At 43.8% G+C, this 72,089-nt stretch overlaps 5 protein-coding genes across 5 annotated transcripts in view; all 5 read left to right on the top strand.

Moving 5' to 3' along the window:
• The first annotated feature begins 4,902 nt into the window (after positions 1–4,902).
• LOC138794082 (olfactory receptor 5AC2-like) lies at positions 4,903–5,850 on the top strand. The gene has a single exon (XM_069972847.1). The coding sequence runs from the start codon at positions 4,903–4,905 to the stop codon at positions 5,848–5,850; it is 948 nt and encodes a 315-aa protein (XP_069828948.1).
• A 30,762-nt stretch (positions 5,851–36,612) lies between these two features.
• On the top strand, positions 36,613–37,637 carry LOC138794083 (olfactory receptor 4C6-like). The gene has a single exon (XM_069972848.1). The coding sequence runs from the start codon at positions 36,642–36,644 to the stop codon at positions 37,635–37,637; it is 996 nt and encodes a 331-aa protein (XP_069828949.1). The 5' UTR covers positions 36,613–36,641.
• Positions 37,638–49,431: 11,794 nt separating this feature from the next.
• LOC138794084 (olfactory receptor 4E2-like) lies at positions 49,432–50,373 on the top strand. Its single transcript, XM_069972850.1, has one exon. The coding sequence runs from the start codon at positions 49,432–49,434 to the stop codon at positions 50,371–50,373; it is 942 nt and encodes a 313-aa protein (XP_069828951.1).
• Positions 50,374–63,780: 13,407 nt separating this feature from the next.
• On the top strand, positions 63,781–64,782 carry LOC138794085 (olfactory receptor 4C6-like). Its single transcript, XM_069972851.1, has one exon. It carries the CDS (start codon positions 63,781–63,783, stop codon positions 64,780–64,782), a length of 1,002 nt encoding a protein of 333 aa, XP_069828952.1.
• Positions 64,783–71,124: 6,342 nt separating this feature from the next.
• The window catches only part of LOC138794086 (olfactory receptor 4C6-like), a 1,011-nt gene continuing 46 nt past the window's right edge, over positions 71,125–72,089 (top strand). The window contains exon 1 of the mRNA XM_069972852.1: positions 71,125–72,089. This exon is cut by the window's right edge and continues 46 nt beyond it. Coding sequence (XP_069828953.1) covers positions 71,134–72,089 — 956 coding nt within the window. The 5' untranslated portion in view covers positions 71,125–71,133.

Below are 72,089 nucleotides of genomic sequence, written 5' to 3' on the forward strand. Positions count from 1 at the left end.
CTTACCGACTCCACAGCCCTGCTTTCTTCTGAAGAAGATGTCAGCACCTGCAGGAGAAAAAGAAATGAGGAAAACACCCTACTGCAGGTTTTCCTTAATACACGCTGACATGGCCTCTGTCTACAGAACCAAAAGTGGATGCACCCTACCACGAGGGTGTAGAGCCCGGCAGAAGATCAATAGGGCAGCCATACAGCTGATGGGATGGAATGTCAGCCACCTTTTCCGAAAAAACGGCCGCCAGGTCTTGGTATTTGGGCAGAAGGCCAGGTAGCAGCTTGGGGGAGTCGCCCTGAGAAGAAGAGAGCCAGAGCTGAGGTGTCTTCAGACAGCGGACAGGGCATTCTGGTCCCCAGCGTAAGATCTCCCCGATCTTTCAATCTAGGCTGGGGGCATAAGGCTGCAACCAAAGAAGGCCCAAGAAGATAGCTGAGCTGGGTAAAACGTAAAAAAAACCCATCTTCTCAGAATGCAGTGCCTCAAACTGAAGGGTCACTAGTTTGGTCTGGAACCGGATGACATTTCTAAGGGACTCGCTAGTGACTGAAGAGATAGAGGTCTGACAAGTGGTACTAGAGGAAGTTGCCACTCCCTCATCAGGGATGCAGCAATGAAGCTGCTTGCTGAACCGGAATCCAGGAAAGTGGTAGACAGGAAATGCCATCCAGATAGAGTGAAAACCATCACTGGAAAGGACAATCAAGGAGAGGAAACAAACACACCTAGGGAGGCCTCCCCTAACAGACCTAGGTGCGGGAGTTTCCCGACAGCTGAGGACAATTCACGTGGAAATGGCCAGGGCTGGCACAGTAGAGACAGATATTCTGCTCCCGACAATGCAATCTCTCTTCGAAGTCAGGCGCACTCTCTCTACCAGCATGGGTACTTCAGGCAGCTTCTGGAACGCTGGCGCCAACCAGAACATGTGCCGAGGACAGTGCTGCTCACGTTTTTAACAGAACTTCTCCTCTCTCGTGGAGAACCAGACATCGATCTGAGGGGCCTCGGCTGCATAACACATCCTTCACACAGCTAGAAAGGCCCCTTTTGAAGATGGCAACCAGGGCAGCTTAGTTTCAATCTAATTTGGCTGCTAGCGTGCGGAACTGGGCAGTGTACTCGCCCACAGAAGAGTTCCTCTGTTGAAAGTTGAGGAGAAATCAACCAACAAAACACAGTAATCATTGAACTCAAGGAGAACAGTGAAAAAACTCCAATGAAGTACTCAATCAAGAGTCTCCACTGATGCCCCCAAAAATTGAAATATGCAAAACAAGAGTCCGTGGAGTCTCGGTTGCGAGTCTCAAAACACGGGATAGCCAGATATCTCTAGCCTGTTGCCACGGGGTGCCTCCATGATGGGGAGAGCACCACACCACCCTGATAAATAGTCCCACTCGGTTGCGAGTATTGGATCATAAATAGGGAAATACCACGGTGGCCCCTTTTTGTCAATGTCTAACTCAAAGTACGAGTATTGCGATCATGACAAGGGCTTGCCAGGGCAGGCTTCCATCCACAGACAGCCAATTCGGGGTGTTTGCCCCTCGTCAGTGTGGAGTAGGATTCTGGCTAGTTGGGGCAATAACAAATCAACCAAAAAGGGGCAGACAATTGTTGGATCTGCAAAGACTGTTGCTGGATCTGTTGGGACTGCTGGGTGACCAATCCATTGTTGGAGTCTACTGTAATGGTTGGAGTCGTGGATCCGCTGTACCACCGTTAATGATGGGGTAAGCCACTCCAGGGAGCGGAGTCTAAAGGGCCGCTGGTCTTCACCAATGCCTGCTGCGGCAGGCAAACCCCGAGGTCGCAACCCCTGGCTAGGTTTGCAAACGGCGGCAGGTGAGGTGTAGCTGGAGTTATGTAGGCAAGCAGCAGGAACGCAGCAGAACTCACAGCAGGAACCACAAGTGACAGGAACCACAGGCAGGAACCACAGACGGGAACTACAGGCACTAACAACAGACAGGAATCATGGATGGGAACAATGGGCAGGAAACACAGAGAGCAGGGACGACATGCTAAAGGAAGCATATAGAGGCTCCAACAGTGAATGTCAGGCCAGGGGCTTTATTTAGAGGGCAGGTAATTGATGAACTGAACCTATTAGGCGACCACAGGGGCCAAAGCAGCTGCAGCGCCAGGCCCTCTACACATGGGGTTCGGCATCCACAACTAGTGGGTACAGCAGCAGCCCGGAACACAGGACGCTGCCGCGGCCCTGACAATTAGAGTAGCAATTTTTTCTACAGCTGTTGCTATGACAGTGTCAAAATTGGAAAATATTCATTGAAAATGTCAATCATTCAATTTCCACCATGGACAATAGTGGATGTTGGTGGATCAGCGGCGTAATATAAATTTTCTCCCAGGATAGCAGTGGACATTGGTAAATGAGCAAACAGTGAGGTATTTAGATGGACACTGTGTTCACTGTGACTTCCTATACTGTACACCCAGCACCCTGTGACTTGGTATAATGAACAACAGTCACCCAGTTACTTGGTATACTGGACAGTGGCTTCACTGCTCCCACAAAAAAACACCCACAATCCACCCTTCTCTCCTCTCTGTCCCTATCTCTTTGTATTTCTCTCCCTGCTCTAACTGCCTGCTGCAATCTGCTCTCCACTATACACAGCCGACTGGCCGCTTCCAGGAAGCCAATCACATTATATGGGGGGTTGCTGGCATCACAGTGGGGTTTGCAGCTGATTATGGGTAATCACTTGCTCCTGCCAAAAGACAGTTCTGTAAGCTAACATGTGCAGCCGCCATGTTTAGTGAATTTGCAAAGCAAATCTGGTTAATTCGCGAATTACTAAAAAATTTATTTAATGCCAGATTCGCTGTGAATTGGAATTTGTCAGATTCGCTTCACTTATCTCTACTTGTAACCTTTTTGTCGGTCGAAAAACCTCCCTGTGATAGACATCTTCTCATTCCCACAAAGTCACCATAACAAATGACTCTGAGAATGGCCTGCCAAGGGGATGCGATATATAGGAAGGAATATTGTATACCTGGGAGGAAATAAATCAGAAATACGACCTTGAGCCTCACCATGTACTACAAAATGCACAGCTAACCTCCTTTTGTAAAAAACGTAGAAAAGAACTTTGCAAGAGCAGACAAGGAGGAAGACCATTGCCATATGCTGGGGTAGCTATGCTGTGTTGTGGCTGCTGAGTGGGTGTAGGGTCACTTGGGCACTTGTCATGGTAACCTGGAGTGGTGTTGGAACCCACCCCCGGACAAACCATCACTGTGCTTGAGGTTTGAGGATAACCCAAATATTGACAGGTATATAGGTGGGGCCCCATAGTAGTGATATTGCAAATACAGAAACACACCTTCGCTAGGAGACCGCGGATCTAACAATGCTCTGGCAAGAAGAAACAATTGGAGTGACTGGGCGCAGAGAGCACAACGATGGACACTAGCAGACCTGGGACCAGTAAGGAGTGTGGTGGAAGAGCAGGACGTACAGAGGAGATAAGCAGCGCAGACAGGAACAGGACCAGGACAGCGCCTCCTGTGGTAAAAATTGGAATGCAGCCGGGTACTACCTGGCAACATTACATGTACCTTAAAAACATCATTATCATCTCAGCTAAGAAATGTCTAGTCAGAATAGAGAATAGTTGCCAAGGAGTCTTCTACCAACACTTAAAGGAGAATCAGAATTTTTTTCCCATAAGGCAGGAGTAGGGAGGAACATAATCCACAAGCTTCTTACCTCTCCCTGTGCCTCTGAAGCGCTTCCTCACTGCTCCGGGACCCCCGCTGGGCTTCAGGACCCCCGGCTCCAGCAACTTCATAACTTAGCTGATGGGTTTTCCGCTCAGCCGATGAGTGACTGAGGTGCGACACCGCTGCAGTCACAGATTGGCTGATGGGCAAGCCATTAGCCAGGTTAGGGATTTTTCCCTAAGTTGTAACATTGCAACTCGAGGAAAAATGAGTTCCAAACAGGATCCTGGAGTCTGTGATGCGGCACATCAGGGGCATAGGGAGAGGTTAAGAAACACTTGTTTACTATGTTGAAATTTTAAAAATTGCCTTACGTCTTTGTAGGCTTTCTGACTGAGTTAGTGCTACATGGCTTACACAATCATCTGTATCTTACCTCCTGTAATAGGGAACTGAAACTCCTGCAACAGTAAGTAGCCAACAGTTAACCAACCTACTGTATGTAGGCCCTTCTTAGTAGGGAATTATTTACATTGACGTATGTTTTACCACTGGCAACAAACTGTGACCATTTTCCACACATCCATTCTAGAGGTCTGTAACTATGGATATTTTTGCAGCATACTGTACATAGACCAGTGATAGGTGTCTTTCTGTTTTTTTATAAAATTAAAGGGTTTTACCATTATACACATAAATAGAATATCCATAGACCATGGACCATAGACTTTGCCTAGATAGTGATCATGGTGGTCAACCAATATAACAGAAACCAGTCAGTAAATTCTCATCATGTTTTTTTATACATATTTATCCATAAATATGGCATATATATATATATATATATATATTGTGAATAGCAAATATCTATTCCGATAGCTATGATATAATTCCTAGTGTTACAGTTTACTATCATTGCTCCTAATTGGCATCACAGTCTCATTCTAATTAACAGAACAGTTCATTAGTGAAGACTTCAAAGTCATTACTGATCTCATTAGTTACAGTCAGCGTTCTGTGTGTGATCCACTGGGCAGAAGTCCCTGACGGCTGCTTCTCTGTCTTACGTTATTCCCTACCGCTAATATAGTTCTATAAAAAGGCCTGTTTATTGGTTGACGTTGACCAGGTCATGGTCCATTTCTAAGTCTGAAGTGTAAATCTCTGTGAACCTAAACAAACTTTTTTTAAATGGAAAATGTGACCATGCTCTCCCATGTCTACGACTTTGTTCTTTTAGGACTCAAGGAGATGGAGCAGCTGAGATATTTCTACGCTGTGGTTGCACTTGTAATATATCTCAGCACAATCTTCATATCAACATTGGTTGTGTTTGTTGTATGGACAGAACAATCTCTCCATGAACCTATGTACATCTTCATATGTGGACTGGTAGGGAATGCTATAGTTGGAAGTTCAGCATTCCTCCCCAAGTTGGCCATAGACTTGCTCTCCGGATGTGCCACCATCTCTCTGTCCGGATGTCTGACCCAAGGATTCTGTATTCAGAGCTTTAGTTTTGTAGAAATATTAACTTTCACCATCATGGCATATGATAGATACCTGGCTGTTGGTTTTCCATTGAGATACCACTCTCTGATGACCAGTAAGAAGGCCATACTATGCTTGACTACCATCTGGTTGGTGACCTTTATAGGCGCATTGATATGTATCATGTTGGTTGTTAGGTTAACACTATGTGGTAATAGTATCTATAATGTGTACTGTGAAACCATGTCCCTTACCCGATTGTCTTGTGGTAGCACATTCATCAATGACGTTTACGGGACCGTTTATACCTTGCTGGTCCTCGTAGGCTCCTTAATGATTGTGATCTACTGCTACATACGGACATTTCTTGTCTGCCTGAAGATCTCTATGGAAGCCTCCCAGAAAGCCATGCATACACTGGTGACCCACATAATCACTTACTCTTCTTTCATGGCAGCCATGTCATTTGTCACTTTCAGGTATAGGTTGAACATTGGCTCTCTATCTACTGTGACACACGTTATAATCTCACTGGGTGGTATGATTGTTGTCGTCACCATAAATCCTCTAATCTATGGGATAAGGACTAAAGCTTTAAGGGTAAAGATGATTCACACTTTAAAGCATATTGTTCATAAACAAACATTGGGTAAATCCAAGTAATTCTCAGCTTGTGTCGTCTGTCCGATAAGTGAACCCCCAATTTGCTAAATTTTATCTTAACTGTAAGTGTTCACTAGTTCAGGTATTAAAGGATTTGGTTAAAGTATTTGACTTCTTCAGCACTTTGAAATTGAGCTACTTTATAAGTTTTGACTAAAAGTCCCCTTTAGTTTTGGGTATACAGCTCATATGCACATTTATGCCACCATACAACCCTCATGTGGCAGACGCCAGTTGCTCCATCACAGTCCTTCCGACTTCCGCAATCAGCATAAATTTCTGATGGGTTAGGCCCTATTTATTTTATAAAGACCATGGTTCAAGGTTGGTGGAAGTCCCTGCAGTCCTCCACTCTTTATCGGTGCCATTTGGTAACTAACCGTCCAGTTCTAGCTGACAGTCGCCCTAGGGTTTTCTTACGTAGAGTGTTCCTTTAGGCAATTCATTCTTTCAAATCATCTGTTAAATTCATCTACACTTCCTAAGTTTATATAATAAAGCTATTTTATTCCAATGTCTTTTCAACGGTCTTTATAAGTCATGTATTATCAGCAGTGTCAGCGTAGTCAGTAGCTCCACCTTAGATGCGTTGTCGGGCGGGACCGTATTACACGGCCCAATCTATGATGTTAGTGATCTGCTAGATTGAAATGACAGGCCTCTGAAGTGACAGGCTGCTCAGACAATCACCAGGCAGATGTCAGGAAGGAGAATGATCAGGTAATGTATGGACTTTATTATTACTTTACACAGTCACCAGCCGTCGGACACCCACTGCCAATACATGAAGCTATGCGCACTCGGCAGCTGATGATTTAAGGTCCGGACCTCAAGACACGATCAGCCGAGGGTAAGTATTCGGGGCTGTACCAGGTGGTGGGCGGCTCTGCTCCGGGTGCTGGGGTGAAAGTTTTCCTTAAATTATTACCATCCGCACGCCTCACTGTCTAAACAGGTTGGAGAAAGCTGCTGATAGCTTCCTAGTGACCATGGGGCACTGAGGAAGAAGGTATGTCTCTTAACTTCAACCTCTGTGCTGTTCTTGTGCTGTTCTTTGTGAAATATTCTCATACAGAGCTTGGGGGGTGGTAGCCCTGTCCAGTGTCGGACTGGGGTACCTTGGCCCACCAGGGAAACTGATTCTTGGGGCCCACCCAATATATAAAGACATAATCAGCGGCAAACCTTTCACGTTAGTACTGCGACTTTGCATAGAGCTGTGTATGTGACCAGCAACGCTAGTGCACTGCCAGTCACTTAAGGCCCTATTCCACGGAACGATTATCGTTCGTATTCGGCCGATATCGGCCGCTACGGACGATAATCGTCCGGTGGAATAGAGTGCAACGATCAGCCGACATCGTTCATGTCGGCTGATCGTTGCAGTCGCTTGTTTTTCAACATGTTGAAAAACAAGCGACTGATATAGCAGCGATCTGCTGCCGTCACTCCGTTGAATAGGAGCATCGGCAGCAGACGCTGCTATATCCTATGGGCTGCCTGAACGATCAGCGATCACCCGGGCAGCCCCCCCCCCCGCAGCTCCCCGCTGCCCCCTCCCGCACTCACCCGCTCACTGTAGCCACAATGAATAGCGGCGGCAGCGAGCGGGGAACGAGGAGCAAACGAGCGCTGAGAGCGCTCGTTTTCTCCTCTAAACGACCTGTGGAATAGGGGCATTATACAGTTGTTACTGATTTATGCAGTTGTGGTAAAACTGCACCATTTATGTAGAAACTTTAATGAAATTCCAACAATATTGCTGTAAAAACACATAAAAAATGTCATGTGTGAACACAGCCTCAGAAGATGAAGGAAAAATGACCATCTAGTCTGCTCCTCTATTACAATCTCCAGCAAAGGAGACCCATGACTGTTTATTCTAGCCTCACCATAAGGTGTTGGGCTGGAATAAGACTTTAAAGGACCATCATCAAAGGCATATCAGTGGTCAGTGTGTGAACATGGCTTTAAAATGTAATCTGCCATTTTATACATCTACTAGTAGAAGAGAGAGAACACCATGCGGCGCACATAGCTTATTACTGCAGAACAAATGTGTGTAAGTGGCTAAACTTGCTGCTCACCTTGGGCGGTCATGCTACAAGCCCAATACCGCCAGTCACTTTAGCGGTGGTTTGTACACCTTGATGCCGCTTGCAGCCCTTTCAACGGAACCAGGAGACTTGGTACAATAATTCAGCAGCGAAGACAGCAGCAAAGTAGTCAAAAATCTTGTGACTTTATTCACTCCCTCTTGTGCAATGTTTTGCCTTACTCAGAGCTAAAACGAAACATCGCGCTAGAGGGTGTGAATAAAATCACAAGAATTTTTACTACTTTAGTGCTGCCTCTGCTGCTGCTCCGGAGGGGGTGCAGTCTGGTGAGGGGGGCATTATCCTACCTATCACTGATACTGCTGCTCCGGAGGGGGTGCAGTCTGGTGAGGGGGGCATTATCCTACCTATCACTGATACTGCTGCTCCGGAGGGGGTGCAGTCTGGTGAGGGGGGCATAATCCTACCTATCACTGATACTGCTGCTCCGGAGGGGGTGCAGTCTGGTGAGGGGGGCATTATCCTACCTATCACTGATATTACTGCTGCTGCTCCGGAGGGGGTGCAGTCTGGTGAGGGGGGGCATAATCCTATCACTGATACTACTGCTCCGGAGGGGGTGCAGTCTGGTGAGGGGAGCATTATCCTACCTATCACTGATACTACTGCTCCGGAGGAGGTGCAGTCTGGTGAGGGGGTATTATCCTACCTATCACTGATACTACTGCTCCGGAGGAGGTGCAGTCTGGTGAGGGGGCCATTATCCTACCTATCACTGATATTACTGCTGCTGCTCCGGAGGGGGTGCAGTCTGGTGAGGGGGTATTATCCTACCTGTCACTGATACTGATGCTGCTCCGGAGGGGGTGCAGTCTGGTTAGGGGGGGGGATAATCCTACCTATCACTGATACTGCTGCTCCAGAGGGGGTGCAGTCTGGTGAGGAGGTATTATACTACCTATCACTGATACTACTGCTCCGGAGGGGGTGCAGTCTGGTGAGGGGGTATTATCCTACCTATCACTGATACCACTGCTCTGGAGGAGGTGCAGTCTGGTGAGGGGGGGCATAATCCTACCTATCACTGATACTGCTGCTCCGGAGGGGGTGCAGTCTGGTGAGGGGGGCATAATCCTACCTATCACTGATACTACTGCTGCTGCTCCGGAGGGGGTGCAGTCTGGTGAGGGGGTATTATCCCACTTGTGTCTGCTGCTTATATCTTTATTTTTGAGTCGGTACAATAGTTGAGAAGAAGTTTGCACTCTGGAGGTCCCAGTTGTGCAGGAGATCCGTGAGGCTTGGGCGCTGATCGGCTGAGTCAGGATTCTCACATCACAGATGATAGGAGTTGTAGTAGACGTAGGAGTAAGACAAATCAATGGATAATGTGTTTCTAAGGGAATCCTCAATAGATCTGATGATCTCATCTGATGAAACCCGTCATCCATTGATTAAAGTCTTACTGTTATAGCTACTACAACACCTATCATCTTTGATGTGAGAATCCTCAGCTGATCAGAGCCCAAGCCTCACGGATCTCCTGCACAACTGGACCTCCAAAGTGTGAACTTCTCATCACATACATACAGTATACATATATACACAAATAGACATACTGCAGACATACATACAGTATACATATATACACAAATAGACATACTGCAGACATACATACTGTATACATATATACACAAATAGACATACTGCAGACATACACACTGTATACATGTATACACAAATAGACATACTGCAGACATACATACAGTATACATATATACACAAATAGACATACTGCAGACATACACACTGTATACATATATACACAAATAGACATACTGCAGACATACATACAGTATACATATATACACAAATAGACATACTGCAGCCATACACACAGTATACATATATACACAAATAGACATACTGCAGACATACACAAACATGCAGACACAACACACCTTACATATATACATCTAATCATACTAACACACACAGACTCACCAACATGGATACACAGATACAAAAGCATGCAGATTACACATAATATATACACTATATACATGATAAAAAAAACACACACGCACATATATCACTCACATGCATAAACACATGACACATGTACAGATACACACTGATGACAAAGATAGACAAGTATATACACACACACTCACATGTTCAGCAGGGCAGGAGGCTTCAGTCTTCTTGTCTCCATCTTCTCTTCTCCCGGGCAGCCTGCAGCCTCTCCCCATCTCCTGTGCACCGACTGCACACAGCAACAGGAGAGTCGCGTGATTGCAGAGGGGAGGGGGGACAGAGGGGCCTGCTGCTGCTGCTCTCGGCATCTTGTGACAGGCAGGAAGAGGGCAGCGCTGAGGATGGGAGCAGATGTAAGGGAGTCAGGTGAGCAGGGGGGAGGGGAGGGCCAATGATTGCAGAAAGAACGGGCCCTGATACGGCGCTTAGCTCACCCAGCAGTGTGGGAGCTCCCAATATAAGGCAGCTTCCAAACGGGAGGCCCCTCTCTGGCTTAGGGGAAGGGCCCTGCAAGAGGGAGGAGGGGGTGGGGCCCACCGGGGGATCCCCCGGCTCCCCGGTGGCCCAGTCCGACCCTGGCCCTGTCCCGCGGCCTAGGATTTCACAACGAATAGCATGGGAATGGTGCTGAGAAGAAAGGTAGAAGACATACCTCCATCCTCAGTCTCCCGTACCCACTAGGGAGCTATCAGCCCATTTGATTTCTCCAACCTGCTGATAGTTCCCCTTTAAATGACAGATGGATTAGCTGCTGTAAAGGCTCTGCCAACGGGCACTAATCTCTCTGATTGGCATTTTGTTTGTTTGCTGCCTTCCATTGGGCCATGTTAAAGGGTCCTTGAAGTCTCTGTTCTATGCCCCATCTATAGGATCTGTTTGTGGGAGACACTTGCTGGTGGTACCTCTCGTGACCTCGAAAACAGAGATCTGCACCCTGAATCAGAATATAGTGGTGGGATGCTCATGCTTAATGCTGCTTATTTATTCCTTCTTGTAACCACAGGGATAACCAAACACTGTACTCAGCTATCTCCCAAAGCTCCCACAGATAATAAGTGGAGCAGCCACATGTATGACCCACAGCTCCATTCTGGTGGTAAACTCGGGTCCCAGCAGTTGGACACCCCACAATCAGATAGCTATCCCCTATAAGAAGAACAGGGGATGACTTGGAATCTTGGGGTTACTTCTTTTAAAACACATTTTTACTTGTACCTTTTGGTTGGAATGACTCTGCTGATTTCTTCAAAAACAGCACCGGTAACCAAAAATCAGGCGGCACAGAGGGCGGGAGAGAAGACATGTAGCGCACAATTCTCCATACTGGTTCTGGTGATCAGAGTCTGAGTGTATTCAGTGACTGATCAAAACTTTTGAAATGTCTTTACAACATGTCAAAAGTTTTTTAAACTGACAGTGCCCATCTACAATTTACAGCTTTAGGCCAGGTTCAGACTATGTAACTGTGCGGCTGTAATTGTGCGGCGGTATTTTTGGTGGTTCATGCGTACGCTGGAAAGTATACGATATACAGCTGCACAGTGCACACTATGTATGAATCCACGGCCCTATCGTAAACGGACCCGTAAAAAATGAACAAGACCATTGTTTGCGGCTGGAAACGCGGCTGTGGATTGACAGGCGGTCCGTACGGAGTACTTCAAAAATAGCCGGCAATGATGCCGAATGCCGATGCCTCTAATAGTTAATATATTAAATTAATAAAACACATTTTCTTTGTAATAAAGTCCCTTTCATTGTTCAATAATTTAATTCTAACTAATCCATCATTTTGCAATTAAATATACTGTTAAAATAAATATATATATAAATAAATGTATATTTATATATATATTTATTTTTTGACAGTATATTTAATTGCACAATGATGGATTCGTTAGAATTAAATTATTGAACAACGAAACTGAATTTATTTAATCGAAAATGTGTTTTATTAATTAAATATTAATTAGTACAGGAAGCTCCATAAGCCGTTAATTCATATTGCCGGCAATAGAGCATTCTGTACTAATCATCACTTAACTTTAATGAAAACATCAAATGTTTCTTCTAATTATGTTATCACAATAGCATTATTAGAAGAAACATTTAGAATTATATGTGCGCTCAGCTGATTGGCTGATCGGCTCAGCGCACATATAATTAGCGGGTCCGCAGTACAGTGACTTCATTGTGCTGCGGACCAGCGAAGAGACAAGTATAGAGTACAGAGCTCTCCCCACCCCCTCCCCAGCACTGCACCCCTCCCAGCAAGGAAGGGGGGGTCACTTAACCCCTTCCTTGCTGGGATGGGTGCAGTCTGACATCAGTCTGGCCCCCAAGGGGTTAAGGGGGATACAATACATCCTCCCTTAACCCCTTGGGGGCCAGACTGTAAGCAGTGATCTGTAAAGATGCTGCATACTGTAAGGAGCACAACACCGCTCACAATGATGGGTCTTGTGCTCCTGTTTGTGTGTTTTTTGTGTGTTTCTCCCTTTTTGTTTTTCAGATATATCGGTATCCTGGGGATTCCATGGACTACGTCGATGACCAGCGGTTGTTTGTTGTTTTTTTTTAATAAAATGGTCAATGAGGGGTGTGGGGGTGTTTTTATTTGAATAAAAAAATTTTTTAACTTGTGTCTTCTCTTTATTTCTTTACTTTATAGACTTAGTAGTGGAAGCTGTCTAATAGACGGAATCCATTACTAAGTTGGGGCCTAGAATTATAAAATGGCTAACACTAACCCCCCATTATTACCCCAGTACCCAATGCCACCAGGGGTACTGGGAAGAGCCGGGTGCCAGTGGTCCCGGAGCGTCAAAATTGGCGCTCCTGGACCGGGCGGCAGCAGGCTGGTAAGATTTAGGCTGGGGAGGGCCTAAACCAATGGCTCTTCCCACTCTGGTGTTACCAGGCTGCTGTCGTTTGGTTTTTAACCCGGCTGGTTATAAAAATAGGGGGGACCCTATGCGTTTTTTATTTTTAAATAAATAAATAAAAAAAAACGCATAGGGTCCCCCCTATTTTTATAACCAGCTGGGTTAAAAACCAACGACAGCAGCCTGGTAACACCAGGGTGGGAAGAGCCATTGGTTTAGGCCCTGCCCAGCCTAAATCTTACCAGCCTGCTGCCGCCCGGTCCAGGAGCGCCAATATTGACGCTCCCGGACCACTGGCACCCGGCTCTTCCCAGTACCCCTGGTGGCATTGGGTACTGGGGTAATAATGGGGGGTTAGTGTTAGCCATTTTATACCGGCTAACACTAGGCCCCAACTTAGTAATGGATTCCGTCTATTAGACGGCTTCCACTACTAAGTCTATAAAGTAAAGAAATAAAGAGAAGACACAAGTTACAAAAATTTTTTATTCAAATAAAAACACCCCCACACCCCTCATTGACCATTTTATTAAAAAAAAACAACAAACAACCGCTGGTCATCGACGTAGTCCACGGAATCCGACGTAATCCACAGGATACCGATATCTGAAAAACAAAAAGGGAGAAACACACAAAAAACACACAAACAGGAGCACAAGACCCATCATTGTGAGCGGTGTTGTGCTCCTTACAGTATGCAGCATCTTTACAGATCACTGCTTACAGTCTGGCCCCCAAGGGGTTAAGGGAGGATGTATTGTATACCCCTTAACCCCTTGGGGGCCAGACTGATGTCAGACTGCACCCATCCCAGCAAGGAAGGGGTTAAGTGACCCCCCCCCTTCCTTGCTGGGAGGGGTGCAGTGCTGGGGAGGGGGTGGGGAGAGCTCTATACTCACCCCGATGTGTCCTCTTCACTGGTCCGCAGCACAATGAAGTCACTGTGCTGCGGACCCGCTAATTATATGTGCGCTGAGCCGATCAGCCAATCAGCTGAGCGCACATATAATTCTAAATGTTTCTTCTAATAATGCTATTGTGATAACATAATTATAAGAAACATTTGATGTTTTCATTAAAGTAAAGTGATGATTAGTACAGAAAGCTCTATTGCCGGCAATATGAATTAACAGCTTATGGAGCTTCCTGTACTAATTAATATTTAATTAATAAAACACATTTTCGTTGAAATAAATTCAGTTTCGTTGTTCAATAATTTATTTCTAACGAATCCATCATTGTGCAATTAAATATACTGTCAAAAAATAAATATATATATATATAAATATACATTTATTTATATATATATATTTATTTTAACAGTATATTTAATTACAAAATGATGGATTCGTTAGAATTAAATTATTGAACAACAAAAGGGACTTTATTACAACGAAAATGTGTTTTATTAATTTAATATATTAACCATGAGAGACATCGGCATTACTGCAGAGGATCGCAAACCCCGGTAATAGCAATTCATGTAAATTGTTTCCCTGCTTTCCCAGATGCATCCAGAGGTGTTTGCATCACTTTCTTAAGATTTTATTTGTTATTTTTAGTTGAACCAGATTTCCAAGTAAATGACCGTATGTTTTGAGCCGCATGTCTATTTTTTCCCACGGCCGAAGTTTCATCCGCACATTTACAGCCGCATAAAAAATACAGCCGCACAGTTACATAGTGTGAACCTAGCCTTATTGTATATCCATAATGCAAGACCATACTGCTACCAGGTACTCTGGTATTTTACAGCAATGGCATCTTGCATCATGGATCTGTTATTAGGCCATAGTCACGCTGCGTTTGACACCAGCATTTTGTGACCCGGCCGTGTCACAGAATGGCCGGTGTCATTGAAGATCATCCCAGCTGGTACTGCAGGACCGGACGGATGATTTTCATTTGTGCTGAATTGGGATGGGGGCGCATTCAGGTGTGCCAGCGTGCCAATTCACCATAGCCGACAATGGACAGTGCAGAAGAAACCACACAATCCATTGTGTGACCTTTCTGTGCTGTGCTGCCGCTATTCAATGAATAGTGGCCGCACAAAACTGATATGTCAGTTTTCTGTGCGAACCACTAGGGATCCTGGCCGGAGCATATATTATGTTTATACACTCCGGGCAGGATTCCCTCTAAATGCAGCGCACGCAAGTTTTGCATTAATCACGGCCCTTGTTTCAAATTGGCAACAACGACCACGATAAATACTTAAATTATGTTGTGTAAACATGGCCTTAAACTTTAAATTATTTACAGTCGAACATGCGTGTAATATACACTCTACATAATGTACATACACACACACATTAGGCCGGGTGTTAGGAATATGACTTTGCGCTCCTCGGTCCATGCTGGGCGGTCGAGGAAGCGCTGAGCTTGTCTGTGTTTTTCTTTTTACTCTGTCTGAATTATGTTGTATTTGACAGCCACACCCGCTTTTCCTGGCAGACTCCTGGCAGTGCAGGGGTTACTGCTCTGCTTGATCTTCTCAGCTGAACTTGCTGCTGGAATCAGGGCTGGTCCAATCATCTGCTGGACTTAGTCTCTGATCCCAGATAAAAAGCAGCAAGTTTCTCCCTTCCCTGCTGACTATTAGAGTTCACTCGCCTGCTCAGCTCCCTGTTTAGTTCCTCTGATCTCTGTATTCTGGACCTTCTGCATCTGACCTCGACTATTCTCCTGTTTGCTGTTTTTGTACTTCGCCGCTCGACTGTTGCTGACCTGGCTTGTCTGACACCTCTTATTGTGTTTTGTTTGTCTGTCCGTGCTCTGTGTGTCGCACCTATTCAGTGTAGGGACCGACTCCGTGGTTGTCCGGGCCGTTTAGGGCCGTCCGTGGCAATTAGGCAGGGTCAGTGGGTGGGGTCAGCTCAGGGCTCACTGTCCGTGTCTTGTCAGACTGCCTTTGCCATACTGACCATAACACCGGGTTCACAATGAATTTTTGCAATCTGTTTAACGTATACGTTTTATGGAAAAAACTAACGCAAAAACGGATGCAATTGTGTGTGCATACACACACACATTACACAGATACACACATGTAATATACACTACATAATGTACATACACACACATTACACAGATACACACATGTAATATACACTACATAATGTACATACACACATTACACAGATACACACATATAATATACACTACATAATGTACATATACACCTTACACAGATACACACATGTAATATACACTACATAATGTACATACACATAATACACAGATACACACATGTAATATACACTACATAATGTACATACACGCACATTACACAGATACACACATGTAATATACACTACATAATGTACATACACGCACATTACACAGATACACACATGTAATATACACTACATAATGTACATACACGCACATTACACAGATACACACATGTAATATACACTACATAATGTACATACACATAATACACAGATACACACATGTAATATACACTACATAATGTACATACACACACATTACACAGATACACACATGTAATATACACTACATAATGTACATACACACACATTACACAGATACACACATGTAATATACACTACATAATGTACATATACACAGATACACACATGTAATATACACTACATAATGTACATACCCACCTTACACAGATACACACATGTAATATACACTACATAATGTACATACACGCACATTACACATATACACACATGTAATATACACTACATAATGTACATATACACATTACACAGATACACACATGTAATATACACTACATAATGTACATATACACATTACACAGATACACACATGTAATATACACTACATAATGTACATACACACACCTTACACAGATACACACATGTAATATACACTACATAATGTACATATACACACACATTACACAGATACACACATGTAATATACACTACATAATGTACATATACACACACATTACACATTTTTGACTGGGGGAGACACACCTAGACCTCTATGATGATTTGAGCTAAGCAGCAGCGGGCCCCTCTCCCTCCTCGGGCCCTTCTGCAGCTGAAGTGGCTGTACATGTGGTATGTCCACCCCTGAGGTAATATCCAGAGGAGGGGGTGTAGCCATGCCTGTGCTTTACAAGTTTTTTTAGCTTTATAATGTTGTCTTCTAAAAAGGAGGAAGAAGAAAGAGAAAATGCCTTGGGGGTCCTACCTCAGCTCTTTAATGCTAGCAATAAACCTGAATGCAATCCCCTCTCTCTCCAAAGGGCTGGAAGCTTCTAGTCAGGTCTGGTCAGGGCTTTACCAGAGGAGTGAGAGCATCTTGGGGGAGATTTATCAAACATGGTGTAAAGTGAAACTGTCTCAGTTGCCCCTAGCAACCAATCAGATTCCTCCTTTCATTTTCCAAAGAGTCTGTGAGAAATGAAAGGTGGAATCTGATTGGTTGCTAGGGGCAACTGAGCCAGTCTCACTTTACACCATGTTTGATAAATCTCCCCCCTTCTCTTGTTTCCGCCTGTTGTTAAGGCTATGTGAAAAACAGTAAGGCCTAGTTAGTTTCAGTTCCCAGTAACATCTACAGCGACTGGAGGTGGGTGAAAGAGAGTGAGAGGGTTAATGGAGAGGATGATGGTGGTAGTAGTAGGTGGCTAGGCCTTTCCTGTATGTAGTGCTGAGCTCTGGAAAGAGGGGACACACTGGGAGCTGCAGAGTGAGAGTGTGCTGTGCTTGTGGTGTACTGCAGCCTGAAGTGTAGCTAGCCTTTCCTGCACCCGGGGCAAAGGTTCAGTTTGGCGCCCCCCAAAACATACAGACACCTAAGGCAGATATACACTGAAGTCCAGCGTCGGACTGGGCCACCGGAGGATCCTCCAGTAGGCCCTGGGCCCCACGCTGATGCGGCTCACTGACTGTCGGGCGGCAGGGCCCCCCGCCAGCCACACAGTGCTGCTGCAGGCCCCCCTTGCCGCACTCTTACGACCACAAGCAGTGTCTTGCTTGCGGTCACAAGAGGCAATCTGGCCGCCAGCTGATGCTGCGCTTCTTGGGGGGGTGTCCCGCACCCGCCCGGCGCACGCATCAGGAAGCTCTGTGTGCGCCGAAGGCCGGAACTTCCGGTACAAGCGAGCGCGTATTAGAGATGCTCGCTGTACCGGAGGTAGCAGCACTCACAGAGCTTCCTGATTCGTGCGCCGGGTGGGTGCGGGACAGGGAGCGGAGCATCAGCCGGGGACAAAGAGAAGAAGACAGCCAGCGGGGGAGCGAGTGGTTAGGTGAGTTTTTTTTTTTTTTTTTTTTTTTTTTTTTATCTCCACTGGGGGGCATCTATAAGGGGGCTATGGGGGGCATCTATAAGGAGGCTATCAGGGGGGGTATCTATAAGGGGGGCATCTATATGGGGGTTATCAGGGGCGGCATCTATAAAAGGGCTATCGGGGGGCATCTATAAGGGGGCTATCAGGTGGGCCATCTATATGAGGGGGCATCTATAAGGGGGCTATCGGGGGGCCATCTATAAGGGGGCTATCAGGGGGGTCATCTATAAGGGGGCTATCAGGGGAGCCATCTATAAGGGGGCCATCAGGGGGGCATCTATAAGGGGGCTATCAGGGGAGCCATCTATAAGGGGGATAAAAGGGGGCATCTATAAGGGGGCTAACAGGGGGGCCATCTATAAGGGGGCTAACAGGAAGCCATCTATAAGGGGGATAACAGGGGAGCCATGTATAAGCGTAATAATACAGGGGGACATTTATAAAGGGGATCACATACAGTCAGCCTACCCACTAAATAAGGGTGTAAAGGGGACAAGACAGATGTGCAGTGTGTAGAGAGATGAGGATGGTGACAGAGTGAGGAGCGAGTGAGGAGCCTAATATGTTTCTCTGACAGATTCGTGGCTCGAAGACGTTCTCATAACGGCCCAGGACAGATGGAGAAGATGAAAAGGGAAGAACTCCGATCAGAGAAGACGCCCCTTGTGAGTCACCACATGTAACTGCACTGTAATGTATATGGTGTATAGATCCTGTGTAGAGCTGCGTCCACCTCTACAGTATATGACTGGATGAGGTGATAGTGATCTGTGTACAGTGGATGTTATTCAGTAGCATTAGTCAGTATGTGGTGGTATTAGTCAGTAGCAGCTGTATAAATGTAGGGATTTGTCACAGATGCAGATGAAAGAGTGGAAAAGATGGGGTCAGCATGTCGTGTCTCACTGGTTCTATATTGGTGGGCCCCAAGGATCATTTCCTCTGGTGGGCCCCAGGTGCCCCAGTCCGACACTGCTGAAGGCCACTATATGACTTGCTGAGTACCATGTCGGTGGCCTCAGAAACTCTATTTCTTTCTCAGTGCGCCGCTGCATCTCTTCGCACCTGATGTCAGGTCGGGCAGGACACCTACACATCACTGCTTTGTTTTTGAAAAGAGAGGAGCGGGATGCTGACAGCTCCTGTTCCTTCATTTTCTGGAGACCACTCGCCCTTCAGTGCATCTGAAATACAGTGGGCAGGCTGAGCATTAAAGGAGTTCTCTAGCATTATAAAAACATGGCTACTTTCTTCCAGAGACAGGCGGACTCTTGTCTCCAGCTTGGGTTCAGGTTTTGTAATGCTGCGTTTACACGGAACGATTATCGTGCAATTTTTCACGATGACGATCGAATTCGAACGATAAACAAACGTGTAAACTCAACGAACGATCGAACGACGAGCGAGAAATCGTTCATTTTGATCTTTGAACATGTTCTTAAATCGTCGTTCGCAAAAAATTTGCAGATCGTTCCGTGTAAACCGTCGTGCACCGATTTTACCTATGTGCGAGATAGGCTTAAGCGATCGCAAAACGAATTTTGTGTACGATATATCGTTCCATCTAAACGCTGATCGTTATAAAAAAAAATCGTTACTTCGAAACCGTTAATCGTACGATCGGGCGAATTATCGCTCCCTGTAAACGTAGCATTACTCAGTTCCATTGAAGTGAATGGAGCTTAATTGCAAACCCCACCTGAACTGGAGACAAGAGTGGTGCTGTCTCTGGAAGAAAGTGGCCAAGTTTTTCTGACTCTGGATAACCCCTTTAGGGTAGCTTCACACGTACCAGATTCGCATCAGAGTTCACGCTGCAAGTTTGCAGCAAAATCCGCTGCAAATCCTGGTACAGTGAAGTTGAATGAGTCACATACCCGCAGCCAGTATGTGACCCGGCCCCTTTAACCCCCCACAGCCCGTGCCCGGAGTATACATTACCTGCTTGGGGCCGCAGCTGCATGTGAGGCTCCCGTCGGTCCCCATCAGCCAATCAGTGCTGCCCTAATGTAACTCTCACCATCAGTACTACCCTCTACCCTAATATGTGATGCCCACCATCATTACTACCCTCTACCCTAATATGTGATGCCCACCATCATTACTACCTCTACCCTAATATGTGATGCCCACCATCAGTACTACCCTCTACCCTAATATGTCATGCCCACCATCATTGCTACCCTCTACCCTAATATGTGATGCCCTCCATCATTACTACCCTCTACCCTAATATGTGATGCCCACCATCATTACTACCCTCTACCCTAATATGTGATGCCAACCATCATTACTACCCTCTACCCTAATATGTGATGCCCACCATCATTACTACCCTAATATGTGATGCCCTCCATCAGTACTACCCTCTTCCCTAATATGTGATGCCCTCCATCATTACTACCCTCTACCCTAATATGTGATGCCCTCCATCATTACTACCCTCTACCCTAATATGTGATGCCCACCATCAGTACTACCCTCTGCTCCACTATGTAACTCTCACCAGCAACTCAAGGAAGAAAATAAAAAAAATTCTAGGCTATGTTCACACAACATTTTGTGAGATGAAAATACACCCGTATTTTTATAATTACAGCAGTAAATAATATACACGCCCATTATTTACTGACGGCTTTTGCATAATACGGACTATTTTCTATCTGTTCACACATCTGTTTTATTTTCACTCAAAAGTACAGACGTATATGATACCACTATGTGAGCACCAATATAATCAAGTGCAGACTGATACATGGTCATCAAAGGCTCTGCAGAGTATTACCACACTGCAGACTATATGGGAGAGTCCAGTATCTAACAGGACTGTATACTGTACCCCCTGGATGTAACAGGACTGTATACTGTACCCCCTGAATGTAACAGGACCATGTATACTGTACCCCCTGAATATAACAGGACCATGTATACTGTGCCCCCTGAATGTAGTAGTGTCACACATGGCATCCTGAGAATATAGGTGTCGCACACCAGGCCCCTCAGGTATAATGATGGTGCGATGCTCGAGCCCCTAGGGGCCTCTCTACTGATAGATGTAGTTACTGGAAGGAACCGGAGCAGCTGCTGAGCAGAGGATTGTCACTGTTTTGGCAGGAGGGCAACACAGCTGAGAACCGGGCTCCTGACCATGCGGGAATACTGGGCGTGCGATTCTTCGTTGTCCTTAGTCAGGGCACCAATTATCACACCAATGCCAAGGTTCAGAAACAACGGTAGTTGTATCTTTATTATAACGGTGGTAACTAGTAGCAACAGTCTCTCCGAATGCAACTGGGTATAAGGCAGACTTGGATAAGGCAGAGTAATGGGTGATGCTGCAATAGGCTGTGATGATAGCGTACTGAATGATGGGAGTAGTAGTGATAATGAGGTTGAGATGCTGGGCGGAATGAAACTGAGATGAATACTTGCTGTTGATGATTAGAGAAGATGATGAGAGGAATGACTGAAGAACGGCACCCAGATCTTGAGAATAGATGAGAATCTTGAGGACTTGAGAATAGAGCACAGCCAGGAATACTTCTGGTAATGCTGCAGCAGATACCGCAGGGCTGCGGCCTTGTGACACAGGAGCAGCAGCAACACACAACCTATCCACCCTGTGGTAGGGAATAGACTAAGGTAGAACAGGAAGTCACATGGTATTCCCCAGCCAAAGCTCGATGACCATTGGGGTTACCATGGAAGCAGGGGCAGTCACGTGACATCCAGCCATTGCATCATCACACCATTAGGCATATACAGAGAAATATACAAGTACCATACTTGAACACTGGGGGGGCGACATAATACCATTAGGCACTGATAACTGAATATGCATACAAGAAATGAATGGAATAGCAGACCTGAAAACTGAAACACACAGTATGCAGTGGATCATAGCTTTCCAGAACAGGAATGGTTATAACAATGGTGTAACAATTCCTTTACAATGGTGTAACAAAGTCCTTTACAGATAAAATTGCAGACACTTGCACAGTCTGACTGTATACAGTTTTTTTTTACACTGGAGGCCATGAATGGGTTGCTGTGCTTTGTGATGAAACTGGTGGTGTGTAGAGATGGTGGTGTGTGCAGAGATGGTCTGCCTCTACATGTGGGATGCTGATGGGCACACTGATCCTGTGATCCTTTTCCCCAATGGTGATTAAGTCATTTCCCTTCAGCTGTAAAGCTTTCTGCTTAGTATCTAGGCCTAGCTGTGAGCCACTACTTGCAGTTTCTAGAAGTATCCAAAGGTCCTTGTTCAACTTCCACTTTGAATCCCAGAAAGAGACGGTACAGAGGCCTAAGTTATCTCTGCTACCCATTATACTCAAGTACCTTGTTTTTTCCAGCTTTCATCCTTCTGCTGCTCAGGTTTTCCTCCTTCTCTTTGATCTCTTTCCCCTTTGTCAGCACCAGAAAGGCTTGTCTGACTGACTGACTTACTGACTGACTGACTGACTGACTGCCTGCTCACAGAACAGCCACCAGCTGTACTTAATATTGAACTTAACTTCCAGTTACAGCTAGAATTTTGTGTTGAGCATAATAGCAAGCTCCAGCCACCTTCTAGTAAGTTCTAGAATTTACTGGAAAGTGCTGGAAACTTCTACATTACCTAAAGCAATACCCACTAAAGCCTGTGGGCGTTACTGTAACCTTACTGATGTATTACTATTGGGTTCCACAGGAGAGATCTACTGGATCAGCCAGCCACAAAGACACATGCGACAACCAAATAGACTTTGTCCACTACCCTTATCTGCCCTAAGTATTCCTTCCATCATCCCCTTGGGTACCACAGTATGTATATGTACAGCTACCTTTACAGAAAAAGTCAAAGAATGTAGGATGCCCATGCGCTTGGACTGTCTAGGGTTCTGTGGCTTAACCCATTGAAGTGAATGGAGCTTAGCTGTCGTGCCTAAACAAATATGGGAACTGAATGGGAACTGTAGTGATAGGGCTACAGCCCTTCAGCCTCACTTTCTTATGCTCCCAATCCCTGCTCATTCTCGGAGGTGACACCTTCTCCTCTTTCTGGACAGCACTCAAGGAGAGCGCTGGCTTCAACCTGTGAACTGTAATTCATACTGTGAGTAATCTCAGCACAAAATGATGTTAAAAAACCTGTCAGCCTATACATCTCCAATAACTGCTGAACAGCTAACCGTTATCTCTCCCGTCCTCCTCGGCACAGCTGATTGTTTATGTGTTCCCCTATGGAGAGGGAAGGGGCCAGCACCAGGCTGCTCTGGTACCAACTTAACCTCTTCAAGAACAAGGAGGTCAGACAAGAAAAATCTATAAGACCCAACCCCTAGTTCCACCGACATCATCTGTTGAGATTCAGGAGGCCTCAATATACCTTATACAAATGGTCGAGACGAACCTGCTGCCAGTCTTTTATATAAAATGCATGGGGGTCTATAGAGTGTGTTCACCTTAGCTGCAATTTCTGATGGCTTTGGTCCCATTTTCTATGACTACCTGAGATGAGTGAACTTTTCAAAAGTCTGGTCTGAACCCAAACTTCAAAAATAGCATTAAACACATTTATAACACTGTCTACGCGTCCTGCTTAACACCGTTAGATCACCTAGGAGTGTATGTAAAAACAAGGAAAAATTTATGCCCAGGTTCCAGCAATTTGTATGGGTATGAGTACACAGATGGTACCTGGCGGTAACTAATATTTGAAATTGAAAAAAATTCCAAAATACACATGGGGGACATGTATCATTGGGCGTTCCGGGGGTTTTCGGCGGAAATTGCCGAATTGCGCAATATTTTATTCGCAAATGGCCGATGTGCAAATAAAATATTCGCAAATCACCACTTTCCGCCGGGGGGGGTGGGGAGGGGGCGGAACGGAGGGCGCGGACTCATCAGAACTAAGCAGGACTAAGAGGACGCACCCGCATCAGAACTAAGCAGCGCTAAAGATCATCCGGACGGTACTGTAGTACCAGCTGGGATGATCTTTACTTAGACCGGCCATTCCGTGACCTGGACGGGTCTCATACGCAGTCTGAACATAGCCTTAAAAAGCAAAGAAAGTCTACTAGAGAAGAGTAGGCGATCTGAAATTATCTCTTTTTGCAGAGGCATAGCTAGGATTTATGGGTCCCCATAGCAAAAAACTGTTCGAGCCCCTATGCCCTAACCCCCACCACCACCGATGCACATACTCACATGACTCGTATGCCGGGGAGCTAGGAGAATGGGACAATAAGGGACTGCGCCAGCCGCTGGGTCATGTCATGTGCATCGCGGGATGGGGTTTGGCTCTTGTGGCTGGAGGTGTAATGCTGCCTCCGGCCACAAGAGGGAGCCTTACCAGTGGATGCCATGAGCCACCATGTTTGGCCAGGGGGGGCCTGGGCCCCCTGCCGCACAGGCCCCATAGCAATCACGTGGTCTGCTTCCATGGTAGCTACACCACTGCCTTTTTGGGAGTAGTAACCCTGGAAAGTAAAGAAGCAATGACATTTTATAAGTTGTCAAAAAATTTTTTAATTTTTCTCCTTTTTCTGTTTCTATTCTTTTTTTTCTTCTCTTTTCTGTTCTTTTTATTTTCTGCTCTTTTTACCCCGAAACTACTTACTGGTGGCCAATACACTAGAGAAACTAGGAACTTGATCTGTCAGAATTGTTGTCTGAGGGAGGACTTTTACAGTTTCAACCCTTTTCTGGATGAGAACCAATCACTGCAAACCAGGTCCAACAAGGGGTCTTCTATCCTGGTCTTCTGGATCTCTTGGCAACCACCTTCCTTTGCTTTATCTCTGTCCTCCAATCACAGGTAGAGTAACGTAGAGGCTGACTGAAGGACTGTCAGTTCCCTGCTCTGCTGCAGGCTCTTTAGGCCTCCAGCCTGTGAGCTGCTGAGACATGACCAATATGACTGGTCCAATGATATGACATCATTGTGTATGCCTAGCAAATTTTATAGTCAGGGCTGGCCTGAGTGGAAACATCTATTCCTGTTTCAGTTCCAAGTAGACCTGGGCAACGTAGGCCAAAAATAAAATCTCGATTTTACTAACAATATGGATGGATTTTTTTTTTTTCTTTTGCTGAATAAACTGACCATTTGTCTACTTGCAGACTGCCTCAGATACTATTCAAATAGTATTTAAAGCAACAACTGTATTTCTTCACATAGTAACAGTGCTGCCTCTTTGCCCCCATGTAAGCAGTTATGCCCAATATGTGCCTCCAAATAGTGAACAGGCCACTTTGTGCCCCTCATACGGCAACCCCCGCCCTCATATAGATAGGAGGTCTTCCCTGGCAACCATAGAGTAGTGTGTAGTTGAGCCCTCTCTGTGCACTAATGCAGGTAGACTACCCCCCCCCCCCCACACACACACACACACACACAATACAAAAGGTCAGAACTGGCGGCAATAAGCAAACTTGAGGTAGGCGATAGAGGTCAGAAACACAGAGAACAGAGAGTAGGGATAGGGAGCTGAGCAGGCAAGGCGGGTGTGGCTGAAAATTTCAGCCCGGCACTTGCAGTTTGGGCTGGATCTACAAAAGAAAAAGTGAACAACTTATCAGAGAAGACACCCACTGTAGTCACTGAATATAACTGCACTGTAATCACTTGCATGGTCTTCAGACTGTGTAGAGCCGGTAGTGATAATATGTTGTCATGGCGTGGTGTATTTTTGTTTCTAAACTCTTGTCCTTCTCTTAAAAAAGCCACATTACACCCACAAAGATGTTAAAGCAAATGACAATAGAATATCTATTTACAAAAGTTTAGCTTACAAAACTGAAGCTGAGATCTCATCCTTGACTTCAAGTCAGTTCAAGCATGTAGGGTACATACATAGGGGGTAGGGGTCTAAAATACCTTACTGATAAAAAATATTTTATTAAAAAAAAAGCATTGTTAGGGACTCAATGTCAAGGGAATTGGTCTGAGAGCATTTTGGTCCTGAAGTTTTTATTGATTTCCATATATTGATCCAACTAAACCAGAATATTAGAATACTGACTGTATAGGTAATGGACACCTCCCTGGACCACTAAATCTATACTGATAAGGTAATTAGAAAATTTCTCCTTCCTCCACATTGCTAGTAATCAGCATCACACGTGCCCTGGGGATATCATCCAGATTAACAAGATTGTTCAATTAGTACAATCTTTTACTTACAGTGTGGAGCGTAATCCACTGGGAAAGAATTCCTTCAAGTCTCCCGCTGCTCATCCATCATTTTACTCTGAAGAATTCCCTACTGTCAATATAGCTCTATTTAAGCCCCTGGCTTTGGCAATGTTGAATAGATCAGGTCTGTAGGGTCATAATTGCCATGTAAATTTACATCAAACTGGGAAAAGTCTTCAGCAATGGTCAATGTGTCCATGTTCTCCTATGTCCATGACTTTGTTCTTTTAGGACTCAAGGAGATGGAGGAGCTGAGATATTTCTACTCTGTGGTTGCACTTGTAATATATCTCATCACAATGTTCCTCTGCACAATAATCGTGTATGTTGTATGGACAGAACAATCTCTCCATGAACCTATGTACATCTTCATATGTAACCTGGTGGGAAATGTTATGATAGGAAGCTCTGCGTCCCTACCCAAGTTGGCCGTAGACTTGTTCTCCGGATGTACCACCATCTCTCTGCCTGGATGTTTAACGCAGGCATACTGTATGCAGATGTTTGTTTTTGTAGATATGCTAACTTTCACCATCATGGCGTACGATAGGTACCTGGCTGTAGGTTTTCCATTGAGATATCACTCTCTGATGACCAATAAGATGGCTCTACAGTCCTTGGCTACCATTTGGTCAGTGCTCTTGATAGATGCGTTGGGAGCTATCCTGTTGGTGGCCAGGTTGACATTATGTAATAACAACATCAATAATGTATTCTGTGAAAACTTGTCCCTTATCCGATTGGCTTGTGGCAGCACAGTCATCAATGACATTTATGGGAGTACATGGACCTTATTATTGGTCATAGGCTCCTTAATGATCGTGATCTACTGCTACATACAAACATTTCTTGTCTGCCTGAAGATCTCTATGGAAGCCTCCCAGAAAGCCATCCATACACTGGTGACCCACATAATCACTTACTCTTCTTTTATGGCGGCCATGTTATTTATCAGTTTCAGGTACAGGTTGAATGGTGGTTCCCCATCTACGATGACGCACATTGTAATCACAATAGGTGGTCTTCTGGCCTCCATCACTTTAAACCCTGTGATCTATGGGTTAAGGACAGAGGCTTTAAGGACAAAGATGATTCGGACTTTAAAGGAATTCATTAAGAGACAGACTTGGGGTAAATTCTAATCATTCTTGCTTTGTCCTGTATATAAGATAATTTTATTAATGAACGTGTGAACCCACAATGTGCCAAATTTTACTCCGTGTTCAGACATTAGGATTAATGCATTTGTATACCTGTGAAGACATGTTTCCTTGATTCAACCGTCTTGCATTGAATCTCTTCTTCTGTTTTGAGTATGCAGCTCCTACGCTATGTATCTACACACATACTGGTAAGTAATCTTGTCTCTTATCAAAAGGATACTGTAAAATCCTGTCAGCCTATACACCTCCAAAAACTACCAGACACACAATTGTTCAACCAATAATTCTTTCTCAAACCCTCCTCGGTACAGCTGAACATTTATGTGTTACCTATGGGGAGGAAGGGGTCGGCTGACCAGGCTGTTCTGGTACCAACTTTTCTCTCAGAGAACAAAGGGGTTAGGCAATGAAAATCCATAACACCCATCCCCTATTTCCACCATCACCACCACCATGGCGGAGAGTTAGGAGGCCTCAATACACTTTATACTGATGGCCATGTGATCCATGATCCTTCCTGCCATGTTTCTGTTCCTCATCATGCCACCCTCCTAAATGTTTTACTGTAATAAACTTGTTATGTTTATATGTATCTTGTGTATGTCTGTTTGAGTTCCAATATGTACGGGTTCACTGATTTTGAACTGTTTTGCAATCTATTAGTTCTACTAGTTCTTCTATAATTGGTGAAACCATTTTGTAGATTTTGCAGTCTGCCAATACTTTGGATCAGAACGGCCTAGTTGGATATGGACTAAAAATAAAGTGTGGTGAAATTGAAAAAAATGCATTTTGTTTATTTGGGAGGTATTTGTTTTTACGCCATTCGCCCTGGGGTAAAACTGACTTGTTATATATGTCCGTCAAGTCGTTACGATTACAACGATATGTAACATGTATAACTTTTATTGTATCTGATGGCCTGTAAAAAATTCAAACCATGGATAACAAAAATATGCTTAAAATGGCTCTATTCCCAGGCTTATAGCGCTTTTATCCTTTGGTCTATGGGTCTGTGTGAGGTGTCATTTTTTGCGCCATGATGTTTACTTTCTATCGACACCTTGATTGCGCATATGCGACTTTTTGATCGGTTTTTATTACAATTTTTCTGGATTTGATGCAACCTAAATTGTGCAATTTTGCACTTTGGGATTTTTTTGCGCTTACGCCATTTACCGTGCGAGATCAGTAATGTGATATATTAATAGTTCAGGCAATTACGCACGCGGCAATACCAAACATGTTTATTTATTTATTTATTTTTATTTATAACATGGGGAAAGGGGGGTCATTTAAACTTTTATTTTACACTTATACTAGAAGCCCCCATGGGGGACTTCTCGTATAAGTACACTAATCTCTCATTACGATCTATGCTGTATAGATATACAGCATAGATTGATGAGAAAGGCACTGGATTGCTTCCGGCTGCTGCAGCTGGAAGCAACCGAATGCCGAGCCGGGATCAGCGGCATTACGGCGCAGACCCCGGACAGTAAAGGATGTGTGGATCGCTCCTCCGGGACAACGACCCGGAGGAGGGATCCACCCCACTAGACACCAGGGAACGGCTCCGGAAGGTAATCAGATGCAGCTGTCAACTTTGACAGCTGCATCTGATTACCTGATTAGCGGGCATCGTGATCGGACCGTGCCCGCTAATAGCCGCGGTCCCTGGCTACATGCGGCACCCGGGACCGCGGTGGTTCAGAGCAGGGTCGTCGCGCGGCCCCGCTCTGAACTCCCTTAACGACCACAGGACGTAAATATACGTCCGAGGTCATTAAAGGGTTATCCAGCGCTACAAAAACATGACCACTTTTCCCCCTCTCTTGTCTCCAGGTCAGGTGTGGTTTGCAATTAAGCTCCATTTACTTCAATGGAACTGAGTTTGAAACCCCACCCAATCTGGAGACAAGAGGGGGGAAAAGTGGCCATGTTTTTGTAGCGCTGGATAACCCTTTAACTACTAACCCCCTACTGACAAGAAGAGGATGCAGCCAACCAGATTTTAGGTGGGGAAGGGGGGGTGCACATGGAAAACACACTTTCTTTTTACTGTAAGTGCATCCAAACGCACTTACAGTTAAAAGTTTCTCCCAGTTAAAAGAACAAACACAGGTCACAGGTAGCTACCTGCCTGCAGCCACTAAAAAGCCATGAACATCTCATTCCTTTCTTGCTCTGACCTTTTCAGCCTATAAACCTATCACTATAGATGGGGGAAAAGTGAGGAAGGTGCTGGAAAAAACAATTGTAATCAGCTAGATGGACAAGGGGAAAAAAAAGAAAATGGTTTTGATTAGAGAAGATGTCCCCTGTGAGTCACTGGATGTGGATGCACTGTAATCACTTTTTTAGTCTGAAAGTAGAATAAAAATGATAGTGAACATGATATGGCAAAATTGTCTTGGATCCACTCCTAAAATTAGCTTCAAAAACTACATAGAAGAACTGATGCAACAAAAAACCCCATATAAAAATAGTAACCAGGTAAATGATAGTATGGATGCAACGTACATAAATAAATATAATAGTTTAATGACATTAAAAGTAACAATATTATTATTTATTTGAGGTTTTTAATAAATATCTCATAGACATTACTTTATATGGAATAGAATACGGCCAGGGCTGCACTGTGAGGCGCAGGCACTCACCGCACCTGCTGTAGGAGACCAAAACACCTGCATTATATTTCTTACTGGCCACTGCCATTGTCAAAACTTGCAACAGGATTAACTTACCGTACTACGCATCATTGATGGTAAAGCGGCACAGATCAGCTCCCCTGATGCGATCACATAGAGGGGACTCATTGTCCAGGCAGCCCAAGGCCTTTGCTTAGCTACTAATACAGTCTGTCTATGGCAGGCTTTGACAATAGAGTGCAGATCTCATGGATCCATTGATCTGTATGAGCAATCCAGAAATTATCCATAAAAGTCCAAATAATAGCTAGAGATGAGCCAAGCGAATCTGACGAATTCCATTTCGCAGTGAATCGGGCATTAAATTCGTAGTGATTCACAAGTTTGCCAGATTCACTTCTCAAATTCACTAAGCATGTTGGGTTACAGAACTGTCTTTTTTGGGAGCAATAATCAGCTGCAAACGACACTGTGATGTCAGCAACACCCCCCCCCCTTCTCCACTTTACTGCCCCTTTCTTGTGCCTACAGACCCAATGTTATAGCAGCACATCCCAAACTGTGTGGTGAGAAGCGGAGTCTCTGCCTGTGTGGGGCACTGTCTTACAACATCGACTCCAAAGCAGAAACAGTATGTCCAGTATGTATGCCCTGCCAGTCTGCAGACCTATGCATGCCCTACCAGTCTGCACGTATATGTATGCCCTGCCAGTCTGCACACCTATGTATGCCCTACCAGTCTGCACACCTATGCATGCCCTACCAGCCTGCACATATATGTATGCCCTACCAGTCTGTACATGTATGTATGCCCTACCAGTCTGTACATGTATGTATGCCCTGCCAGTCTGCACACCTATGTATGCCCTACCAGTCTGTACATGTATGTATGCCCTACCAGTCTGTACATGTATGTATGCCCTGCCAGTCTGCACACCTATGTATCCCCTGCCAGTCTGCACACCTATGTATGCCCTACCAGTCTGCACACCTATGCATGCCCTACCAGTCTGCACGTATATGTATGCCCTGCCAGCCTGCACATATATGTATGCCCTGCCAGTCTGCATGTATATGTATGCCCTGCCAGTCTGCACACCTATGTATGCCCTACCAGTCTGCATGTATATGTATGCCCTGCCAGTCTGCACACCTATGTATGACCTACCAGTCTGCACGTATATGTATGCCCTGCCAGTCTGCACACCTATGTATGCCCTGCCAGTCTGCACACCTATGTATGCCCTCCAGTCTGCACACCTATGTATGCCCTACCAGTCTGCACGTATATGTATGCCCTGCCAGTCTGCATGTATATGTATGCCCTGCCAGTCTGCACGTATATGTATGCCCTGCCAGTCTGCACACGTATGTATGCATATATACATGTGAGGATTTTTCCTGCTCATGGTTCCTAATTCCCTTATAAGTAATTAGAATCAATATAAATGGTGGGAATGGGAAAAGAGGAGAGTTGAGAGTCTCACAGTGGTGACTGGAAGCCAATGCTGCTATTAGTGGGGCAGGGGAAGAAGAAAATATGAGGACCAACTGTGCGCCAGTGTGGTGGTTAGCGCTGCTGGGGAGGTATGCTGTGTTGCACTGTCATGTTTAGCGCTGCTGGGGAGGTATGCTGTGTTGCACTGTCATGTTGAGCACTGCTGGGGAGGTATGCTGTGTTGCACTGTCATGTTTAGCGCTGCTGGGGAGGTATACTGTGTTGCACTGTCATGTTGAGCACTGCTGGGGAGGTATACTGTGTTGCACTGTCATGTCTAGCGCTGCTGGGGAGGTATGCTGTGTTGCACTGTCATGTTGAGCACTGCTGGGGAGGTATACTGTGTTGCACTGTCATGTTTAGCGCTGCTGGGGAGGTATACTGTGTTGCACTGTCATGTTTAGTGCTGCTGGGGAGGTGTACTGAGTTGCACTGTCATGTTTAGTGCTGCTGGGGAGGTATGCTGTGTTGCACTGTCATGTTGAGCACTGCTGGGGAGGTATACTGTGTTGCACTGTCATGTTTAGTGCTGCTGGGGAGGTGTACTGAGTTGCACTGTCATGTTTAGTGCTGCTGGGGAGGTATACTGTGTTGCACTGTCATGTTTAGTGCTGCTGGGGAGGTATGCTGTGTTGCACTGTCATGTTTAGCGCTGCTGGGGAGGTATACTGTGTTGCACTGTCATGTTGAGCGCTGCTGGGGAGGTATACTGTGTTGCACTGTCATGTTAAGCACTGCTGGGGAGGTATACTGTGTTGCACTGTCATGTTTAGCGCTGCTGGGGAGGTATGCTGTGTTGCACTGTCATGTTGAGCACTGCTGGGGAGGTATACTGTGTTGCACTGTCATGTTTAGTGCTGCTGGGGAGGTATGCTGTGTTGCACTGTCATGTTTAGCGCTGCTGGGGAGGTATGCTGTGTTGCACTGTCATGTTTAGTGCTGCTGGGGAGGTATACTGTGTTGCACTGTCATGTTTAGTGCTGCTGGGGAGGTATGCTGTGTTGCACTGTCATGTTGAGCGCTGCTGGGGAGGTATGCTGTGTTGCACTGTCATGTTTAGTGCTGCTGGGGAGGTATGCTGTGTTGCACTGTCATGTTTAGTGCTGCTGGGGAGGTATGCTGTGTTGCACTGTCATGTTTAGCGCTGCTGGGGAGGTATGCTGTGTTGCACTGTCATGTTTAGTGCTGCTGGGGAGGTATACTGTGTTGCACTGTCATGTTTAGTGCTGCTGGGGAGGTATACTGTGTTGCACTGTCATGTTTAGCGCTGCTGGGGAGGTATACTGTGTTGCACTGTCATGTTTAGTGCTGCTGGGGAGGTATACTGTGTTGCACTGTCATGTTTAGCGCTGCTGGGGAGGTATGCTGTGTTGCACTGTCAAGTTGAGCACTGCTGGGGAGGTATACTGTGTTGCACTGTCATGTTTAGTGCTGCTGGGGAGGTATGCTGTGTTGCACTGTCATGTTTAGCGCTGCTGGGGAGGTATGCTGTGTTGCACTGTCATGTTGAGCACTGCTGGGGAGGTATGCTGTGTTGCATATGTGGCTTCAATGTGGATTGGCTAATAAGTCTAAAAAGTTTGAAGCCCAGGTTTAAAAGACTGAAGACTGATCCAATGAAGCCCTGGCACCACAGTCTAAGGCCTGACTTACCAGGTCACCTTATAGGCCTAAAGGGCAACCAGATCCCACTGTAGCTAATCACCAGACCACCATGACCAGAGATTCCCTCACAGTTTCCTAACTACAACCCCTACAGGTTTCAGTACACGATTGTTCGCCTCCTACTTGGTGTCCATACTGGGCTCACTTTGTTCCACAACTCCGGCCAACTATCTAGAGGCAGCTCCTCAGCAGGCAGATAGAGCACTCTGCCTACACTGCTTCTACACGGTTCACAATGCAAACCGCAATGGCGACGCTTGTGAATAGGCCCACATGAGGCTGCATCACCTTTCTTGGGATCCAGACCTCCAGCACATTGTCGACCTCCAGTTCCTCTGCCTCTCTTACAAAGGGAACACCTGTCTGAATGCCAAGCCCAGATCTACTTCTCGGCCTCTGGACTGAATGGCACATAAAGAGGCTCCAGTTCCAGCACCCCTGCCCCTGTGTTCTACCAGATGGCCTCTCCATCCTAAACATGGCCGATTATAGAAGGTAGCATGTGATGATACGTGCCACTCTATCTGTATGGTCCAATATTCACCCATAGCCAGCCAAGTTATGGACGGAGAAACCATTTGCCAGAACACTGGGGCAGTATATGGGGTTTTGCTTCAGTCTACGGAATAGGGCTTCAGTGAAGAGTTTACATTAGCGACTGTGATTGTTTAAGAAGTTTTTAAAGGAATAGTTCACCACAAAAAAACTTTCAAATCAACTGGTACCAGAAAGTGCCAGAAATTTGTAAATTACTTCTATTGAAAAATCTCATCTACACCATTAGCTGCTGTATGTCCTCAAGGAAGTGGTGTATTATTTCCAGTCTGGAGGGCAGTTGAGGTATTTGTTGCTGCTCTGGACAGTTCCTGACATAAGCAGAGGTGGCAGCAGAGAGCGCTGTGTCAGACTGCAGAGAACACAGTTCATGCAGGACATACAGCAGCTGATAAGTAGTGGTAGACTGGAGATTTTTTTTATAGACATAAATTACAATTCCCTGCCACTTAATGGTACCAGTTGGTTTGAAAGAAAAAAAAATGGTGAACAACCCCTTTAAGAAATCTTGCTCTTTTACAATTTTTAGAATTATTAGCTTGTCTTGCAAAATGATCTCAAGTTACAAATTTACTTGTAATCCAAGATTATATACATATATATACAGTATATATATATATACTGTATGTATATATATATATATATATATATATATATATATATATATATATATATATTTATTTATTTATTTATTTAACAAAATGCCAAATTCCTTACTAAGTATTTTTTACTGTATCATCATGGTATTCCCAGCCTAATTTACTGCCATTCTCTGCATCTGCACATCTGGAGGATTCATCTCTCTGGTGACTTGAGTTTTGAGCATTTTCACTATATGTACGGTATATAAATAGAGGCGACATACGACTCCCACCGGCAGAGATCCCGGCATACGAGGCAGACAGTGGTAGGATCCAGATTTCCAGATTATTAGTTCTTTGGAAAGTTTGATTTACTTTTTGCCTTTTAGCTTACACTTTAAGATTCCATTGAAAACCCCTGGTGCAGCAGAGTATACTGTAGCTTGTAGACTTAGCCAGGACTGGACGCAGACACCACAAGACAATCTGTGTATCCTTTCCCAGGACCATCCTTTTGGCCAGGTATGGGGTTTTCCTTCTTTTTGTTTCTAATTTGTGGCCATTAATGTGGAAAACAGGTTCATGATTTTTGGTAAAATAAAAAGAACATAGGCCCAGTAAAAGGTTGGTTCACACAGTATCGTGTTCAGTATTTGGTCATCATTTTGTACAGTATTTTTAGACCAAGTATGGGTCCAAACACAGAAGGTGCATATATTTCTATTTTTGTTTTTTTTTCTGTGTGGGTTCTACTCTTGGTTTTTGCCCCAAATACAGAAGATTGTACATGTGAACCCAGCATAAAAGTCGAAACGTCAGCACTAGAGATGAGCGAACCGGGTTCGGGTTCGAGTCCATCCGAACCCGAACGATCGGCATTTGATTAGCGGGGGCTGCTGAACTTGGATTAAGGTCTAAGGTTGTCTGGAAAACATGGATACAGCCAATAACTATATCCATGTTTTCCACATAGCCTTAGGGCTTTATCCAACTTCAGCAGCCACCGCTAATCAAATGCTGAAAGTTCGGGTGTGGATGGACTCGAGCATGCTCCAGGTTCGTTCATCTCTAGTCAGCACCTAACTGAAGTGGTTCATGTCACCCCCTCAACCATCCCAACCCTTTCCACAGAAGCCAATTGCAGGACTGTATTGGTTGTAATTGTTTGTGTTTTATGACTCTAAGAGGGCTAGTCCTGTGTGGGTTCACATAAGAGGATAGGACTATACAGAGTCAGGTACAATCTGGTTGCTGGTAAGTTTACTCTTTGGTTCAGCAGAGAACAACCCCATCTAAAAATGATGGATCAGATTATTTGCTTTTGCGGTCATATCTCAATCTTTAGTCAAATATTATATTAATAATAACAGTAGGGTATGTTACTTGGCTTGGCCATTCTGATGTCTTCTCAATAACGGGACCCCAAAAGCAATGACCTTCGAAGAGCAGACTCACTGGAATAATACTCCAACTTTTATGATCTGTTGTCTTCTGAGGCCACAAGCACACAACATGTTTTTTTGCCGCTTACCATGTGTTTTCGGGACAGCTATCGTTTTGCGCCAAAACAACAGTCGTTATTTCACACAACAGTCGCTGTTGGTGGAATAATGGCCGTTGTTTTGAAATAATGGGTATTACTTGGGCGCGAAATGGCAGCCGTCCGAAAAAAGTCAAACGGTCAAAAACAGGCGTGGAGTGGTCATGGCCTGAATGTGATATTTCCAGATGGTCCGTTACCAAATAATCCCATAAACGTGATGTGAATGCCTTTGCCCTGTATATTATTGATTGTCAAGAATGCCACCAGATATTCCTTAATATTTATTTGGGAGACTTCTCAATGTTATGTACATGGTGTGCGTAGGTTGTATGTGTATCTTCTCGATGACCAATCTTGTATAATCAGTTAATTAGTGTTGTCTCCTCTTGGTGCTATGCCAATGGTCAATGATAAAATCAGAATTTCCTGTCTTCTCCTTGTAACTTCATGCACCATGTTCTCTGTAGTTTTCTCCATTATCTTGTTGGCTGCCGCCCTTCTCCATTGACCTGCTCTGGCCAGAATTGACACCAGACTTTTTCATGATTATGGACATTACGTAAGTTACAGTCATATAGATATTTAACATATATCTTGTTCTTCTGACATTCAGGACCTTATGTTTAAGCATCTCTGGTTATCAAAGAAAAAGGCAACATGGAAAATGCATTCAACATCAGTAAAAACCTGGTCCTCCTGGGACTTTTGGAGATGGAAGGACTAAAATATCTGTATGGTTTCCTGTCTATTGTCTTGTATACATTTATTGTATTGTTGAGTATTATTATAGTTTTTGTTGTATGTAAAAATCCAACATTACATGAACCCATGTACATCCTCATAAGTAATCTGGTCCTCAATGGGATATTTGGCAGCTCATCATTATTCCCGAAGCTGATAGTTGACCTCATCACCTCATCCACCACTATCACTCATAGTAACTGTGTTGCACAAGCTCTGTGTGTTACGTTATTTGCTATCTATGAAATGAGCACGTTCACCCTAATGGCGTATGATCGATATTTGGCCATTCGTCACCCATTGCATTATAGTATGATGATAACTAATGAGAGGATTATTGGCCTCATCATTGGATCCTTTCTGGTGGCATTCATACTTGTACTCATAGCCGTGCTTCTTACATGGAAACTTCCTCTTTGTGGGAACAGAATAAACAATATTTTTTGTGACAATATGTCGATGGTCATCCTCTCCTGTGTGGACTCTTCCATCAGTCAACTCTTCTCCGCTTTTGTGGTCATCCTCTACTTGTGCGTCACCATCTTCGTCATTGTCTTCTCCTATCTACAGATATTTCTTGTCTGTTTAAAAATCTCTGGAGAATCCCGCCAGAAAGCCATCCACACCCTGGTCACCCATCTACTCAACTTTTCTATCTTTTTACTAGGGTTCTTATTTATTTTCATCAGGTACAGGCTGGGCAGTATTAAGCTTCCTGTTGTTATTCACGTTCTTCTCTCCGTCACTACTCTCATTGTCCCACCATTGTTTAACCCCTTGATCTATGGAGTCCGAACACATGCCCTGGAGGTGAGGGTTATGCATTATTTACAGACAATGCAGGCTTGGCCCATGTGGACTAAAATATGTCAGCATTCTGCACCAATATCTATCATTAGTGACATTCATTAGAGTCAATGAGTACATGCTATCTATATGATATGTAACAATTATCACAAAATAATCTAATAAAAATCATGATGAGGTATAATATGTCTTTGTTTCTGTGGATTTTTATGGTTGTTTGGGTTGTAATAGGCAGGAGGTCCTCTATTCTAACTACTCTTTAATGGACAGGAGGACATCTATTCTATCTACACTGTAATGGACAGGAGGACCTCTATTCTATCTACTATGTAATGGGCAGGAGGACCTCTATCCTTTTTACTATGTAATGGACAGGAGGACCTCTATTCTATCTACTATGTAATGGGCAGGAGGACCTCTATCCTTTTTACTATGTAATGGACAGGAGGGCCTCTAAGCTATCTACTATGTAATGGGCAGGAGGACCTCTATCCTTTTTACTATGTAATGGACAGGAGGGCCTCTAAGCTATCTACTATGTAATGGACAGAAGGACCTCTATCCTATCTACTATGTAATAGCTAGGAGGTCCTCTATTCTATCTAATATGTAATGGACAGGAGAACCACCATACTATCATAATTTGTAATGAGCAGGAGGGCCTTTATCCTGTCTTAATTTCTAATGGGCAGGAGGTACTCCATACTTACTACTAATACTAGGGTGTGTAATAAGCGGGGGGCCTGATACCAGGGTCATGTAATATGCTGGGGACCTGATTCTGGAGTCTGTAATATGCTGGGGCCTGATTCAAGGGGGTGTTATATGCTAGGAGACAGAAACTTAGGTCTGTAACATCCTACGGCTTCATTCTGGGGTCTGTATTAAGATAGGAGCCTAATACTGGTGTTATTCTAGCATCTGTATTATGCAGAGGGTCCGATTCTGATATTGTGGGCCTGATTCTGGAATCTGCATTATGCATGTCTAGTGTGGATACAATGTTCTTTTGTTCTTTACTAGGCATTGCTCCCACCTAGCTAGAATCTTGCTCCACACTGATGAGGGGCAGCACCCCAAAAACAGCTGTCTGTCGATGCATACCTGGCCTTGGTTTTTCCCTTGTCATTACATTGACTTATAGGGCCACTTAATATGGTGGTTTTGATGGTTTCCTTACAGGAGCCACCCCATGGCTGGGTCCTTCCCGGAGGGATATCTGGCTAGTCCTGTGTTTCGAGACTCTTCAATGAGGCTCCACAGGCTCTTCTTTAGCATTTTCTTTTGTCCTGTAGACATATCCTCCCTCTATATTGTCCTAACATCTACTATGTAATGTGCAGGAGGACCTCTATTCTATCTACTATGTAATGGGCAGGAGGACCTCTATCATATGTACTAAGTATTGGGCAGGAGAACCTCTATCCTATGTACTATATGCCATAGCGTAGATCATTTCTACAGCATTATTTCATGTCTAGCAGTATCCTATGGAGTCAATCGTCTCAAAAATGACAGTTCCCTACAGTACATACTGCAGTATGGTTTTGTGGAACTACAAGTGTAAGCAAGTTCAACTCAGATAAATATAAATAATGTATATGTAGCGAAATCCATAATATAAAAATTCTACTAAAATGCAATACATCTATATACAGAGATATAACCTTTATACCCATCACCTCAGTGTGTTCATTGACCAGATGGAGATGTAAAAGAGATGAGAAAAATGACTGTGAGGTAATTCACCTTTATATATGGAGGGGCCTCCTAGTCTTTTTGTAATCTACAAGAAATATGAAGAAATATACTCACTGGTATCCAGGCCACCACAGGTGCTAGCCCTCACTGGTATCCAGGTAACCACAGGTACTAGGCCTCACTGGTATCCAGGCAACCACAGGTACTAGGCCTCACTGGTATCCAGGTAACCACAGGTACTAGGCCTCACTGGTATCCAGGCAACCACAGGTACTAGGCCTCACTGGTATCCAGGTAACCACAGGTACTAGGCCTCACTGGTATCTAGGTAACCACAGGTACTACTCTTTTTTTTAGAAACAATTGAAAAAACACTCCCGACAGCTCCAAATGGGTATAACTGGGCGCAGGTCCAAGGAAGGAAGTAGATGATGAGATAAGAACGTGTTTATTGTGAGCCAATGCATTTCCAAACCGTATCCAGGTAACCATAGGTACTAGGCTTCACTGGTATTCAGGTAACCATAGGTACTAGGCCTCACTGGTATCAAGGTAACCACAGGTACTAGGTCTCACTGGTATCCAGGTAACCACAGGTACTAGGCCTCACTGGTATCCAGGTAACCACAGGTACTAGGCCTCACTGGTATCTAGGTAACCACAGGTACTACTTTTTCATTGCCCCTGTTAGCCAGAATCCTACTCCACACTGACGAGGGGCAACTACCCCGAAACGGCTGTCTGTGGATGGATGCCTGCCTTGGTAAACCCTTGTCATGTCGCAATACTCGCCACAGAGTTAGACTTTGACGCAAAAGGGGCCACCCTGGTATTTCCCTATTTATGTTCCAATACTCACAACCGAGTGGGACTTAAGGGGCTACGTATCAGGTTGGTTTGGTGATCTCCCCACTGGGAGTCACCACCTTGGCAATAGGCTTTCTTCCCCTGGAGGGATATCTGGCTATTCCTGTGTTTTGAGACTCGTAACTGAGGCTCCATAGACCCCTCTTTTGCAGATTTTAATTTATAGGGGAAAATGTATCAATGGAGACTCTTCAGTGATTTCTCCATTTGATTTTTTTGTCACTGTTCTCACTGAGTTCAGAGATTGCTGTGTTTTGTTAACCACAGGTACTAGGCCTCGCTGGTATCAACAGGGAATAGAAACAATAGAAAAAAACATTCCCGACACCTCCAAACAGGTATAACCGGGCGCAGGTCAAAGGAAGGAAGTAGATGATGATATAAGAACGTGGTTCAAACCGTGTCAAGATAACCACAGGTACTAGGCCTCCCTGGTATCCAGGTAACCACAGGTACTAGGCCTCACTTGTATCCAGGTAACCACAGGTACTAGGCCTCATTGGTATCCAGGTAACCACAGGTACTAGGCCTCACTGGTATCCAGGTAACCACAGGTACTAGGTCTCACTTGTATCCAGGTAACCACAAGTACCAGGCCTCAACTGTATCCAGGTAACCACAGCTACTAGGCCTCACTGGTATCCAGGTAACCACAGGTACTAGGCATCACTGATATCCAGGTAACCACAGCTACTAGGCCTCACTGGTATCCAGGTAACCACAGGTACTAGGCCTCACTGATATCCAGGTAACCACGGCTACTAGGCCTCACTTATATCCAGGTAACCACAGCTACTAGGCATCACTGGTATCCTAGCAACCACAGGTACCAATTTGTCAGTGTTACTGAGTGCCAGTGTTATTATATGTCAGGAGAAGAGTATCACAAAATTACTTTCACAGTATAACAAATGCAAAAAGAAAACCCACATGAAAGTGAATCTAATGCAGTCTGTGGCTGAACTAATGAAAAAGCCCCCTGAAACGGATGTGCATGGGCGGTCATGGCCCCCCCTTGCTGCCCCCATCCCCCCCGTCCATAGGTAGTGTGGGTCATTGATTCCTGTGGGATCATGGTTGCTATTAGGAACCCCCCTAGGTTACCCCTGTCATGTATGTAAATGTGTAGGTAATGGTTTGGTCCGCACCCCACCAGTAAGGTTAGGGCGGAATGGTACTAACCTCTCTTGAAGCTTTCCTTTTTAGGCATGTTGCTAGGCAGAATTCCCCTGGAGCAACGGTATGATTCTTCCTACCGGTTTTGGCGGGCTTTGAAAGCAGTATACATCTGGGTAATTCTGGCCCCTGGTTCAGTTCGCCGGTGGCTGTGGAGAAGATAAGAAGAAAGAAGAGTGAACTACGAGGTCAAGCCGTGAAGTCTCCCCCCCCCCTCCCTCCCTTAGGCTCTTGCCTATGAACCGGCACGGTGTTTATTTGAAGGGCAGTCTCCCTGCTCACTATGGGAGGACAGTTGACTCAGTTTGGGAGTGATTATTTCTCTGAGTTTATGTTTATCTATTTATTAAATAATTTATCTTATTTATTGGTTGAATTTTTCTCTGTGTAACCTAAATAAATTGCGGCCTTTGTTGCCAAATGCTTAGTGTTGTTTGTTTTATTTGGGAAAAGGGAGTGGGCCATTGAAGCCCAAGAGACTGTCTGGAAATTGTCTCAGTGTTACACTGAGATCACCTAGGCTACTGTGGAAGAAAGTACGAGACTATGAAATAAGGCTGGGCAATTATGGCCTAAAGCAACATCACATTTGATTGAACATGATTCCTTGATTACAATTATTGAACAATTAGTATGCCACGCCCTTTTATAAGCCACACCCATTTGGGCATGCCAAACTGCAGGTAATAGAGGAGAGGGATCAGTATGAACATATCCCAGCTGCGGTACTGTATACATAGCGGAAGCAGATGTTATATCCAGTGTTTGCATACTATAGAACAGACATGTCAAACGCAGGCCCTCCAGCTGTTTTAAAACTACAATTCCCATCATGGATGGACAACCAAAGCTAAAGGTTTGGCTGTCAGGGCATGATGGGACTTGTAGTTTTGCAACAGCTGGAGGGCCTGAGTTTGACATCCCTGCTATAGAACAACATTCTCCAGCAGTTGTGAAACTACAACTTCCAGCATTTCTGCAAGCTGCGTATCTTTTAGCCTGTAGCCCATTGCAGCATTGTGCAGGTCTACAGTTTTGTCCCTTGTGTCCTTTGACAGCTCTTTGGTCTTGGCCATGGTGGAGAGGTTGAAATGTAATTGATTTGATTTATTGAGTGCATTGACAGGTGTTTTTTTATCTACAGGTAACAAGTTCAAACAATTGTTGTCCCAATGTGGCCACTCCGGTGCCCCCTGCTGACTGCAGCTCCGCTTCTTCCGAGACAAACTTGTTTTGAGAGTGACAGGCCACTCAGCCAATCACTGGCTGAGTGGGGACTGCACCACGGCTAGTGATTGGCTGAGCAGGCTGTCACTCCTGAAACAAGTTTGTCTGGAGAGGCCACAGAAGGACATCAGGGGAAGCTTGGGGAGGTAAGCATAACATGTTTATTATGTTTACCAAAAGTGCAACAATATATAAAGAAACTTTATAAAATGCTGGATAACCCCTTTAAAGAAAAACTGTCAGGTCTGTGAGAGGCAGAAGTCTTGCTGGATGGTCAGTGATCAAATCCTTATTTGATTTAATAAAATGCAGAATAATTCTTTATAAATCTTACAATGTGATTATCTGGAATGTTCTATAGATCCTGTCTCTCACAGGTGAGGTGTACCTACCATAAAAATTATACACCTCCCCATTCTGTGTTGGTGGGGAAACTAACTTGCTAAATTGGCAGCATATCAAATTTCCCCACTGTATTTTAATATATATTATACAATATATGTAAAGAGAAAAGTCCAGCACCAGTGTAGCGGATAAAAACGTCCTTCTTTATTTATGCAAACTTCACATAACGAGAAACAAACATGCGATTGTTGACGCGTTTCGGCGTCTCTCACGCCTTGTTCACAACATAGTATACCGTATACTGTTTCCCACAACCTTATATGGGCGGTATCAGACATCACATGACACTTAGTTAAAATCACGAACACATGAATTTAAAACACACCCAAGTTGTATACAAAATGCAAACCAAATGAATTGGGAAAATATATAACAGTACCATCCTTAGACATGCATTTGTGACATAGGCAGAAATAGTTTATAAACAATATTAAGATTTTTAGTAGGTCATAATAAGATCATGTCTGGAGTTTAAGCCACCAGGAAATCTGCTCCCTAACCTAAAGATCCAAAATGACTCTCTATTGAGTAACTTTCTTCTTAGGGAACCTCCTCTTTTAGATGGATGCATTTTTTCAATGCCCATAACTTTAAGATATTGCACATTGCCCCCATGTACCTCTCTAAAATGTTTTGTTAGGGATGAGACATTTACCACCTAATTTCTACAGTCAGAAATATGTTTACGTATTCTAGCCTTGAGGCTGGTAGATGTGCATCCCACGTACTGCAGGTTGCATTGTGTGCACGTAGCCACATATATCACATATGTAGTGTTGCAGTTAATGTAGCTATATATCTTATATGCGTTCCCATTTACACAAGATTTTATCTCCTTAGACACCGCAACATGTGAACATGTTACACATCTTTGATGTCCACATCTGTAGGATCCCTTGATGTCCAGCCATGTTCTTTCTTGATCTTTGCCTCCTGTGTACAAAGATGGAGACAGTGTCGATCCCAGAGTAGGGGCTCTTCTGGATACGACCCTGACTCCATCTTTGGTCATACTGTATAAAGTCTCATCTTGCCACAATAGTGGCAGATGTTTGTTAATGATGTTCCTTATCTGTGAGAACTGTTTGCTATACGATGTAACAAATATTATGTCATTAGTGCCATGTTTCTTGCGTTTTTTAGAATGTCTCCTAGTCTGAGTATGTTCGGCCAATAGTTCTTCTCTACTTACCCTAGAGATTTTGTATGCTGCCTGGTCTAATAACTCCTGCTTATATCCTCTCTCTCTAAACTTTTGCTGTAGTTTTTCCATTTCTGCAAAATAAACATAATCTCTACTGCAATTACGTTTCAATCTAAGACATTCACCATAGGGTATGTTATTGACTACATGTGGAGGATGGCAAGATGTGGCCATAAGGATACTGTTTCCAGCACAACCCTTCCTGTATGGTAGTACATCTATACATCCTTGGTTGACATTAGCCACAAATCTTACGTCCAGAAAGGTAATTTCATTATTGCCAAAATGTGCAGTGAACTTGAGCCCAAATTCATTGCCATTAAGGTAATCCACAAAGTTATGGAAGCAACTCTCACCATCTCTCCATATAATAACCAAATCATCTATGTACCTTCCTATCCATTGTATAGATCCAAAGAAGGGATTATCCTCCGAGAATATGTATTTAAGTTCCAAAACTGACATAACGATGTTGGCGAGAGATGGTGAGAATTTCGCTCCCATACTAACTCCCTGTATTTGTAGAAAAAACTCATCATTGAAAACAAAATAATTATGGTTTAACAAAAAATCCGTGGCCATAATCAGAAACTCAATCTCTGCAGCTGAATATAAGCTAAATTTGGTCAGATAATATTCTAATGAAGAGATGGCAACTTGCTTGGGAATTGACGGATACAATGCTATAACGTCTAGTGTTCCCAATTTCCAATCCTTGTTCCATCCCATATTATCTACAATATTGAGAACATGTTTGGTGTCCCTGATGTGGGAGGGAGTTATGCCCACTAGGGGTTGGAGAAAATGATCTACCCAAGCCCCCAATCTTTCCCCCATAGAGCCGATCCCGGCCACTATAGGTCTTAAAGGGGGAGGAAAAATACCTTTGTGAACCTTTGGTAGAGAATGGTATACAGGAGTCACAGGAACATCTCTTCATTAGAATATTATCTGACCAAATTTAGCTTATATTCAGCTGCAGAGATTGAGTTTCTGATTATGGCCACGGATTTTTTTGTTAAACCATAATTATTTTGTTTTCAATGATGAGTTTTTTCTACAAATACAGGGAGTTAGTATGGGAGCGAAATTCTCACCATCTCTCGCCAACATCGTTATGTCAGTTTTGGAACTTAAATACATATTCTCGGAGGATAATCCCTTCTTTGGATCTATACAATGGATAGGAAGGTACGTAGATGATTTGGTTATTATATGGAGAGATGGTGAGAGTTGCTTCCATAACTTTGTGGATTACCTTAATGGCAATGAATTTGGGCTCAAGTTCACTGCACATTTTGGCAATAATGAAATTACCTTTCTGGACGTAAGATTTGTGGCTAATGTCAACCAAGGATGTATAGATGTACTACCATACAGGAAGGGTTGTGCTGGAAACAGTATCCTTATGGCCACATCTTGCCATCCTCCACATGTAGTCAATAACATACCCTATGGTGAATGTCTTAGATTGAAACGTAATTGCAGTAGAGATTATGTTTATTTTGCAGAAATGGAAAAACTACAGCAAAGGTTTAGAGAGAGAGGATATAAGCAGGAGTTATTAGACCAGGCAGCATACAAAATCTCTAGGGTAAGTAGAGAAGAACTATTGGCCGAACATACTCAGACTAGGAGACATTCTAAAAAACGCAAGAAACATGGCACTAATGACATAATATTTGTTACATCGTATAGCAAACAGTTCTCACAGATAAGGAACATCATTAACAAACATCTGCCACTATTGTGGCAAGATGAGACTTTATACAGTATGACCAAAGATGGAGTCAGGGTCGTATCCAGAAGAGCCCCTACTCTGGGATCGACACTATCTCCATCTTTGCACACAGGAGGCAAAGATCAAGAAAGAACATGGCTGGACATCAAGGGATCCTACAGATGTGGACATCAAAGATGTGTAACATGTTCACATGTTGCGGTGTCTAAGGAGATAAAATCTTGTGTAAATGGGAACGCATATAAGATATATAGCTACATTAACTGCAACACTACATATGTGATATATGTGGCTACGTGCACACAATGCAACCTGCAGTACGTGGGATGCACATCTACCAGCCTCAAGGCTAGAATACGTAAACATATTTCTGACTGTAGAAATTAGGTGGTAAATGTCTCATCCCTAACAAAACATTTTAGAGAGGTACATGGGGGCAATGTGCAATATCTTAAAGTTATGGGCATTGAAAAAATGCATCCATCTAAAAGAGGAGGTTCCCTAAGAAGAAAGTTACTCAATAGAGAGTCATTTTGGATCTTTAGGTTAGGGAGCAGATTTCCTGGTGGCTTAAACTCCAGACATGATCTTATTATGACCTACTAAAAATCTTAATATTGTTTATAAACTATTTCTGCCTATGTCACAAATGCATGTCTAAGGATGGTACTGTTATATATTTTCCCAATTCATTTGGTTTGCATTTTGTATACAACTTGGGTGTGTTTTAAATTCATGTGTTCGTGATTTTAACTAAGTGTCATGTGATGTCTGATACCGCCCATATAAGGTTGTGGGAAACAGTATACGGTATACTATGTTGTGAACAAGGCGTGAGAGACGCCGAAACGCGTCAACAATCGCATGTTTGTTTCTCGTTATGTGAAGTTTGCATAAATAAAGAAGGACGTTTTTATCCGCTACACTGGTGCTGGACTTTTCTCTTTACATATGCTGCCCTGGCTCCGGGCTTTGCCGTGCACTGTGAGTGGATCAAGCAGGTGAGCTGACCTCAAATCAGCATTTGTATATTATACAATATATATATACACACACACTATCTTGCTATACTTTTACTTTAGGCTATTTATAAACCAGTTAGACGACTGCTTTTAGAGTAGAGTGGTGGTCAGTAACCTAGACAACGAGTTGTCAATAGTAAGAGACAAAGAGCAGCATATCAGGAGAAGGTGACAAGTTTGTCTAATGTTTGTATCTGCAAATATATTTACCTTCACGAGCCTTACATGTATAAATATGTTAGCTGAGATGGGAATATACCTTTAAAGTGTCCCTGTTGTTATAACTTTTGAAATCAAAATCAACAGTAGATGTGAAAAAACAGCGAATTTGCAATATACATTTTTCTTTTATCATGCTGTAAAACAAGACTGAACTTACCAGAAATCCAGGTCCAGTCTCCTCAAGGCAGCTATATAACAGCTATACCTACTATATCCAGGTCCAGTCTCCTGAAGGCAGCTATATAACAGCTATACTTACTATATCCAGGTCCAGTCTCCTGAAGGTTGCTATATAACAACTATACTTACTGTATCTAGGTCCAGTCTCCTGAAGGCTGCTATATAACAGCTATACTTACTGTATCCAGGTCCAGTCTCCTGAAGGCAGCTATATAACAGCTATACTTACTGTATCCAGATCCAGTCTCCTGAAGGCAGCTATTTAACAGCTATACTTACTGTATCCAGGTCCAGTCCCCTGAAGGCAGCTATATAACAGCTATACTTACTGTATCCAGGTCCAGTTTCCTGAAGGCAGCTATATAACAGCTATACTTACTGTATCCAGATCCAGTCTCCTGAAGGCAGCTATATAACAGCTATACTTACTGTATCCAGGTCCAGTCCCCTGAAGGCAGCTATATAACAGCTATACTTACTGTATCCAGGTCCAGTTTCCTGAAGGCAGCTATATAACAGCTATACTTACTGTATCCAGGTCCAGTCTCCCGAAGGCAGATTTTCTGACTTGTGCTGGTTGAAAAAAACAGACTAAACACATGAGTTCCAGCCAGTACAGAAACTCACGGCTCAATATGTCCTTCAATCATATATCTGCCTTCTCTCTGTGAGCGCTTAGATGGCCTGGGAAACACAGGACTTCCTCTTTTCTGACTGTTTCCTGTGTTTTGATAAAAAAAGTTGTGTGTTCTCCATGATAACTAAAAAATAAATAATGAATGTAAATTGCAAACTTGCTTTATATCACATCTACTGCTGATTTAGATTTTAAAAATTATAATGACATCGACACTTTAAGAGATAAAAATAAAATATGTGATTCTGTGATGGTTTCTTATCTGTATTCATGTAGCTCTTCTAGGTGATTGATTACTCTCTAGTATATTGCTCTCTATTACAAATCATACATTTCTACCAAACATCTTCATCTATGTTTCCCATTACATCAGCATATTATGCAATTTACTCACATACTATTATTCTTTGCATTAGTTCGTCTTGAGGATTTCTTCCTTCGGGATTTCAGTCTTGAGCATTTTCTCTATATAAACTCTATCTAAATCTTCAGAAGCCAGGTATGATTCTGATCCGCAGAGATCCCTGGACATCAGGTAACAGAAGAAGGAACACTCAGTGCTCTCGGAAAGTTTATATTATATTATTATGTTACATTACCTTATATCTTTTATTATCCTTAGACCTTATAAGATATTTATATTACTATATAGATGGATTTTATATGTTGTTAATGATATCTTCCTGCAATATGATTTCTTTTCTATTTTTTGGAAAGCCTTCAAGGTATAAGCTTGAGATGTTTCATCTTTCAAACATATGTCTTCTCCTTCCTGATCTATGGCAATATGGTTGCCTCCATGCGCCTCAAAGGTTCTGCTCATAATGGACGTCACAAACCTGGGCTTAGTCACTTACATAAAGTTCATACTTACCTATTCTCCCCGTATCCTGCAGCCTTTTCCTGTGTCCCCTGCTCACCGCTGATGCTTCTGGCCTGGTCTCTTCAGTGACAAGCCGCTCAGCCAATCACTAGTCCCGGTGGTGTCCCATCTCAGCCAGTGATTGGCTGAGCGGCCTGTCACTGAAAAGACCAGGCCAGAAGCATCAGCGGTGAGCAGGGAACCCAGGAAAAGGCTGCAGGATACGGGGGAGAATAGGTAAGTATGAACTTTATCATTTTTTATGAAATAATCGCTAGTGATATTTGTGCAGCCCCTGCTGCATGATTATGGAGCCATGTATGGGTTTGGTAAGTGAGCACCGATCTAGCAAGTCGGCACTCATTTACTTGGAAATGTCGGGTCTTCTAATATGGGCCTTACTGTGGAATGCTATCGGTGTTCCAGAGTTTCAAATGCCTTTTTGTTATTTAGATGATGAGAGTAGTGCTATATCCTGCACTTCGTGTTTCAAGTCCTATGGAAATACAGATGGAGGCTCCAAGTGCAGTAAGGCTTGGTTTGACTAAGTATAAGACCAATCTTATTTTTCTTGATCTATGTTTACTAATGGCTGTCATTTGTCTTTCTCTTGTTCAAGAACCTTTGTCTAAACATTTGGGCAAAAGAAAGCAACATGGAAAATACATGGAACGTCAGTAGAAATTTGATCCTCCTAGGACTTGTGGAGATGGAAGGACTAAAATCTCTGTACTGTGTCCTGTCTATTGTCCTATATTCATCCATTGTTCTCTTAAGTATTATTATTGTGGCCATCGTAGTTGCAGATACGAGGTTACATGAGCCCATGTACATCCTAATAAGTAATCTGGTCCTCAATGGGATTTTTCGCAGCTCAACATTATTCCCGAAGCTGATAGTTGACCTTGTCACCTCATCCACCACTATAACCTACGGTAACTGCATGGCCCAAACTGTGTTCATTTCAGTATTTGCTCTCTATGAAATGAGCACGTTGACCATAATGGCGTACGATCGATATTTGGCCGTTTGTCTCCCATTGCGCTATAGCATGCTGATAACTAATGAGAAGGTTGTCATCTTCATCTTAGGATCTATGGTCGTGGTCATAATAATTCCCCTCATAGCAATGATCCTCACTCTGAAGCTTCCTCTTTGTGGGAACATGTTAAACAATATTATTTGTGACAATATGTCGCTGATCGTTCTCTCCTGCGTGGACTCTTCCATCAGTCAACTCTACAGCGCTTCTGTGCTTGTTTCCTATTTGTCAGTCACCTTGTTTGTTGTCGTGTTTTCTTACATTCAGATATTTCACGTCTGCTTGAAAGTCTCGGGAGCATCACGGCGGAAGGGGGTCCACACCCTGGTCACCCATCTCCTTAATTTTTCTATCTTTTTAATCGGACTTTTATTTGTTTTCATCAGGTACAGGTTGGGCAGCATTAAGCTCCCTATATCTGTCCATGCTCTTCTCTCCATCACTGCTCTTATTATTCCACCATTGTTCAACCCCTTGATATATGGAATCCGGACGCACGGCCTGAAGATGAAGGTTACTCAATATTTAGAGAAACTGTATTGTTGGCCAAAATAGACCAAAGTACGTATACATCCTGCACTGGCATCTGTTAGTAGATACTTGTAAGTTTTATGTAGAACATTGGCTGCTTGCTGTAAATAAGCACTGATCTAGTAGACTCCAGATTCATGTGGGGAGAGTCACACTAAAGATCACTCACGAGATTGTTGAGCGGTGGTCAAGCAATGGTTGTTTGACATCTCAAAATGGCCGGATGTTTATCTCAAGCAGGTTTGCTTAATGTAGTTTTACTCACCACGTCAGCCGGAAGTTTGTTCCAAGCATCTACTACCCCTTCAATGAAGTGATATTTTCTCATATGGCTTCAGATCTTCTCTCCGATAACCTCATATTGTGTCCCTTTGTTCCTGTATTCAGTTTCTTCATTCCTGGACCCAATTTAGACCTTTAACATATATAAAGGTTTCCATCATGTCTCCCCATTCCCTCCTTCCTCCTGTAACATATATAAAGGTTTCCATCATGTCTAGAGATGAGCGAACCGGCCGAGGTTCGGGTTCGTATGAACCTGAACTCTCGGCTTCTGATTCCCGCTGTCTGCCCGCTACGTGGAGAGGGTGGATACAGCCTGAGGACTGCATGGAAAACTGGGATACGGCCATAGCCATAGGCTGTATCCCAGTTTTCTAGGCGAACCTCAGGCTTTGTCCACCCTCTCCACGGAGCGGGCAGACAGCGGGAATCAGAAGCCGAGAGTTCAGATTCATACAAACCCGAACCTCGGCCAGTTCGCTCATCTCTAATCATGTCCTCCCTTTCCCTTCTTCCTCTTGTAACATATATAAAGGTTTCCATGATGACTCCCCATTCCCTTCTTCCTCCTGTAACATATATAAAGGTATCCATCATGTCTCCCCATTCCCTTCTTCCTCCTGTAACATATATAAAGGTTCCCATAATGTCCCTCCTTTCCCTTCTTCCTCCTGTAACTAATATGAAGCTTTCCATCATGTCCTCCTTTCCCTTCTTCCTCCTGTAACATGTATAAAGGTTTCCATCATGTCTCCCCTTTCTCTTCTTCCTCCTGTAACATATATAAAGGTTTTCATCATGTCCTCTCTTTCCCTTCTTCCTTCCTATGATATATAGAAAGGTTTCCATCATATACTCCTTTCTCTTCTTCCCTACCTTCTGACCATAACTAATGGCTACCATCTCTCCTCCTAGCCCCCCCCCCCCCCTCAAAATGAACTTTTAATATTTTCTGTGTCCCATTCTAATTACCTTTATCTAGTCATCTGGGTGGTCCTCTTTGAGCAAGTTTAGTCAGAGCTGGTGGGAGATTTTGTCTGTAATTGCACATCTCTGGGCATGATTACAATTGCATAGCTTGCAGTGGAGGGTGGAGTGCGGTGATCTTGTATGGACACCAACGTCATCGCTACGCCTGACATGCACAGTACGCTAGCATCCAATCCATATGCGTGCAGTACGCCAGCATCCAATCCATACACTGTTTTGGGTACAGCTTGGGAAGACATCAGTGTCCCAAAATGACAGGATGCCCTTCCCCCCTCCGTGATTCTGTAAGCTTTGCAAATCTAAATCTCCTGCCAGCCGTGATTACATGGCCAAAGAGGACCACCCAGATGACTAGATAAAGTCTACCAGAAATTTAAAAATTTTAAATTTTGGTGGGGCTAGGAGGGGAGCTGATAGCCATTAGTTTTATGGTCAGAATTAGTGGTGGGGGCTTTATGTATGTAATGCCTTAGGGCCCGTTCAGCAGTGATGGCCTCCCTTTAACCCCTCATGTTGGCCTTTGTTTTATGACTTTAAGAGAGTGCTAGTGCTGCAGTCTCCTACCCTATACATAGTGTATAGGGTAGGAGGATAGAACTATACAGAGCCACACACAATGTGGTTTCTGGTAAGTTTACTCTTAGGTCCAGCAGGGAAAATGTTGTATCAGATATTTTTCTATTGGTGTTTTAACTTTTTGGGGTCATATGACTATTTTTAGTTCCAAATGATATCGCCTGTGTCACAAACTTTACAGTAGGATAAATTGTGTTTGCTGTATCTGATGTCTTCCCAAAAGCCAGACCCTAAATGAAGTTGACCTTGCTGGAGGAAGAACGTAACAATGTTTTTTCTGAGTGGTCTCAACATGATAACACTCTCACTTTTATGATCTGTTGACTTCTAAGTATGACCTATCCAGATGGTGTGTGAACCAATAATCCCATAAATGCAATGTAAATAATTTCAGCCTGTATATTATTGATTATAATGGTCAAGAACTTCACCAGAATTCATTCCTTAATTTGGACTGCCCCCTCAGCCAGTCAGTGACTGGAGCGGGACACTGCTGCAGTCACTGATTGGCTGAGCACGTTATTCATCTCAGTCAGGATGGGCATTTTCCCCAGACTCATGACGTCATCGGAAAACAAAGGAAAATACCTTCTGGCTGGGGTCCTGAAGCCTGTAACTGGTGCTCCGCAGGCACGGGACGAGGTAATGATTGTGTATTACAGTTCTCCCCTGCCAGCTGTGAATTTTTTTTAACTTCTCCGGACTTCTCCTTAAAGTATTATTATAGTTTTGGTTGCATGTAAAAATCCAACATTACACAAACACATGTTCATCCTTATAAGTAATCTGGTCCTCAGTGGGATATTTGGCAGCTCATTATTGTTCCCGAAGCTGATAGTTGACCTCATCACCTCATCCACCACTAGTAACTGTGTTGCACAAGCTCTGTGTGTTACGTTATTTGTTATTTATTAAATGAGCACGTTCACCCTAATGGCGTATGATCGATATTTGCCCATTTGTTACCCATTGCCTTATATAATAATAACAACTAATGAAAGCATTATAACCCTCATCATTGGATCCTATGTAGAGATCTTCATACTTATATTCATAGGATTGCTCCTCACATGGAAACTTTCCCTTTCAGGGAACAGAATAAGCAATATTTTTGTGACAATATATCCATGATTATTCTTCCACTTGCGTGTCACCATCATTGCCATTGTGTTGGGCAGAATTGCTTGAACTATTAAAATATAAGATTATTGATTCCATGTGGTAAATTGCGTATACCCATCCCAGAAAAATAACTAATAAAAATCCAAAAGTCGTATTTACATTAATATTGTGGCAATAAAAATAACAATTTGTGACACAAAAAATGGGCTACGTACAGTTCCCTAGGTGGGAAACTAAAAAAGTTGTTATTATTATTAATTTCAGAGTGATAGGCATAGGGGGTGACAAACAGAACATTACAAAATCCAAAATAGAGTTGATCGAACCTCTGGAAATCCTAGGTTTGATCGAACTTGAACATTCACAAACCTGCCGCATTTGATTGCTGAAGCCTTCCCGGTCCGTAGGGAAGGAGGAGACAGCCCACCTGGAATTCCGGGATTCAGCCTATTACCTAGGCTGAATCCCAGAATTCCAGGTAGTACCCAGGCTGTCTCCTCCTTCCCCACGGACCAGAAAGGCTTCAGCAATCAAATGCGTCAGGTTCGTGAATGTTCGAGTTCGATCAAACCTAGGATTTCTCGAGGTTCGATCAACCCTAATCAAAAACACATTACATGAATACGGTGCAGACTGGCACATAGGGAGAGAGGACCAGTCCCACGAGGGCTTACAATCTATAATGTAAGGGGAGGGAGACAGTAGTTAAGGGGCAGCCAGGCTAAGTGTTATGCAGAATTATTGTGGGTTTTAGCCCAGTTTAAAGAGATGGGTTTTCATTTTACTTTTGAAGGTTTTGATGGTGGGTGAGAGTCAGATGTGTCGGGTAGTGTGTTCCAGAGTAAGGGGGGCCTTGGGGGCCTTGGAGGGAATTGTGCGAGGTACCAACAAAAGAGGAGCACAAGTGGAGGTCATTGGAAGATCGGAGGTTGTGTGAGGGACAGAAGTGAGATATCAGGTTACAGATGTACAGAGGGGACAGGTTGTGGATGGCCTTGTATGTCATGGTCAACAATTTACCATGGATAAATTGGGCAATGGGGAGATAGTGAAGGGATTGGCAGAGGAACAGGAGAAGTGGATTAGCCAGGCAGCAGAGTTAATGATAGACTAGAAGGGAGCAAGGGAGTAAGATGGGAGGCCAGAGAGGAGGATGTTACAGTCAGTGTCGGACTGGGGTACATTGGGCCCACCAGGGAAATTGATTCTTGGGGCCCACCCAATATATAAAGACATAATCAGCGCCAAACCTTTCACGTTAGTACAGAGACTTTGCATAGAGCTGTGTATGTGACCAGCAATGCTAGTGCACTGCCAGTCACTTATACAGTCGTTACTGATTTATGCAGTTGTGGTAAAACTGCACCATTTATGTAGAAACTTTAATGAAATTCCAACAATATTGCTGTAAAAACACATAAAAAATGTCATGTGTGAACACAGCCTCAGAAGATGAAGGAAAAAATGACTATCTAGTCTGCTCCTCTATTACAATCTCCAGCAGAGGAGACCCATGACGGTTTATTCTAGCCTCACCATAAGGTGTTGGGCTAGAATAAGACTTTAAAGGACCATCATGAAAGGCACATCAGTGGTCAGTGTGTAAACCTGGCTTTAAAATGTAATCTGCCATTTTATACATCTACTAGTAGAAGTGAGAGAACACCATGCGGCGCACATAGCTTATTACTGCAGAACAAATGTGTGCAAGTGGCTAAACTTGCTGCTCACCTTGGGCGGTCATGCTACAAGCCCAATACCGCCAGTCACTTTAGCGGTGGTTTATACACCTTGATGCCGCTTGCAGCCCTTTCAACAGAACCAGGAGACTTGGTACAATAATTCAGCTGCGAAGACAGCACCAAAGTAGTCAAAAATCTTGTGACTTTATTCACTCCGTCTTGTGCAATGTTTTGCCTTACTCAGAGCTAAAACGAAACATCGCGCTAGAGAGTGTGAATAAAGTCACAATAATTTTTACTACTTTAGTGCTGCCTCTGCTGCTGCTCCAGAGGGGGTGCAGTCTGGTGAGGGGGTATTATCCTACCTGTCACTGATACTGCTGCTCCGGAGGGGTGCAGTCAGATGAGGGGTGCATAATGCTACCTATCACTGATACTACTACTGCTACTCCAGAGAAGGTGCAGTCTGGTGAGGGGGGCATAATCCTACCTGTCACTGATACTGCTGCTGCTCAGGAGGGGGTGCAGTCTGGTGAGGGGGTATTATCCTACCTATCACTGATACTGCTGCTCCGGAGGGGGTGCAGTCTGGTGAGGGGGCATAATCCTACCTATCACTGATACTACTGCTCCGGAGGGGGTGCAGTCAGATGAGGGGGCATAATCCTACCTGTCACTGATACTACTGCTCCGGAGGGGGTGCAGTCTGGTGAGGGGGGCATTATCCTACCTATCACTGATACTGCTGCTCCGGAGGGGGTGCAGTCTGGTGAGGGGGGCATAATCCTACCTGTCACTGATACTGCTGCTGCTCAGGAGGGGGTGCAGTCTGGTGAGGGGGTATTATCCTACCTATCACTGATACTGCTGCTCTGGAGGGGGCGCAGTCTGGTGAGGGGGTATTATCCTACCTATCACTGATACTACTACTGCTCCGGAGGGGGTGCAGTCTGGTGAGGGGGTATTATCCTACCTGTCACTGATACTACTGCTCCAGAGGGGGTGCAGTCTGGTGAGGGGGGCATTATCCTACCTATCACTGATACTGCTGCTCCGGAGGGGGTGCAGTCTGGTGAGGGGGGCATTATCCTACCTATCACTGATACTGCTGCTCCGGAGGGGGTGCAGTCAGATGAGGGGGGGCATAATCCTACCTGTCACTGATACTGATGCTGCTCCGGAGGGGGTGCAGTCAGATGAGGGGGGCATAATCCTACCTGTCACTGATACTGCTGCTGCTGCTCCGGAGGGGGTGCAGTCAGATGAGGGGAGGCATAATCCTACCTATCACTGATACTACTGCTCCGGAGGGGGTGCAGTCTGGTGAGGGGGCATAATCCTACCTATCACTGATACTGCTGCTCCGGAGGGGGTGCAGTCAGATGAGGGGAGGCATAATCCTACCTATCACTGATACTACTGCTCCGGAGGGGGTGCAGTCTGGTGAGGGGGGGCATAATCCTACCTATCACTGATACTGCTGCTCCGGAGGGGGTGCAGTCTGGTGAGGGGGGGCATAATCCTACCTATCACTGATACTGCTGCTCCGGAGGGGGTGCAGTCTGGTGAGGGGGGGCATAATCCTACCTATCACTGATACTGCTGCTCCGGAGGGGTGCAGTCAGATGAGGGGTGCATAATCCTACCTATCACTGATACTGCTGCTCCGGAGGGGTGCAGTCAGATGAGGGGTGCATAATCCTACCTATCACTGATACTGCTGCTCCGGAGGGGTGCAGTCAGATGAGGGGTGCATAATCCTACCTATCACTGATACTGCTGCTCCAGAGGGGGTGCAGTTTGGTGAGGGGGGCATTATCCCACTTGTGTCTGTGTCTGCTGCTTATATCTTTATTTTTGAGTCGGTACAATAGTTGAGAAGAAGTTCACACTCTGGAGGTCCCAGTTGTGCAGGAGATCCGTGACGCTTGGGCGCTGATCAGCTGAGTCAGGATTCTCACATCACAGATGATAGGTGTTGTAGTAGACGTAGGAGTAAGACAAATCAATGGATAATGTGTTTCTAAGGGAATCCTCAATATATCTGATGATCTCATCTGATGAAACACGTCATCCATTGATTAAAGTCTTACTGTTATATCAACTACAACACCTATCATCTGTGATGTGAGAATCCTCAGCTGATCAGAGCCCAAGCCTCACGGATCTCCTGCATAACTGGGCCTCCAAAGTGTGAACTTCTCATCACATACATACAGTATACATATATACACAAATAGACATACTGCAGACATACACAAACATGCAGACACAACACACCTTACATATATACATCTAATCATACTAACACACACAGACTCACCAACATGGATACACAGATACAAAAGCATGCAGATTACACATATAAACCATCTATAGAACTACATTACATAATATACACTATATACATGATAGAAAACACACATATATATCACTCACGTGCATAAACACATGACACATGTACAGACACACACTGATGACAGATAGACAAGTATATACACAAACACTCACATGTTCAGCAGGGCAGGAGGCTTCAGTCTTCTTGTCTCCATCTTCTCCCTGCCAGGCCCAGGCAGCCTGCAGCCTCTCCCCATCTCCTGTGCACCGACTGCACACAGCAACAGGAGAGAGTCACATGATTGCAGAGGGGAGGGGGATGGAGGAGGCCCTGCTGCTGCTGCTCTTGGCATCTTGTGACAGGCAGGAAGAGGGCAGCGCTGAGGCCCGGAGCTGATGTAAGGAGCCAGGTGAGCAGGGGGAGGGGAGGGCCCATGATTACAGAGAGAACGGGCCCTGATACGGTGGTTAACTCACCCAGCAGTGTGGGAGCCAGCAGGGGGCCCCTTGAGCTCCCGATATAAGGCAGCTTCCAAACGGGAGGCCCCTCTCTGGCTTAGGGGAAGGGCCCTGCAAGAGGGAGGAGGGGGTGGGGCCCACCGGGGGATCCCCCGGCTCCCCGGTGGCCCAGTCCGACCCTGGTTACAGTAGTCCAATCAGGACCTGACCAGCTCCTGCCACTTTCACCTTTAAAAACTTTCCAGAATCTGCTATTTTCTCACCTCTGATTCCAAAAAACTGCAGGTCACATTCAGACCTGACCAGCTCCTGCCACTTTCACCTTTAAAAACTTTCCAGAATCTGCTATTTTCTCACCTCTGATTCCAAAAAACTGCTGTTTTTTCAAAGACCAGCAGTTTTTTGGAATCAGAGGTGAGAAAATAGCAGATTCTGGAAAGTTTTTAAAGGTGAAAGTGGCAGGAGCTGGTCAGGTCTGAATAAGACCAGCAGTTTTTTGGAATCAGGTGAGAAAATAGCAGATTCTGGAAAGTTTTTAAAGGTGAAAGTGGCAGGAGCTGGTCAGGTCTGAATGTGCGGTTTAAATGACAGAAAAGAATCAAAGGTGATCCCCAAGGCATTGTACCCCAAAGAAACAGAGAGCAGTCATTGCTTGTGATTGAGAGATTAGATAATGGCGCGAGATGCGGAAAAGATGATTAATTCTGTTTGTCCATGTTGGATTTTAGAAAGCGGGAGGAGTAGTAGGAAGATATGGCTGATAGACACTCTCTGATAGACAGTTTCTATGGCATGGACCCACATCAGTAAATGTGCAGAAAGTTATCTGTGGCCTATTGGAATGAAAGGACCTGCAATTTTATCCGTAATTATGGATAATTGTACGGTTGTGTGCATGGGACCTAACAGCGGAATGACAAGTCCCAGAGAAGACATTTCATGTCTCACATCTAGCAATCTCTGATGCAGTCACTAGTGTCTAAAATGACAGTTTCCTAGAGTACACACTGTGATACAGTTTTGTGACACTACAAGTCTAAGCAACTCTATCCTTGTCCCAGATATATATTATAAATAGAGATGAGCGAACCTGGAGCATGCTCGAGTCGATCCGAACCCGAACTTTCGGCATTTGATTAGCGGTGGCTGCTGAAGTTGGATAGAGCCCTAAGGCTATGTGGAAATCATGGATATAGTCATTGGCCGTATCCATGTTTTCCAGACAACCTTAGAGCTTTATCCAAGTTCAGCAGCCCCAGGTAATCAAATGCCGAATGTTCGGGTTCGGATCGACTCGAACCAGGTTCGCTCATCTCTAATTATAAAATATTAAGCATAAGTATTGTACATGAATAGCTAGATGGCTAATTTAACCCTTAGACGACCCTGGACGTAGGGTTACGTCATGGAAGTCCGTCACCAGACGACCCATGACGTAACTGTACGTCCTGGGTGGTTCTCCCGCTATGAAGAGTGCTCTGGAGCGGAGCGCGCTTCATAGGAGGTGGGGGCCGGGTGCAGTGAGCAGCCGGGACCTCACCGGTAATGACACGATGCAGCGATCTCGCTACCGCATGTTATTAACCCCTTAAACGCCTTAAAGTGTGATTGCGGGGGTCCCCATCGGACCGCCGGAGGTCTCTTACCTGCCTCCGTGCGGTCCGATCGGCGATCTGCTACACTGAGCCTGCACAGGCAGGCTCAATGAGCAGAGCACCGATCACACTGATCAATGCTGTGCCTATGGCATAGCAGTGATCAGTGTGTACAATCACACTATTGTATGTACAAGTCCCTCAAAGGGACTTCTAATGTGTAAAAAAAAAAAAGTTAAAAACACCAATACACTACCCCAAAGCCCCTCCCCCAATAAAAGTTGAAATCACCCCCCTTATCCCATTATATAAATAAAACATATAAAAATAAATAAATAAACATATAATATACCGTAGCGTGCGTAATTGTCCGATCTATTAAAATATAACAAGCGTCATTGTGACCGGTAAACAGCGTACACGAAAAGAGGGAAAAAAGTGCGCGGATTACCAATTTGATGTTACATTATATATAAAAATAAATTAATAAAAAGTGATCAAAACGTCCGATCTTCACAAATATGGAATTAATAAAAACTAGAGATCATGGTGGAAAAAATTACACCCCATAGGTAAAAAAATAAAAACGTTATAAGCTTCAAAATAGGCCAATTATATTAATAATGAATTGGCAAAAAAAAGGATTTCATAAAAAAAAAATATATATAACATTAGAGAATCTGTGTAACCTGCATGTGGTTGTGTTCGGACTGACCTATAGAATAATGGTATCATGTCGCTTTTACCATATAGTGCATTACGTAGACACAGGAACCCCCCAAACGTTACCATATTGCATTGTTTTTTACGATTTCACCTATTTATATCTTCATAAATAATATATTTGGGATTCCATCATACATGTTATGGTAAAATGAATGACACCATTACAAAGTACAACTATTCCTGTAAAAAACAAGCATTTACACAGCCTGTAGATAGAAAACTGAAAGTGCTGGAGCTCTTAGAAGGGGAGGAGGGAAAAACTAAAGCGTAAAGATTAAAATTTGCGCGGTCCACTGGGTCATTTTGGGCCGGGTCCTCAAAGGGTTAAAGATTCTCACATTTACTAGACTGTAACACATCTATATACAGAGAAATAACCTTTATACTCATCACTCTAGTGTGTCCATCCAACAAATACTCAAAAGAGCTTGTGGAGGAGATGGTCACGGACTGTGAGATGATTCAGGGTCTCCTGGTCCGCCTTAAGAAATATGATGAAATCTCCCCACTGGTATCCAAGCCACCACAGGTACTAGGCCTCACTGGTATTCAGGTCACCACAGGTACAAGGCCTCACTGGTATCCAGACAACTACAGGTATTAGGCCTTAGGGTTTGTTCACACTGAGCAAAACAGGCGGAATTCCACAGGATTCAGGGATTCTTGTTCAAGCACCTAATCAGTAGAAACCACATCCTTGGGTTATCTCCCCTTTCTGTAGTGGCGGTACCGATTAGTCCGGGTGAATCACAACTTCACTCTGGACCGCCATGATATTTGCCCAGGGGACCCACTCACACCTCGGCAGGTCACCGACTACAGGGGAAAGGGTATATCTAGCCTTCCTAAACTAAAAGCAGGTGTGCCACCATACCTGTGTGCCAAACCGGCACTGGTGTCACTGGGGTAACAGTATACTATCTGGCTAAGCTATATGCCGACCAACCACCACAGAAGTGGCGTCACACATTACCATCTAGCAAGTGACTGGTCGGACATACACCACACTAGGCCTCAGGGGTGGGCACTAAACTTCTTAGGTGAATTCCTGCATTGTCTTTTCTTGAGATATAAGAAGCTTCTGCTCCTTGGTACCCTGTCCTTCCTGGCACTTGTGAACATCGATCCAGTTCATAAGATGAATATGGAGAAGCACCTGACCATGCTCTTTCCTCAACATCCTCATAGGCATATACAGACGCAGAACATAGTTTGCATGGGCTCTTTCAAGGTAATCTAGGTACTTCCAAACCTGAAGCCATGATTAATCTGCCAGTCAGAATCACCAAATTGGACCCAAAACCTATTTTTAATAGTTGCCTCTTAAAGGGAATGTGTCACTTAAATTTTCTTTTACTGATTAGATTTAGATACTAAAACTTGTTCTTTTATTCCAATCTGTTTCTATTTTCTGACTATAATTTTTTTTTATTTTACTTTTTGTATATTGTTATGCCTGAGCTGTTTTTAACATTTAGTGATTTACAGCAAGACTCATGGACATAGATGAGAATAGACTGACTCTGTCACATTGGGATGATTGTAAAATAATACTAAGCATGCTTTGTGACCTGTGAAGAGGTCATTCCACTCTACATTCTACTGGTGTCACATGATGCTGCAATACTGTACAGATCACTTTACAGCGGCTTCCTCTTATCACTACAGACATGAACAACAAGAAGTCTCAGCTTAGTTTTAGCCCCAGTGGTGGCTAATATATACAAAAATATAATTTTTTTTAAAATGTCACCAAAAAGTCTTTAAAAAATATGTTAACATAAAACCAGTCATTGTCTGACGACACCTTCCCTTTAAGTACCAGTGAGAGGACACTGCTTATTTTACCACAGTCTATGTAATAAAGCTGACAACAGAACAGTCACATATAAGTAAGTAAAAGAAACCAAAAATGCTGATAATTAATAATTAAAATATGATAAAATAATGATGTGATGATTTCTTATCTTTATTACAAGCTTTAAATTTTTAATAAATGTCTTTATCTATGTCTTCTATTACATCAGCAGATTCTCCGTCTCACCTACTATTATTCTTTGCAGTAGTTCGTCTTGAGGATTTCTTCCTCCGGGATTTCGGTCTTGAACATTTTCTCTATATATACCTTATCCAAATCCTCCAAAGCCAAGTATGATTCTGATCGACGGAGATCCCTGGACACCAGGTGATGTGAGGAAGGAACACTATTAGAAGATTTTAGTTTATATTATTATTATATTACTAGCTTACATTATCTTACAGTGTTTCTTAGATTGCTTTATACCATATATGTTGCTATATAGATGTATTTTTTATGTTCTTCTTTCAGTTTAATCTCTTTTCTATTTTTTACGACTTACCCTTTAGGATAGCATTTAAGTAGGGATGATCCAAACCGAGTACGGTTCGGGTTCGTACGAACCCGAACTCTCGGTAATGATTCCTGTTGTCTGCCCGCTCCGTGGAGAGGGTGGATACAGCGGGAGGACTGCCTGGAAAACTGGGATACAGCCATAGCCATAGGCTGTATCCCAGTTTTCCAGGCGGTCCTCCCGCTGTATCCACCCGCTCCACAGAGCGGGCTGACAGCGGGAATCTGATGCCGAGCGTTCAGGTTCATACAAACCCGAACCTCGGAAGTTTCGGACCATCCCTACATTTAAGGTATAAGCTTGAGATGTCCACGGCTAACCTCAAGACAGTCTGTGACATCTAGAACAAATTTCTTCTCCTCCCTGATTTATGGCAATATGGTGGTTCCATGAGCCCCATAGGTTCTGCCCATAGTGGACGTCCCGAACCTGTGCTGATCAAATGGAACAAATGACAGACCCCGCTAACTTACTGTTTTTTGTTATAGAGACAATAAGATTAGTGCTATTTGCCGCACTTCCCTTTCCTTCCAGCCTTATGGAACTGCAGACAGAGGCTTCAATGGGAGACCTTATTTCATATAAATGTTACAATGTTGCAATGTTGTATATTTCTTTAGCCCCTAAGAAATTCAACCAATGTCATTAGATGAGGTTGTGCTCTTCAATCGACTCTCGGCAGACAACAACCCCATCTCCCATCTGAAGCTGAAAAGTGGAGCTGACCATTTTCCCTTTTGTCTATACGTAGACTGTGCTTAAGAATTTGCCTTGATCTTTCATGTGGTCGAAAATCAGTCAATGTATTGAAATCTGAAAGAGATTGTCCGTGGTTTCCATGTAAATATCTAGATGTCAGCAGTCCTCTAGAACAAGATGTCTACTTGTAAGGGAATTCTGGCCTTGTTTCTTTAAGAAGTAGTATGTAATTTTTTCAAGTGACTTAATGTGGTAAGTTCTTACCACATAAACACTGCTGGTCTAGACCTTCCTGCCTTTTCGGTGGGTCTTTTGTCTTCTTCATGATTTATACAAGACTTTTGTGGTTGTCACCATATCTCACTGTTGGTCATTGTTTCCTTTAGCTCCTCCTAGAATTGTCTTCTCCACTGTGTTGGGTCTTCTCCTCATAGTAGTTAGTTATAGGTCATTGTGAATGTTTATGGTTTGGCTTGACTGAGAAGAGGACCAACTCTATTTTTCTTGGTGTCATTTGTTTTATAGACTCTTAAACATTTCCTTCTTTTGTTCAGGAACCTATTTCTAGACATGTTAGGAAAAGAAAGCAACATGGAAAATACATGGAACGTCAGTAGAAATTTGATGCTCCTGGGACTTGTGGAGATGGAAGGACTAAAATCTCTGTACTGTGTCCTGTCCATTGTCCTATATTTATCCATTGTTCTCTTAAGTGCTATTATTGCATTTGTCATATTCACAGATACGAGGTTACATGAACCCATGTACATCCTCATAAGTAATCTGGTCCTCAATGGGATATTTGGCAGCTCAACATTATTCCCGAAGCTGATAGTTGACCTCATCACCTCATCCACCACTATAACCTACGCTAACTGCATGGCACAAACTGTGTTCGTTTCAGTATTCGCTTTCTATGAAATGAGCACGTTGACCATAATGGCGTACGATCGATATTTGGCCGTTTGTCACCCGTTGCGCTATAGCATGCTGATAACTAATGAGAAGGTTGTCAGCTTCCTCGGTGGATCTTTGGTCATGGTCTTCATAACCCTCCTCATAGCAATGATTCTCACTCTGAAGCTTCCTCTTTGTGGGAACAGAATAAACACTATTATTTGTGACAATATGTCGCTGATCGTTCTCTCCTGCGTAGACTCTTCCATCAGTCAACTCTACACCGCATCTGTGGTCGCCTTCTATTTGTCAGTCACCATATTTGTCACAGTATTTTCCTACTTTCGGATATTTCATGTCTGCTTGAAAGTCTCGGGAGCATCACGGCAGAAGAGTGTCCACACCCTGGTCACCCATCTCCTTAATTTTTCTATCTTTTTAATAGGACTTTTATTTGTTTTCATCAGGTACAGGCTGGACAGCATTAATCTCCCTATAGCCGTGCATACTCTCCTCTCCGTGACTGCTCTTATTATTCCACCATTGTTCAACCCCTTGATATATGGAGTCCGGACGCACGCCCTGAAGATGAGGGTTACTCAATATTTAGAGAAAATGTACTGTTGGCTACAAAGGACTAAAATACATATACATCCTGTACTGGCATCTCTTACAAGATACAATAAGAGCCACTGAGTAGATACTTGTAAGGGGGGAACCCTATGCTTTACCTTTTTTGCAGAATATGGACTAAGTATGTACATTTTATTATTGGTTATTTCTTTAAATTGACTTAGGTCCTTACTAGACTGCTTGATGCTCGCTGTAAACGAGTGCCAATCTAGTAGATTACAGTAGATTACTAGTCGGTCGCACATTCCCCATTATGGAGTTAATCATTTTTTTGACCATTATGAGCAGTTATGTGGGACTTGTTCAGACAATAATCGTTCCTTGTAATAGGGTCCTAAGTTATCTGAGAGGCAGCTCAGCTCTGTACATATGTGTATATGATGCCTTAACTGTTCAGGTATTTTCGGATAGCAGGCCATGATACACTGCCATTGGCCAAGGACATGCAGGTTTGGCTGGCTGTGGCATTGAAGGTCTTCTTGACTGTCAGTCACAGGGGGAGTAATGGATGGCAGAGTAGGTCTAAGAAGAGCCTGGTGTTAGAGCAAGGTGGGGAGTGAAACTGCTGCACTGCCCCACACTGTGCTAGGTAACTGCTAAGAAGAGCAACTGGGAGAGACAAGTGGAGATAATGCTAATGCTTTTCTTATTTTCTTAGGATAGATAGATAGGTGTATATCCCAGACAGGCTTACAACCACATCTGCTGGAAGTTTGTTCCAAGTATCTACTACTCTTTCAGAAAAATAGTATTTTCTCATATTGTGTCCCCTTGTTCTTGTGTTCAGTTTTTGTTGCCTTCTTGAGCATTATTTAGGCCTGTAACAAATATAAAGGTTTCCATCATGTCCTCCTTTCCCTTCTTCCCTCCTGTAACAAATATAAAGGTTTCCATCATATCCCCCCTTTCCCTTCTTCCTGTAACATATATAAAGGTTTCCATCATGTCCCCCCTTTCCCTTCTTCCTCCTATAACATATATAAAGGTTTCCATCATGTCCTCCCTTTCCCTTCTTCCTCCTATAACATATATAAAGGTTTCCATCATGTCCTCCCTTTCCCTTCTTCCTCCTATAACATATATAAAGGTTTCCATAATGTCCTTCCTTTCCCTTCTTCCTGTAACATATATAAAGGTTTCCATCATGTCCTCCCTTTCCCTTCTTCCTCCTATAACATATATAAAGGTTTCCATCATGTCCTCCTTTCCCTTCCTCCTCCTAAAACATATATAAAGGTTTCCATCATGTCTCCCCTTTCCCTTCTTCCTGTAACATATATAAAGGTTTCCATCATGTACTCCTTTCCCTTCCTCCTCCTAAAACATATGTAAAGGTTTCCATCATGTTCCTCCTTTCCCTTTTTCCCCCTGTGACATATATAAAGGTTTCCATCATGTCCTCCCTTTCCCTTCTTCCTCCTGTAACATATATAAAGGTTTCCATCATGTCCTCCCTTTCCCTTTTTCCCCCTGTGACATATATAAAGGTTTCCATCATGTCCTCCATTTCCCTTGTTGCTCCAATAACATATATAAAGGTTTCCATCATGTCCTCCTTTCCTTCCTTCCTCCTGTAACATATATAAAGGTTTCCATCATGTCCCCCCTTTCCCTTTTTCCTCCTATAACATATATAAAGGTTTCCATCATGTCCTCCTTTCCCTTCCTCCTCCTAAAACATATATAAAGTTTTCCATCATATCCCCAATTTCCCTTCTACCTTCTGTAACATATATAAAGGTTTCCATCATGTCTCCCCTTTCCCTCCTATAAATATATAGCGATACTGTGTGATTCCAACCTGCGGGGATCCCTGGATACCAGGTACTGCTACTGAGATGCTTCAATGTATTAGTTATAGTTAGTGATGAGCGAGCATGCTTGTCCGAGCTTGGTACTCGATCGAGTATTAGGGAACTCGATGGTACTCGTTACTTGGACGAGCATCTTGCGATACTCGAGAAAATCTCATCATCCGTTTCCTGTTTGTTTGAGCGCTATTTCTCAGCCAATAAACATGCAGGAGATTATTTGGTACATCCTGCGATCACGTGGGACCCATACATGTCGATAGCAGCGATTGGTTGGCCAGATCAGATGACCCTGCCATATAAAAATCTCAGCCACCGAGGCTGGAAGAGATCAGGGACAGAGCTGCTGCTGGTCAGGGAGAGCGTCAGTGTAGAATTTAGCGTTCCAGTAGGCAGGGTACATACTAGCGAAACAACCAAACAGCCCTTGTAAGGGCTTCAAATCATTTTTAGGCTATGTTCACATAATGTGAACATCTGGCCGTTCCGTGACCCCGACCAGGTCACGGAACGGCCTGTCTCAGCCCTGATCATCCCGGCCGGTACTTAAGTACCGGCCGGGTGATCTTTCCGGCCGCGGAGCTCTGATGCGGGCGCATTAGCGCGCGCCTGCATCAGAGCTTCCCATAGCCGGAGCCGCTTGCTTCAATATGTGAACCGACAGGTCTTTCTGCGGCCGGAATTCACTGAATTCCGGCCGCAGAAAACTGACATGTCAGTTTTTTCCGGCGGCGTATGGAATCCCGGCCGGAGCGTATACGATGTTTGTATGCTCTGGCCGGGATCCCATTGCAAATAAGGCATTGTTCCACACTGCAGATATAATGAACAGATGTCACAGTACGGATATAATGAACAGATGATGTCACAATACAGATATAATGAACAGATGATGTCACAATACAGATATAATGAACAGATGATGTCACCGTACAGATATAATGAACAGATGATGTCACTGTACAGAGATAATGCAGTGATGTTACAGCGTCTTTTATTGTCAATATCACTAAGGCTTCTATTACATGTACAGAAAGCTACTGGATATGAGCACTGATCGATTATGTACAAGTCACTGCACCCAGGTTGCAAGGTCCTTTTTACTAAGAGCCAGTGGCTGGCGATGCATGGCTGCCCGAACTATAGCTGTTACAACAGTCACTATTTGTAGCACACCTGCTTACAACGGGGGATGTGCTAACAGTATTATTTTGGCCTGGATAACTGGGGCAACAGAGCCTCAGCGGGCCCCTTTGGGGAGCGAATCCAGCATCTCATTGGCTCTTCCCCGCTCCTCTGCGAGTAACAGTACACTAGGGGGAAGGAGAGTTACTGAATCCGGAATACTTCTGCCTCTGGACACATAGTAGTTAGACCCCTCTGTTCCCCTCATATGGTAGTTAAGTCTCTCTGTGCCCCCATGTAGTAGTTAGACCCCTCTGTGTCCCGCTATAATACAGACATCCCCTGTACCCCCATATAGTTGTTAGGTTCCCCTCTAAGCCCCTGTATACTATAAGGCACCTATGTGCTCTATTATAGAAGTTAGGACCCATCTATGCATTCATATAGTAGTTTAATCCCCTCTGTGCATTCATATAGTAGTTTAGTCCCCTCTGTGCATCCATATAGTAGTTTAGTCTCCTCTGTGCATCCATATAGTAGTTAGGCTCCCTTCATTTCTTAACCCTGTAGTGACCAGGCGTCCATCATAGTCCATCCTGTCCATAATCTTAACAATGTATTTGAGTTCTACGAGGCCAAAAGGGGAGGCTCACTGGGACATCTTGACTTGTTGAGCTGACTGTACGCTGCGGCCCAGCATTCCTTGCGCATATTGGGTGATACTTGTATGCACATGTATTGCGTATATACACATGAACAAATAAAAGATACACTAATGCTACACACCTGGTAATTGCTCCACTACTACATTTTTTATTTTGCTTTGCACCTGAGAACCTGCGCTTCTACTGTACGTTTGTTATGTGTTCCTGAATGTTCGGCAAACACAAACTGAACCAATCAACATCATTTTTTTTATGTTCGTCTTCAAGATCCGAACCGAACATGGGGATCACTAATCTCAAAGAGATTTTATGTCCTCCCCTGAAATTCTGTTCGACATGATAGAACTAGAGGAGCTTTTGGCCTATATCCAGCCTCATTACATTCACATTACTTCTGATTCATTCCCCATTTTTTTATGTTTCCAATCTAATACCAATTGAACCATTTTTTCTGATTGATTCCCTCCTCTCTAGGTGATAATATATAATGATAAATAAGGAATCCCTAATAAACATCTTCCTCTATGTTTTCCTTTGCGCCACCATATTCCCAGTCTCATTTACTGCCATTCTCTACCTCGGGCCGCTGGAGGATTTTCCTCCCCTGGGATTCCAGTCTTGATCATTTTCACTGTATATACAGTATATAAATATACAGAAACATTGTGTGATTCCCGCCTGCAGAGATTCCCGGATGTCAGGTACTGCTCAGAAGTGACCCATATGATTCTGTTTGTTATGTTTACTGTCCACCAGCCTCCTAATCGGCCTCTTTTCTTAGCTTACACTTCACAGTAGTATTGAGGAAAACGAGTATATTACAGTATACTATAACAGGGAGATTGTCTCAAGACCCCTGAGGAAGTCACTATGGTCTGGCAATACACGTAAGGCAAAATATTGTCCTTGGGCTCCATACTGTCTGACTTGCTATCCTTGTATTATAACCTTGTATACCTTTACTGCTTCTCATCCGTGTAGGTTTCATCTTTTGCTATGAATGTTCACTTTTATCAATGCATGCGAGGAATTCAGTATTATTTTGGGTCCTTTAAAGAATATAACCCTTGGATTTAAAAAAAAATTAATTTCCCTCATCATGTTTAAAAAGCCCTAGCACTTTAATTTTTTCACCTATAGACCCATATGGTGTTGTTTTGTTTGTTTGTTTTTTGCAACTAATTGTAATAAGATTTGTCATGTTTTCATAAAATATGCTGCCAAACCGAAAAAAAATTCTTTAGGAGGTGAAATTGGAAAAAAAAAGTTATTTTTAATATTTCAGTTGGGTTTCATGTTTACGCTGTTTGCCATGTGGTATAACTGACATGTTATCTATATTACTCAAGTCAGTACGATTACGATGGCAGGCAACGTATATAACTTTTATTTCAGTTACTGGTTTTAAAAAATTAAAACATTTCGGGGGGGGCCACTCCATCAACCAGACCTCCAAAGAAGGTTTGTGAAGGTTATTTAAATGCTGCTGTCAGTTTTGACAGTGGCATACAAATGGTTAAATAGACAGTCCGGAAGATTGCTCCATGCTGGATATTAGCAGTGGCCCCAAGCTACTGATAGAAGCCCCTAGCCACCCAGTATAGAGAGGGGTCACACAATGAGCCCTCTTACTGGTATCACAACGCAACTCTACGCCTTGGTGTGGGTAGGGGTTATATGGGATACCCTCACATCATGTCTTCTTGGGGGTACTTGAGGACTGGAGTTGAGAAAGTAGCTGCTGCACCTCACACCTATGGCTGACACTAATGCCTCTCGGATACATTTAAAAACCAACACCAGGATGTTGGGGTATAATTTGATCAAACCATATTGCCTCATATACCAAGTGCAGGTCCCCTGGCCCACATGATTCCCTACACTAAATCTACACTGTGTCGGTCAGCGACTGCTACCCCTACAGTATACTGTGTATTCTGGTCTCATCTGTTCTTTATCTCACATGTTATTGGAGAAACCGTTGTTGTATCCTCCATATGGCTAAAAATTAAGAGGTTTTCCATAGTAATCCCCCTATTTAGATGCCATGCAGTCAGTCCACAGTGTTTGACCCGAATGTCCTTTGTTCTTTTTGAGCCTTCAGACTTCTTGATGACATATTCATTGTTTTTGTGGTTGTTTTCATCCATCTCATTGCTGGTCTTGTCTTTCTCTTCACCTCTTCTTGTCCATAATAAATATTCATATTAATGTTGATTGTGATTTCTCCTGCCTTCTGTTTATGGCTTTACTTGACCAACTCATGGATTGACAGTTATGATCACATAAATTACGTTTGTCTAAACCTTCCTGTCGTCTCCTTGAGTCTTCAGGCTTCTTAATGACCTTTTCCTTATTTTTGGGTTGCCTTCATTGAGCATTGTCTTCCTCTTTCAACTCTTCTAAGCAGAATTGTCCTCATCGTTGAGTTGGGTCTTCTCATATTAAAGAGATTTTCCTTTATCTCTTGATAGTTGAAGCTATTACCTGCCATAGTCCTGTACGAAATATATGGGAAGTCATCAAGGCACTTCCACCAGGGACTACGGAGTAGTGCAGTGTCGGACCAGGAACAAGCAAAAGGGTGAGTATGTTTTTTATTGTTTTGATTTACCATTTTACAAATGTGTTAAATGCCCAGAAAGCCCCTTTAAGATGTTCTCCATGATCATTTCTACTCAGGTCAAGGATCTATATTTCTTCCTTCGTTCTTCAATAATGACTGTTGCTTCTTTTTTTTTCACATATAACGTAAAACTTTTATTTTGTCCAGAATTTTATGTTTAAACCGCTCTGGTTTGGAAAAAAGCATCATGGAAAATGCCTTCAACATCAGCCAAAACCTGGTCCTCCTGGGGCTTATGGAGATGGAAGGACTAAAATATCTCTACTGTGTCCTTTCCATTGTCCTATATTTGTTCACTGTACTCTTAAGTATTACTATTGTAGCTGTTGTAGTTGCCGATACGAAGTTACATGAACCCATGTACATCCTCATAAGTAATCTGGTCCTCAATGGGACTTTTGGCAGCTCACTATTGTTTCCGAAGTTGATAGTTGACCTCATCACCTCATCCATGACCATCTCTCACAGTAACTGTATTGCCCAAGCTCTATGTGGTGCTCTATTTGCTTTCAATGAAATGAGCACATTCACCCTTATGGCGTATGATAGATATTTGGCCGTTTGTCACCCGTTGCGCTATAGTATGCTGATAACTAATGAGAGGATTATATCTCTCATCATTGGATCCTTTGTAGTAACCTTCATAATTTCACTCATAGGATTGCTCCTCACATGGAAGCTTCCTCTTTGTGGGAACAGAATAAACAATATTTTTTGTGACAATATGTCCATGATTATTCTCTCCTGTGTGGACTCCACCCTCAGCCAACTCTTCTCCGCTTCTATGGTCGTCCTCTACTTGTGTGTCACCATCTTCGTCACCATTTTCTCCAATCTGCAGATATTTGTTGTCTGCTTAAAAATCTCTGGAGAATCCCGCCAGAAAGCCGTCCACACCCTGGTCACCCATCTACTTAACTTCTCTATCTTTTTACTAGGACTCTGGTTCCTTTTCATCAGGTACAGGGTGGGCAGTATTAAGCTCCCAGTTATTGTCCATGTTCTTCTCTCCATCACTGGTCTTATTGTCCCACCATTGTTCAACCCCCTGATCTATGGAGTCCGGACACACGCTCTGAAGATGAGGGTTATTCATCATTTACAGACGAGGCATGTTTGGTCAAAATGGACTTCAATACAGAA

This window comes from Dendropsophus ebraccatus, chromosome 5 (assembly GCF_027789765.1).
Source record: "Dendropsophus ebraccatus isolate aDenEbr1 chromosome 5, aDenEbr1.pat, whole genome shotgun sequence".
Taxonomy (NCBI): domain Eukaryota; kingdom Metazoa; phylum Chordata; class Amphibia; order Anura; family Hylidae; genus Dendropsophus; species Dendropsophus ebraccatus.

Excerpts from the sequence above, each read along its gene's own strand:
- LOC138794082 (XM_069972847.1), top strand. The coding sequence starts at position 4,903 with ATGCTCTCCCATGTCTACGACTTTGTTCTTTTAGGACTCAAGGAGATG.
- LOC138794083 (XM_069972848.1), top strand. The coding sequence starts at position 36,642 with ATGGAAAATGCATTCAACATCAGTAAAAACCTGGTCCTCCTGGGACTT.
- LOC138794084 (XM_069972850.1), top strand. The coding sequence starts at position 49,432 with ATGGAAAATACATGGAACGTCAGTAGAAATTTGATCCTCCTAGGACTT.
- LOC138794085 (XM_069972851.1), top strand. The coding sequence starts at position 63,781 with ATGGAAAATACATGGAACGTCAGTAGAAATTTGATGCTCCTGGGACTT.